Source organism: Homo sapiens, chromosome 4, assembly GCF_000001405.40.
Source record: "Homo sapiens chromosome 4, GRCh38.p14 Primary Assembly".
Taxonomy (NCBI): domain Eukaryota; kingdom Metazoa; phylum Chordata; class Mammalia; order Primates; family Hominidae; genus Homo; species Homo sapiens.
The window spans coordinates 80,159,771-80,229,500 of record NC_000004.12 but is presented as its reverse complement, the minus strand read 5'-3'; the positions used below and the strand labels follow the sequence as shown (position 1 = coordinate 80,229,500).

At 41.1% G+C, this 69,730-nt stretch overlaps 1 protein-coding gene, 1 long non-coding RNA gene and 1 pseudogene across 4 annotated transcripts, besides 13 other annotated features; 1 reads left to right on the top strand and 2 right to left on the bottom strand.

Annotated features, from left to right (window-relative positions):
* On the bottom strand, positions 25,172–44,231 carry PRDM8 (PR/SET domain 8). Of its 2 annotated transcripts, NM_020226.4 has the most exons (10): positions 43,983–44,231; positions 37,932–38,029; positions 35,262–35,388; positions 33,377–33,488; positions 32,900–33,149; positions 32,285–32,538; positions 31,738–31,876; positions 29,202–29,422; positions 27,980–28,211; positions 25,172–27,587 (listed from the first exon to the last, which is right to left on the bottom strand). In NM_020226.4, the coding sequence occupies exons 8-10, from the start codon at positions 29,418–29,420 to the stop codon at positions 25,969–25,971; spliced, it is 2,070 nt and encodes a 689-aa protein (NP_064611.3). In that variant the 5' UTR covers positions 29,421–29,422; positions 31,738–31,876; positions 32,285–32,538; positions 32,900–33,149; positions 33,377–33,488; positions 35,262–35,388; positions 37,932–38,029; positions 43,983–44,231; the 3' UTR covers positions 25,172–25,968. The 2 variants fall into 2 exon arrangements, with proteins under 2 accessions (NP_064611.3, NP_001092873.1); NM_001099403.2 differs by lacking the exons at positions 32,285–32,538; positions 32,900–33,149; positions 33,377–33,488; ... (1 more) ...; positions 37,932–38,029; positions 43,983–44,231 and having other exon boundaries at positions 31,738–31,998.
* Positions 26,476–26,575: a silencer, noted in NCBI's record as "silent region_15522". NCBI's record gives its function as "represses an Ori minimal core promoter by ATAC-STARR-seq in GM12878 lymphoblastoid cells {active_cell/tissue: GM12878}" and the evidence as "EXISTENCE:reporter gene assay evidence [ECO:0000049][PMID:35858748]".
* Positions 27,036–27,115: a silencer, noted in NCBI's record as "silent region_15521". NCBI's record gives its function as "represses an Ori minimal core promoter by ATAC-STARR-seq in GM12878 lymphoblastoid cells {active_cell/tissue: GM12878}" and the evidence as "EXISTENCE:reporter gene assay evidence [ECO:0000049][PMID:35858748]".
* Positions 27,478–28,677: an enhancer, noted in NCBI's record as "CDK7 strongly-dependent group 2 enhancer chr4:81121978-81123177 (GRCh37/hg19 assembly coordinates)". NCBI's record gives its function as "activates an origin of replication core promoter dependent on BRD2, BRD4, P300/CBP, MED14 and CDK7 cofactors, with strong dependence on CDK7, by STARR-seq in HCT116 cells {active_cell/tissue: HCT116}" and the evidence as "EXISTENCE:reporter gene assay evidence [ECO:0000049][PMID:35650434]".
* Positions 32,155–32,770: an enhancer, noted in NCBI's record as "H3K4me1 hESC enhancer chr4:81117885-81118500 (GRCh37/hg19 assembly coordinates)". NCBI's record gives its function as "activates a minimal SCP1, AML or CMV promoter by ChIP-STARR-seq in naive H9 embryonic stem cells {active_cell/tissue: H9 hESC(naive)}" and the evidence as "EXISTENCE:reporter gene assay evidence [ECO:0000049][PMID:30033119]".
* Positions 32,157–48,237, top strand: PRDM8-AS1 (PRDM8 antisense RNA 1). 2 transcript variants are annotated; one of them, NR_183912.1, is made up of 6 exons: positions 32,157–32,373; positions 32,513–32,674; positions 37,189–37,295; positions 39,350–39,545; positions 39,642–39,752; positions 46,077–48,237. It is a non-coding gene; the product is annotated as a PRDM8 antisense RNA 1 (long non-coding RNA). The 2 variants fall into 2 exon arrangements; NR_183911.1 differs by having other exon boundaries at positions 39,639–39,752.
* Positions 32,771–33,388: an enhancer, noted in NCBI's record as "OCT4-NANOG-H3K4me1 hESC enhancer chr4:81117267-81117884 (GRCh37/hg19 assembly coordinates)". NCBI's record gives its function as "activates a minimal SCP1, AML or CMV promoter by ChIP-STARR-seq in naive H9 embryonic stem cells {active_cell/tissue: H9 hESC(naive)}" and the evidence as "EXISTENCE:reporter gene assay evidence [ECO:0000049][PMID:30033119]".
* Positions 38,612–39,127: an enhancer, noted in NCBI's record as "OCT4-NANOG-H3K4me1 hESC enhancer chr4:81111528-81112043 (GRCh37/hg19 assembly coordinates)". NCBI's record gives its function as "activates a minimal SCP1, AML or CMV promoter by ChIP-STARR-seq in naive H9 embryonic stem cells {active_cell/tissue: H9 hESC(naive)}" and the evidence as "EXISTENCE:reporter gene assay evidence [ECO:0000049][PMID:30033119]".
* Positions 39,128–39,644: an enhancer, noted in NCBI's record as "OCT4-NANOG-H3K4me1 hESC enhancer chr4:81111011-81111527 (GRCh37/hg19 assembly coordinates)". NCBI's record gives its function as "activates a minimal SCP1, AML or CMV promoter by ChIP-STARR-seq in primed H9 embryonic stem cells {active_cell/tissue: H9 hESC(primed)}" and the evidence as "EXISTENCE:reporter gene assay evidence [ECO:0000049][PMID:30033119]".
* Positions 44,152–44,446: a silencer, noted in NCBI's record as "tiled region #11700; HepG2 Repressive DNase matched - State 21:Repr". NCBI's record gives its function as "represses a minimal TATA promoter and a strong SV40 promoter by Sharpr-MPRA in HepG2 cells {active_cell/tissue: HepG2}" and the evidence as "EXISTENCE:reporter gene assay evidence [ECO:0000049][PMID:27701403]".
* Positions 45,106–45,285: a silencer, noted in NCBI's record as "silent region_15520". NCBI's record gives its function as "represses an Ori minimal core promoter by ATAC-STARR-seq in GM12878 lymphoblastoid cells {active_cell/tissue: GM12878}" and the evidence as "EXISTENCE:reporter gene assay evidence [ECO:0000049][PMID:35858748]".
* Positions 45,296–45,345: a silencer, noted in NCBI's record as "silent region_15519". NCBI's record gives its function as "represses an Ori minimal core promoter by ATAC-STARR-seq in GM12878 lymphoblastoid cells {active_cell/tissue: GM12878}" and the evidence as "EXISTENCE:reporter gene assay evidence [ECO:0000049][PMID:35858748]".
* Positions 45,436–45,615: a silencer, noted in NCBI's record as "silent region_15518". NCBI's record gives its function as "represses an Ori minimal core promoter by ATAC-STARR-seq in GM12878 lymphoblastoid cells {active_cell/tissue: GM12878}" and the evidence as "EXISTENCE:reporter gene assay evidence [ECO:0000049][PMID:35858748]".
* Positions 45,766–45,815: a silencer, noted in NCBI's record as "silent region_15517". NCBI's record gives its function as "represses an Ori minimal core promoter by ATAC-STARR-seq in GM12878 lymphoblastoid cells {active_cell/tissue: GM12878}" and the evidence as "EXISTENCE:reporter gene assay evidence [ECO:0000049][PMID:35858748]".
* Positions 49,327–49,975: a transcriptional cis regulatory region, noted in NCBI's record as "candidate enhancer chr4.2006 targeted for multiplex CRISPR interference". NCBI's record gives its function as "positively regulates ANTXR2 gene expression with high confidence in K562 cells {active_cell/tissue: K562}" and the evidence as "EXISTENCE:mutant phenotype evidence [ECO:0000015][PMID:30612741]".
* RPSAP39 (ribosomal protein SA pseudogene 39) lies at positions 67,420–68,448 on the bottom strand (annotated as a pseudogene).

The window sequence follows — 69,730 nt, the reverse complement described above, 5'->3', positions numbered from 1 at the left end:
TATTGATGAATTCAACAACTCTCATGGTTCCCAACATTTACCTATATGCCCATGAATCCAATCCATGCTTCTATATCCAATTGCATATCCACACTTGAATTTTTAATAGAATTATAAACTCACCACGTACAAATTTTACCTCCAGTTTCACTTCCCAAACCTGCTTGACCTGAAAACTGCCCCTTCTCACTCGATGGCAGCTCTATTCTTCCAGTTGAACAAATTAGAAACTTTGGAGCTATCTTGTATTACACTTATTTTTGCTCATGCTCCATGTCCAATCAGGAAATCCTTTTGCATCTGCTTTTAAAATATATCCATCTTTAGTGTCCAGAAAGTAATCTCTAAATACTATTCCTTATTAATAGAACCATGTCCTTAGAGACATGGCTGATTGAAGGTCTGGAGCAGAAATTCTGCTATGTTGTTAAACCAGAGTGCAAGGAAGCTGTCAAAGACCGTTAAAGACTTAGGAGCCAACTTGAAGGCATAGCTATTGAGAACACTTATAGTAATTTCTCATCAATAAGAATTATATACACAGTGGACTCAAACCTACCAAATACGTTTATATTACCAGTTTATTATGGTACCTCAAAGAAGCACACACACACAGTAACACACCTTGGCCAGTCATCTATAGAGGATGCTAGCAAAGCAACTCATTATTTTGAAAACTGGTAAAAATAAGAATGTGAGATCAAGTTTTATTTTCCTGTACCTCAAAATGATCAAATAGTTAATTGGGGAAATTTTCTTCTCATGCAAGTTTTTTGTACTGCCTCATAACCTCTTGCTTTACTTTCTGTTCTGGCCATTACTTAGGACTGTTTCAGGTAGCTGTAACCTAAAAACACATTGCCTCAGCTGTACCACTAGTCTCTTTCTGTTTGCTCTGGGGAGACTCAGTCACTTTAGTGTGGAACACTTGCTGAAATCTTCCTGGCACTCAGTACATACACAACCTAGAATAAAAAAAAGTTAATATCCCATAAATTGGCCACTGGCTAGTGGAGGACCAGAGCCAGAGGATAAATTTGCCTCTTCTGTCCTTGAAAAGAAATGTGTGAAGTACATTCTACACAGGTACTCTGGAAATCCAGTAAGATTGTATCTCAGGTGCCCACAATGGTGGCCAACTCAACAGCATACCATTCTGTTGGCTTTCTCTCCTTCCCTCTTTCATTCTTCCTAATCTTGTTTCCTGGAATCACTTTTTATAATAAATTATCAGCATCCAAGTCTTTGTCTCAGGCTCTACTTTCTGGAGTAAATGAAGAAAAAATAAAAATATTCCAGCTAATAATTGAAGAAAAAATGTTAGAAGAAGAAAATCCCCATTTTTAAAATATCTAATGAAATACTGGGTCAAGGCAGTAACCAGAAATGGTCATTACCATTCCTAAAAGAGATAACCAAACATGTGGCTGCTGATAGGTGTTCATAAAAACCATCTATGAAGAATTCTGGTCAAGTCTCTAGATATTTAACAGCCAATTAACAGGAACTAAAGTTAAGAGAGGAACACGATTTAATGACACTATAATAATGTAATCAGAAGAAATCCAGGATATACGAAATTTCATAGGACAAATAGCCCAGTTTCTTTATAAAATAAATTGCAAGGAAAAAACTAAAAGGAGATTTGTAGATTTTTGAAGATTTAAGAGACTTACAAATCAATTATAATTTAGTTATTAATTCAATCTAATTAAAAAGTTAGTACAGTATAAGGCAATAAAGGAAATTTGAACACTGATTTAATACTTGATGATGTTAAGAATTTAATCTTACTTGAAAAATGTGATAGTCTATTTTTGTTTTAAAAATGTTCCTTATCTTTTAAGATTACATATTGAAATATTTATGAATAAAATGATTTGCTGTCCGGAACTTGCTTCAAAATAATCTTGTAAAGCAAGGAGTGGGAAGTCGTAGATTTAAAAAAAAAAGTTGGTCATAAGTAGATCATTATTGAAGTTGGAAGGTGGGTGCATGTGGGTTTATTATTCTATTCTTTGTACTTTTGTATAAGTTTGAAATTTCCCATTATAAAAAGTATCCAGAATTTAATCATCTACTGACACTACTTTCACTATCACTAGCCCAGGTGGAGCTACAATTATCTCTCACCTGAATTTTGCAATTGGTCACACTGATTTCATTCGTGCCCACTTCTACAGCCTATTCTCAGCACAGCTGACAGAATAACTATTTTAAATTTAAATCGTATCAAGTCACTGAAGGCAGAATATGGTGGCAGCAGGGAGAAACATTAGAAGTTTTTTATAATAATGAAAGCTTGAGATCATCATGGCTTGGACCAGACAGGTTGGTAATGGCAAAGATGGTGAGATGTGAATCATATTCTGATATATTTTGAAGCAGAATCAATAGAATTTATTGATGGATTATACAGGGAGTGGGAAAGAAATAGAGGAATCTAGAGTAATTTCAAGGTTTTGACATAAGAAATTGTGAGAACAGAATTTATGTTTATTGTGATGAGAACTACTGGCAGAGTGTGTTTGATAGAGAAAGCTGCAATTTAAGAATTATGTTTGCATCATGTTAAATTTAGTTGTCTATTAGACAACCGAGTGAGATGTCAAATAAGAGTTGGATACACATGTGTCTGGACTTTGGGGAAGAGATCCAAACTGGATTTGTCCATCTGTGGACATGTTTTTAAAAAATGGGGCTAGATGAGTAAATGGAGATATAGGAGAAATGTGATGCAGGATGGAACCCTGGAACACTTAAGAATTCAGGGAGATAAAAATATTAGTAAAACAACAAAGGAAACGGAAAAATGTTGAGTGAAGTTAGAGGAGTACTCAGGGAGGGGTATTCCAGAAGGCAAAAGAAGAATATGTTTCATGAGGGAATCTTTTTTAATAGAAACAGAAACACAACTCATATGTGGGAAATGGCCTTCCAAGTGCCACTTGTGATAGGCACCCATACACGGCTAGGAATTTAACCTAAGGAAACAATGAGCAGGTTTGAATGCCTTGTGGATTTGTTCATTTATGTCACAAAAACATAAGGAAGAAAAACCCATTACTTGTCAACTAAAAAAAAAAAGAAAAAGAAAAAGAAAATGTTTCATGAAGAAAGAGCATATAGCACTGTCAGTAGCTTAAGTTAATTAAAGGCTGAGAAATACACACTGGATTTTGCAATGTGGTATTCAATAGTGTCCTTGCCAAGAGCTGTGTCGGAGAAGTGGTGTGGAAGAAAGCATTATGAAATGGAGTCAAGAAAACATGTGGGAAGATGAAATAAGTAAAAACTAGTATTTCAATGAGTTTTGTTGTAAAAGAAAGCGGGGATATGGGACAGTACTTAAAAGGGGATATGGGCCAAAGGAATATTTTTAAAAATTTTTACTTTTGAAGGGACATAGTGCCACATTTTTGTTTGCTGATGGAAATAATCTAGGAGCGAGAGAAAATGTGATGATTAAAGAGCAATAGAATAATTCCAGTGGCAAGTCCTTGTGTCAATAAAAGGGAATGAGAGGAGGACACATCTAGAGAGCTTGTTCTCAGAGAGATGCAGAGATAATTAATCAAAAGGAACAGCTACAAAGCAGGATATATGACCACAGATGCAGATGGTTTATCTGAGACAATGTGCATATGAATCAAACACAGAAACATAACAGGATTGCTGGGCAGCACTGAAGCCACAGGAGATTGATAGTCCTGAAGTTACAGTGAGACCAGTCATCGTGGTTGCATGTTTTTTTCCAAACATGTTTGGTTGTGCTTGTGCTGGCATGTAATAAGTGGGGAATTGGATTTAACCTGGGTTAAGATTTTGCCTGGTAAGTAAAACAAATGCCTATTTCAACTTCTAGAACATGGAAATGACTGTTGAACCAACGCCTCAGCTTTTCAGAAGCATAATTTTCCTCTGACATTCAATACAGTCATGCCCTACATAACAATGCTTAGATCAACAATGGACTGCATATATGATGGTGGTCCCATAAGATTATAATACAGCTGAAAAATTCCTATCGTCTAGTGATGACACAGCCATTGTAATGTCATACAACAGTACATTAGTTTTTCTATGTTTAGAACATATACCTTAGCTTTTCTATGTTTAGACACACAAACATCATTGTGTTACAATTGTTTGCAGTATTCAGTACAGTAACATGCTGTATGGGTTTATAGCCTAGGAACAACAGGCTATACCACATAGCCTAGGTGCGTAGTACCATATAGGTTGATGTAAGTGTACCCTGGAATGCTCCAACAATGACGAAATGGCCTAGTAATGCATTTCTCAGAATTAATCTCCATCATTAAGCAACTCGTGACTATTTATTTTCTATTCCTGGCACAAAATGAGCATTCTATAAATGTTTGTTTAATAAATTACAGAGTCCCTATAGTGTCACTGGTTAGAAGTATTCGTTATAGCAAGGCCAAGATCAATATTGGACTACCTATTTTAGTTACTAAATCTTAAGCATTAGTCTTCTCAGGAAAAATTAGACAAAGTATTATGTAGTTTAAAAGTGCATTTCGTTTGATATTTTAATCAACACCAGTGGTATATTCTTTACATCTGTTGCAATATATTTCATTAACAAGTAATCTTAGAAAAATGAATTTCAATTAAGAGAGAATCTAAAGGTTAGCTGTTTCAGCTGCATCTGAATATATTTTTAGGATTAGTCCCAGCTTTACTCACATTAGATATCTAATAGAATAATTCATATCGTATGTAATTTATTTGGAGTACCAGGCAACAAAATAACCCATTATAACTGGACACTTTCAAAATAGTAATTATCCTGTTTGACAAGAATGATATTTTATTGTTATATGCAAATTTAAAATTAATACAGTGTTCTCTAAGTTAATAAACAGTGATTGTCATGACAGTTCAGCAAAATCTTAATGATATTAATATTTTCCCATGAAAATCAATAAAAGACACAGATGCCCAATACTTCTTCTATTCAACATTTTTAAGGTCCTACCTAATGCAATAAATCAGAAAGTTTAAATGAGCCTTATATTTGAAGAATAAATAAACAAAACTATCATTATTTGATGATATGATCACTGACATAAAAGAACTATCTAAGAGGATCACCCATCAAACTATTAGAATGAACAATTAGAATTAATCCATTCAGGTAGACAGATGAAATACCAGTCTTTAAAAATCTGTAGCTTGCCTTTATGCAAGCAACCATAAGAAATGGAAAAAGAATAAAAGGTTCTATTTATTAAAAAAAAAAAATCAACAACAACAAAACTACAATATGACTGGGAATAAACCTGACCAGGCCTGACTCAGAAAAACATGTTAACTGAAGAACATATATGACATATAAGTTCAGAGATACATTATATTTGTTTATAAGAAGACTCAGTATGCAATTTCTCCCTAAGATTAATATGTGAATACAGTGTAATTCTCACTTTCAATATAATTTTTTCGTAACTTAACAAGCTGATTCTAAAATTGCATGAAAGAGTACATGAGAAAGAGTAGCAAAGATAATTTGGATAAAAATGAAAAAGAAAGGGTTTGATCTGCTAGTTACCAAAACAGGTATTACTTTTTTAATACAGGGTTACACAGAAATACAAAAACTACAGTAATTATATCTACTATTAATAGAACAATAATAATTAATAGTAAAATGCCCAGGAATGATTCTATGCACATAAGGAAATTTACATTATGATAAAAGTAGAATTTTAAATTAGTAATAAAATGTGGACTATTCATCAAATGGTGTCAGGAGTATCTGCTATTCATTTGGGAAAAAGAATAAAGTTACATTCATACCTCACACATGAAAATACATCTCAGAAAATCTGAAGATCTAAACAACAATAACAATATAACTATAAAATAATTAGAGGAAAATATCAGAGGTACATTTGTTTTGAAGATAGGGATAGCCTTCTTTAGCAAGATGTCAAAACTGAAATTAAAGGAGAAAGAATTTATATATCTGGCATTATCAAAATAAAAACTTCTTTCGGGCAGAGAAGTCATAAACAAAATTAAAGCTCAAGAGATGGATTGGAAAAATATTTGCATGAATATAACAAATGTCTTCGATATTCAAAATCTTTTAAAATTAGGGATTAGTAAGAAAAAGCAAATGTTGCAATAGAAAAAAATGTGCAAAAACATGAATAAGCAATTCACAGAAGAAATACATATATTCAATAAACATAAGAAAAGAAGATAAACTTAACTAGTACTAATAACTAGGAAAATGCAATTTCAAATGTGAGATAGCATGAAAATAAAAAATTTAAAGCTTTATACTGAATGCTGGTAAGGGTGTAGGTTGTCTAGTATTCTACAAGCACTGTTAGGTGCAGCCACTTGAGAGAGCTATTTGACAGAATCAATAAAATAAATGCCTCTTCTTTATAATCTAGCAATTATATCACAATATGTACTGTAGAGAAATGCTTGATCATGTATACAAGGATATACACAGCCACATTGTTTGTAAGAGGGAAAAAGTAGAAACAAACTAAATGTTCTTCACTAGAAAAATGGGTTAACTATGGGTACATCCATTCTCAAGGACAGTATGTGTAGTTAAAAAAAAAATGGGAGAGATGTATAGGAAACAACACGTAGATATCTCCAACATCTATTATTGAATAAAACCAAACACATACGAGAAGTTGTTCAGTGTTACTTTTTATTTAAAATACCTGTGTACACAAAACAACAAAATACTATGATATATATTCTAAGTGAACACACATTTGAATGTGAGTGTTTATCACAAGGTCTGAACAGGTAACACTGTTAAAATTAGTTATTATTTGTAAAACAATTTAAAGCCCATCTGATGTTTTAACTCTTTTTTCAGATAATAAATATATTCTTCAATAAGGTCTTTCCAAAAGTGGCACAAATTATGTTAAAGTAGCCTTTGTTATAGTGTATCTAGATAGGTGAGTGATAGATGAATGACATAAAGCGATAGATATTCCTTGGAAGGTAAGAATAAGCCTCTGTATGTGATTTTCCTACTAATGTCCCTATTCTATTGATAAATGAGATATCATACTATTTCTGGGTTTTAAAATGGCAATTTTGTTAAATTTTTTAAATTACTGAGAAAATACTTTAGAATCAATGTAGTTATGGATACAAGAAATATATGTGGGCGTTTAGGAAGCCAGGACACCCGTAACCTTATTCCAGATGGCCTAATAGTTTACACGCAAGACTATGTTTGAAATGCTACTTTTTATGCACAAGTAGTGAAACTAACAACGTAATAGCAGCTTGTGAACATTTTCATGCTAGTCAAAACCTCAAATGTAAGGAAAAAATGATAAAATGTCCTTTATTTATGTAAAGTACATCAGGCATTCACACTTTAGAAATATTGCTTTTTAAAACGTGGTTCAAAACAGCTCTAATGGATCACCAGGGAAAAGATGATGAAAACAGAGATTCAATTCAACAGGTGTTAATGCTGTGCATTTTTCAGCAGTACTGGTGTTTGCAGCAAGAAATAGAAATTAAACGGATACTTCTAAGTCTTAAGAAGGCTGCACATCCTCTGGTTCTTTCATACTAGTATAACATTGTAAAGTCCATTAAAACTTTAGGAAATAGACGTTGCTAGTATTCAAATAATAACATTTAAGTAAGCAAAAATAATATAGATTTCATTAGGTACTTAAGAAGGTCATTTAAAATGTCACAATAGAAATTATACTTAAAAAATAAGAATATGTGACCTCAGGAAGCTAGGTGAGGTGGTGTGCACCTGTAACCCAAGCTACTCCAGAGGCTGAAGCAGGAGGATCTCGAGCCTGTGTTCAAGCCTGTAGTGTGCTATGATCATACCTATATGCATTCTAGCCTGGACAACATAGTGAGACCCCCATCTTGAAAAAAAATGGAAAAAAAATTAATTGTGACCTCAGGAAATAAGAAAAAGTTCTTAGGAGTATTATTAGAAGGATTTTAGAAAAAAAAACTTTGAGAAATAGCAGAATTTTTTTTTTCTGGAAGGAAATAAAAGTTCTAACTCTGTGAACAAGGACATATAAGAAAGACACAGTGATGAGAATCTAGGTTGAATTTTTCAGTTATTAAGGAAAATAAGTTGAAAAAGTGACCTCTAGTGGGCTCTTAGCTTCACTGATAAAGTAGGCTCTTTTCATGTTTGAATAAATATAAGTTTTTATTATAAATATAAATGGCTAAGGGCATAGAATCTGGATAACATATTTTAAAAACACTCTTAGTAACATAATGTATTTATTTGGATTGCTTTCCAAATTTAAAAATCATTGCTTCAAAAGGATTTCACAAATTATCTTAATATGATCTAATATGTTTAAAATAAGATAAACTGTAAAAACTACTTTTCACACATGGCATGATATTTATTGGTCAAAAATGCATTTCCAATTGGCCTATGACAGATACAAATTAGATTCCTGAGAAATGAGTGATGGAATCTCATCAGCACATGCATTTCTGGGACTGATGTTTCATTTCTTTTGCCTTTCATATAGCTGGTCTGTGGCACACCTCTCCAAGACTGACCAGACAGCACATGCTGGTTTCCCGAATTCTAAAATAAGATTAATCCTCTGCAGCAGTCCAGATCCTCTGCTGCTGAACAAGTGCCATAAACCAGCCCCAGTTGCTTCCTCACTTCAGGATCTTAAAGGAAATCTATTTACAAAGCTCACGTTGAAAACAAGATGTTGATTTATGGCGGTGTAATGAAATAGTAAAAATAGAAGAGATCTTCATTAAGATAAAGATGCAATTTCTCTTAAAAGGCATCATAAATTATGTTTTTTTTAAAGATAGCTGTCTTTTCCAAAGAGTAAAATAAAAAGTAAGATGATATTTATTACAGAAAATGAGAAATATCTTCACAAACTATGTTTTCATTTAAACATAAAAATCCCAAGCAAGTTCTAAAGAGCATGTGGAAATATGCTGAAACATCTTGAACTATCATTTTATTCTCTTCCTAACATAGGAAAATTGTCATAAGGTTAGGGAATTTTTTAGAAGCTGAACTTTATAGATCTTCCCCAACTAAATATTGTCGTTTTATAGTATTAGTGAGGTTTCAGTAACTGTTGAAAACTTCTGCTAGTTCAGCTCCATACTTACTTGGAGAAATATGAATATAAAATGGGGGTGTGTAAGCTTAGTATTACTTTGATTTACTTTTCATACATACTTCAAACTTCATTCAGACAGAGACTGAATCAAACAAGGATTAAAATTTACCCTATTCTCCATGATTTTTTTACTTCACTCTGTTGTAAGACAGAAACTACAAAACCATGAGTTTTTTTGTCATTATTAATAGCTACTTAGATTTTGATTATTCTAGGTCCTTTAGAAAAGAAGAGCTCTGAAAGATTATTTTAAGGGATTAGCTGGTTTTTCTCCAAAGTCATATAGATATTTGAAAATATTTTACATAGAATCATTTTTAGGGCTTTCATAGGATAATATGCCTTTATTCTTTTAGAATACAGATTCCTTAGTGACCATTTGACGACTTGTCTCACTAGTGGATACAACCGCTCAGAATGCATCTTGCATCCTTTAGTAGCCAGCTTATCAGGACCTCCCATGCTGCTCACTCCAAGCATGAGTGAGCAAACAGGTCTGGCTGTGTGCCCTAAAGGCCAGCATTCCTGGGCTCCACCAGACCACCAGGGAAGGGAACTCCTGAGTGCTGAGATTCCAAACGAGTCTGGGGGAATGGGTTTTTACTCAAGATGTTTGGGGAAAATAAGGACTCTATTCTGAGGAGTAGAGGAGCCCATGGTTCACATCCCAAGTTGATTTGTCTTAGTTAATTTTCCACCTACCAGTTTCATGAAAATGAACAAGCTGTATCCCAGGACATCTCCTTTCATAGTTTCCCAACATCTTCTTTACTGCACAGAAAGAACACAGGAAACACCTCTCTTTTTATTCACAAAACAAACAAAAGGGTTTATAGCCCTAAAGTTTAGAAACCGCAAGGCAATGGAAGATTCACAAAGACCTACAGAGGAGGATTATGAAAATAATATATTCAATATATCTAGTGCCTATCAGCCTATCATTTGACTTGGACTTCCATATTTTATCTCTAATCTTTACCACAACCATATATAGTTGTCAATATTCCAGTTTACCGGGAAGAAAACTGAGATTCAGATAAGTAAGGCGACTTGTCAACAGCACTCATTCCAACAGAGCACAACCACTGAATGGTACAGGGAGTGCCACGGTCTTTCTGACTCCACTGTACCTGTTTTTGTTCTACTTCCCAAGACAGTCTAGAGGGGCAAAGAAGGGCAGTGGTCACTCCTTAAGCCATCAGGACTCTCAATATCTGAATAATCATTTTTATTAGCTGCCTAACCAATAATTCTGAACTCCGACTTAGCAAGTTCTGTCCCACCAATGTATTATACTAAAAAGAAAACAAAACAAACAAAACAAAAACTGCCACTTGTGACTTTTCTCAGTCTACCTAGAAGTCAAATACATCCACTCAAATACACAAAGATATTAAAGATATCAAATATAATTCCCAAATGAAGAATCTGCTTTTAATGTAGATATAGAAAGCTTTCAGGTGGCTTGTGTAGGTTGTCAATTAATATACTTTTAGAATGCAGCAAAAAGAAGACAAAGAATTGCTATGCTTTGGGATATTGAAAAAGAAACAAAAGGCTTTGAATCTCTGAGGCATTTTTTTGACTTTAGAACACTAGAATATCCTCGGCTGCTTGCCAAATAAATGTTTGGTTGAATATAAATAAGCTTATTATCATGCATGTTTATAAGTGCATACAATACAATTGAGGGTTAATAAAACATTTTATACCTAAGCATACTGATATTTTACCAGGAAAAAAAAAAGCATTTTAGTATGCCTATGTTTCTTAGACATTTTTCATCTTAACACTTTCCAAATTCTGAGTACCAGCAGCATTTCCAAAGTACTTCATTACACTACAGCTTCTTACTATTATAAGCCACAGAAAATACATGAAATTTAACATGTATAACTTCAGAAATCTCTTCTCATTTACCATGGCAAAGATCCTTTAACTTTCTAAATTCACCTTCCCTGAAATGTGTATCAAATGAATGTGCATTTGAGTAATAAAATGAAAAAAAAAATAATAAAGTCAGAACAAAGTTACCTTTTAAAGTATCCATTCCACAGGTCTCCACTTAGAATGCCTTCTTTAACTGGAATGGAATATTTTAATTATAGGTTATGCTATGGTTTGAATGTTCCCTTCAAAACTCATGTTGAGACTCAGTCTTCAATGTGGCAGTACTGAGAGGCGGTGACTGACTCATGAGGGTTCTGCCTTCATGAATTGATTTATCTATTCATGGATTAATGGATTAGCGGGTTATCATGATAGGGAAACTGGTGGCTTATAAGAAAAGAAAGAGAGACCCGAGCAAGGACATCAACATGCTCAGTCCCCTCACCATGTGACGCCCCACCAAAGAGAGTCTCCACCAGCAAGAAGCTCTCACCAGATGTGCCTCATCCACCTCGGATTTCCCGGCCTCAACAACTGTAAGAAATAAGTTCCGTTTCTTTACCAATTACCTAGTTTCAGGTACTGTGGTATAAGCAACAGTAAAGAGACCAACACAGATTACTAGGTAGGGCATCATCTCATCATTATGCTTGTTATTTGGTACTGCTACCAATACAATTTAAGGAAATAATGCTATCTTAAAGAGAATGATAATGGTAATCAGTTGACATATGTATCTGTTCAAGGAACAGATATATTAAATTATGTTGAAATTTAAGACATAGGTCAATCTAAGAGGGTTTTGAAACCTACAGAAATTGTTTCTCTAATGACATGTGTGATTACTTTCAATTTGTTCTAGTCACATCCAACTGTTGTTTCAAATTATATATATATAAAATATATATAAATATATATTTAAAAGAGGTACTGCATTATTTTATATATATTTAAAAGAGGTACTGCATGTTTATATACATTTATATATATATATATATATATATATATATAAATGTATATAAATTGCTGAAGCTACCTACCTGAATAATTTGAAGACAATATATAAAAGGCTGGTGCCACGGATAATGAAAGTGATGTGAGGCAGCTACACAAGCTGACAGGAGAAAGAGTATTTCACATTATAAATGGAAACTTTTACTTCTCAAACTAGTTGAATCTGATGACCATATAATTTGTATAGAAAATGCAGTTGAGAGAAGCAGTTAAAATATTCTAACAAGGCGGGTAGTTTCCAGCTTCACATTTGGGACTTCATTCCAAATTTATTTTTCCAAACTTTATTCAGAATAAATGTAAACTGAAAAATTAACCTTTTTTTGTCTTTTTCGTTTTCTTTTCTTTTTGTGTGTGTGTGTGGTGATAGGATAGAAGGAAAAAGTGAGAAAAGTTACTAGAAATATTATAATTAGCCTCCCTGTGTGTCTTATCTCTGGACAAAGCCTCAAACAGAAGTTTGATATCAATTTTTTTCTAAGTACTCTATTTTATTAATGATCATGTATTATAATATGCAGTTTCTCACAACTAATTATTTAAAAGTTGAGTGCTGATAGCAAACTTCCTCTCGGTAGTATTTCAAGACACCTACTAATTTACCATGCTTCCTTATTTTTATTAGACTTATTGACATTTTCACATTAAGTTCATTCTGTTTGAAAGGGAAGTCTTTTGGTGACACTTCTAAATACTGTACAGAAGGAAATTGTATCCAACAATTGGAGCAAGAACAATTTGATAACTTAAGCTCCTTGCGTTATACCATCTGAAATAAAATCTTTTCAGAGGTCCTGCACATCATATGGTTAACTAATTAAGGATTGTGACATTCTTGGGACATACCAAGGGCAACTAAAAGGGAAGTATCTTTAAACTCCCCTTTCCTTTCCTGGCCTATAGAAAGAAAGGCTCTTATAGAATTACCAGTAGTTAATATCATCCTGTGTATTTGTTAAAGGTCAACAAGAGTAAATCAGTTAATAACAACTTCCTAAAAGTTTAGGACAGGAAACAATAAACGATGTTATACTCAAATAAAAGTTGCAAGGATAATTTAGCTGGATAGAGTGTAATTGCTGAAGTTAAAATTAGCCAGGTCACCTTACTCTCATGGAAAAAAAAACTCTGGAAACCTGGCAACCAAATAAATAGATAGGAAGTTCCTTCCCATTAATAAACTTCTTTTAGTTCTATGCTGAAATGTTATTTCAAGGACACACACCAAATAATTCACCAATACTACTTTCTAAACCAAGTTTGGTCACTCACCTAACTATTACAGAGACCTAAAACATAATAAATATAAGTGTATATTATAACTACTTAATCTAATTATATTAGAATTGAAAATATTTTATAAATTACATAGTGTAACCCCATTGTTTTAAATGAGGAAACAGGTCCAGAGAAGTGACTTACCAATGTTTGGTCAGCTATGTTTACATTGGCTGTTTACCATACTACTGACATTCTGTGGGTGGTAAATATTTTTCAGAATTACCTGTAAGTGTTTTTAGCATTCTAGCTCAATGTTTTTGAGAAAGACTATGTTCAACTTTATTGCTCAATATATATAGCAGCAGCGTATACCTTTAAGTGATTGCTAAATATATAACTCAAAAGTTAAAAGTGATTTAGCAGCTAAACAGGAAAGACATCTTTTAAATAACAAAGCATAATTACACACTATCAAAAACCATTTAAAAACATTGCTTGTACTAACCATTCTGTGGTTTAAAACTTGAATTACAAGAAGATGATTCCGCCTGTCTTCCACTAGGTGGCAATATATCTTTTTCTTTAATAGTTTGTTCTTTCCCGGGCTCTGATTTTAAATGGATCTCTAGTATTTTTACTTTGAATAGATACGATGAAAGTTAAGATTGAGGAAACCTTAAGGAAGACACTTAAGAAATTGGGATATACGAGGGGAATAGACAGGGTGGTTTTATAAAAACCTGGCATCAAAACTAAAATAACAGATTCTGCTTCATATATGTTCATAATTAAAATTTACATTATATCTTACCAGATAACGTTAAACATTTGGTAGTTGTTTGTTGATTTAATTGAAATTGGGTTTGCTATTCATTATTGGTAGTGAAAAGCACTGAAATTATTTCTAGTCCTGCTCTTTCTTAATCCTTTTATTTAAAACATCATCCTCAAGGTTAGATCATGATATTTTAAAAGGCATTACTTATTTCCATAACCTGTTTTCAATCATGACTTTGGGGGAAAAAACTACAAAATCACTTATTTTTGTATAGTTAAGCCTTTAATTTAGTGTATTTATGTCGATACTTAGAGATATGTTGTTTCTGAACTAATTAGACGAACATTATTTTCTTCAAAGTAAGATAGGTTTCAGTGAACTATTTGACTAGTGTATTAGTTTCTCAGGGCTGCCATAACAAAATACCACATATTGGGTGACTTAAACAACAGAAATTCATTTCCTCACAATTCCGGAGGCTAGAAGGCCAAGAACAAAGTGTTGACAGGTTTGGTTTCTTCCGTGGTCTCTCTCCTTGGCTTGCAAATGGTCACCTTCTTACTGTATCCTCACATAGTCGCCCCTCTGTCTGTGTTATCTGTGTCCTAATCTACCCTTCATATAAGGACATCAGCCCTATTGGATTAGGACCCAACCAATAACTTAATTTTAAAGGCCCTAAATCCAAATACAGTCACATTCCAAGGTGTTGGGCGTTAAGACCTCAACATATGAACTTGGGTGAGGGGAGGGGCATAATTCAGCTCATAATAACTAGCAAGTCTGCATACACAGCATACTCCACATTTATAACCGACGTATTGTGATATAGAACCAAGAATGCTAGGTTGGAAGTTGTAATTCAAAAGCTGAGAAAAGTTCTTATAGATTATTTAATCCACTGATTCTTGACCCTTGATGCACAAAGATTTTTTTGAGGCACTAGCAATGCCCTGACAAAATACCCAGATATTATGATGAATTAATTTGGAGAGGGACCAGTCACTAGTATATTTTTAATACTTTCTAAATGTTTCTAATAGGACCACAATGAATAATCATTGATTTAGACAAATATTTCCCAGACGTGGTTAGAGAATCATCCAGAGGGTTTATTAAAATGCAAATCACAGGCCAGGTGCAGTGTGGCTCTTTCCTGTAATTCCCAGAACTTCTGGAGGCCAAGGCCGGAAGATTGCTTGAAACCAGGAGTTCAAGACCAGCCTAGGTAACAAAGCAAGACCCCATCTATACAAATTTAAAATAAAATTATCCAGGCACAGTGACATGCACTTGTAGTCCCAGCTACTCGGGAGGCTGAGACAGAGGACTGCCTGAGCCCAGGAGTTGGAGGCTGCAGTGAGCTATGATCACACCATTGCCCTCTAGCCCAGGTGACAGAGTGAGTCCCTATTAAAAAAAAAAAAAAATCAGTATCCTAGCCACTGCTGCCCTCATTCTGAATCTCCAGAAATTAGAGCCAAGCCTATTTACCACTCTCCCTAGTAATTATTACAAATTCTGAAGTCTGAGAATCTCTGATCTCATCTAACTCTCTCATTTACAGATGAGAAGACTGGAGTTTAGAGAAGTTAGTTCATTCAAGGTTACACAGCTGGAGAATGGTGGAGGCAGAATGAGAATAAATGTTTAATCTGACTTCTAATCTAATTTCTTAGCAGGATTCTTTGTGCTTATAAGCAACTGTGTGGACTTTAGACTTTATTTAGCAACTGTGTAGCCGTGGCCCCAGAATTAGAGGGCACCTACTCTTTCTTTCAGGCATGTGCTGACACATCTAGAAGGCAGGATCATCACAGCTATGTTTATATAAGGGTTGCATTCCAAGAGCCCTTATTGTGTTTGGAAATAATAAGCAACATCAGAACTGATGGGTGATTGTGAATACTGCATTATACCTGGTGCTCCTTTGGCCCCACCTCCTCAGACTCAGGCCTGAGTCCTAGGTGAATGGACACTGCAGTAGAAAGTTAAGTGACGTGAAGTGAATGGAAGAGTCTGTTTCCCTAGTACCAAAAGTTTCTGCAGCAAGAGTCAGTGGCGTCTGAATCACTTGAGGCCTAGAGTCACTCACCATCAGAAAGTGGCAGCCTCCGTGCAGTCATCAGCTGGCAGAGAAGCAGCAGTAGTTGACTAGCAGGCTGGAGTTGAGAGCAAAATGTTAGCTCAAGAGTTTTCAATTCTGCTGTTATTATTCATTTGAAAAACATAGCTTCAGACAGCTCTTGGGAGCTTGATGTCAGAGCCTGAATTGGTGAGGTTCGTGAACACACACATACAAATAAGTTGTGAAACAATTTTAGAAAATGAATGTGTAAAAATCCAAAAAATTCCCAGCACTTTGGGAGGCTAAGGCAGGTGGATAAGCTGAGGTCAGGAGTTCAAGACCAGCCTGGCCAACACGGTGAAACCCCGTCTCTACTAAAAATACAAAAAATTAGCCCAGCGTTTTGGCGGGCGCCTGTAATTCCAGCTACTTGGGAGGCTGAGGCAGGAGAATCGCTTGAACCCGGGAGGTGGAGGTTGCAGTAAGCTGAGTTTGCACCATTGCACTCCAGCCTGGGCAACAAGAGTGAACCTCCATCCCAAAAAAAAAAAAAAATCCAAAAAATAAAAAGCAAATTCCTCAGAGGGTGATGGTAGATGCACACTATATTTTCCATAAAGATTTAGCTTAAACATTTTCTTGAATAGGTACTTGCTCATGCAATTACATTTTTCTTGTTCTTACTAATGACCCTAACTTGAGTGGGCAAGGAGGAGTAAAATGTGAAAATCAATCTGAAACAAAGATAGAACATAAATGAAGTTTTTTTAAAAGTCTGTATTTACAACAACATAATTCAATTTACTGTCCATATTTCTGGAACATAGCTATTTTCTAGACTGATGTACTCCTACATTTTAATTTAAGTCATCATAGGGCTAGTTCTAACCTCTCTTCGGTGTTTCAAAAGTGAGGATCAAGAGCCACCTACTCTAAAATCATCTGGTGCTGGTTGCTGAAAATGCAAGATTCTAGGTCCCACATAAGATTCATCAAATCTCTGAGGGTGCCTATGGGAAACTGCATTTTTAACAGCTACCTTGGTGATTTAGAAAGGTCTCTCCCTGTGTGATCTAACTCTACAGTGTCCTATGGATAGTATTACTTTTTCTTTCCTTGTGAGCTCTTATTATCTATGGTTTATAATAAAATTTTCTGAGGATGGAAGGATTGGGGGAAATTATCTTCTTTTTGAGCCTTTTCTTATGGAGTCAATAACATGGGGAAGTCATTGCCAGAGGTCCCCTCTTTTTAGCATCCTTATCTGATTTTCTATTTGGCCATGTGCCTGGGTCTTCGAGCAGGCTGCTGTAAAGAGCCAGTATGACAGGCACTCAGAAATTGTACATTAAACTTTAAATTTCTTCTCCTGAAATGTATTCAAAGGAAAGCCCCCATCCCAGAGAAGAGAGTAACTTGTGAATATATATATATATATATATATATATATATATATATATCTGAAATATATATATGAGAAATATATATATCTAAAATTCCAAGTTTCTATTTCTGAGTTGTTATAAATAAATGTATTTTGAATATTTAAAGGATTTAAGAAATTCAAATGTGAGCTGCTGGCAATCATATAACTTGATGAGACTTGTTTTACCATGCTATTAGCTTTACTATGCTTGGAATTAGATTTTTGAATGTTAGGTTTCCTAAATATCTCCCTGGCTTTAAGTTTAGGCATGTTTGGAGGTTTAATAAATACTTTCAGATGCAGCCTCAAAGTCAAATACCTCTGATTTGGAAGGAGTTTTAGGCATTATTACCCTGGTGGAGAAGTACCTCTGCATATCGATCCTTCATCTTTACTTAGACTGCTCCAAAATTAGAAATTAAGCTTTAAAAAGCAAATGGAGAAGCAAATACCTTCATGTAAATTCAGACTTTTTTTTTTTTTTTTTTTTGCTGTTTATTCACACAGGTGGCAATTTTGGATACTACCTCTTTGTTGGAGGGGATAGAACTCAGGGAAATCTAAGAGAGCCTAAAGGTAAGAGACGATTGAAAATGGGAGGTTCTGAGATGGAATTTAGGGAGCAGATCGAATGTCCCTGAAAATAAGCTTCATGGCATTCACCATTTATCCACCTAGCCCTGCTAAAGCAAATAGTTAAACTAGCACTGTCTACAAAAGCATTTTAATGAAAAAGTCAATTTACTCCTTCCTGAAGGCTAACTCTTATCTTTCTAGGAAGGACCTTGCAGGAATATTTCCTTTATTTTCTTTCCTCCTCCTTCGCTTAGCCCTGACGCTGGACCTCTTAGCCTAAAGAAGAACTGAACACTATGGATACTAAAATTTTTCTAATTACATGATTTGCATCCATTTGGGGGCTGGGTGTCACTGTTTGGCTCTGTTTGTCTTTCTCAAAGACCCAGTGAAATTTTGCCAGAGTGTAAAACAGGACTTTATTCATTTGTTTGAGAGAGAAAAAAGTCATCAATTGCTTAAAAAAAAAAAAAGTTTCACACTTCACAAAAAAATAACAAAACACAGAAAAAGTGGCACAGGCAATAGTATAACACCAACACACCCACCCAGAGATGAATCCTCAGAGAAAAGTGCAATCATGGTATGCCTGTCCAGATTTTAATCCTCGAAGCAGGTGTGCACAAGAGATCTTAGTCAACGGTGGGACTGATTTATGGATTTCTACTCTGAAACCCACAGTAAGGCTCTTCTCCAAAGAAAATGCCAAAAAAAAAAAAAAAACAGTATGAGAGGAATTTGGAATTGGTGGCTGGACATTTGTGGGAAAAGAAGTAAAGGGACAAAAAGTTAGATAAATTAATCCCATGATTATTTTTCTTCCCAATTTCTCTCTTCCTTCTTTCCATCCTTCCTTCCTTTTCTTTACTCCGTCCCTCTTCTCTTCTCCTTCCTTCCTTCCTTCCTCCCTCCCTCCCTCCCTCCCTTCCTTCCTTGTTTATTTTTTACTTAAAGAATTTATTCTCTAAATAATTTGGGAAAACAAGATATTGTATGCATTCTTCAAGTCTCTATGTTTTAGCAGCATTAGAGTTCTTTATGATTTTTTAAGTCATGCATTATTTTTAAAGATCCATTTAAAAACAGGAAAAAGCTTGAGCTGGAGTGAGGGATCCGTTTTGATCTGTAGAGGGAACATTGTCTTCATTAAGCACTGAGCACAGTGTAGCTTTCTAAGTAAGGTGCAATTTGTTACATAGTAACTAGGAAAAGGGATAAGCTTCTCTCCTGCATTGTAACCATACTTTCTACAGCATGGCAAATTATATCTAGAACTCCTCTTATAGCCTTTTCCATCCTTAGCATTAGGCTGACTTACAATTTTTAAGCACTAGGAACACGCTGTATTTATAATTTAAGATTATTACAGCTAAGCCAACTAAAATATATATATATAGTTATATACACATAACTGTGTATATATATATATATATATATATAGTTTTATGTGGGGTGCATGTGTGTGTGGAGTGTGTGTGTGTGTGTGTGTGTGTGTATATATATATATCATGAATGAACCTATAGGCTTACATGATATTATGTATCAAACATTTTTTCAGTGACTCTCCTGTAAGCTTGAGGCACAGAGTAAAATCCTGAGTAATTACATAAACAACCACAAAATCAAACCAGCGATTACTCCCACCTCTGGTTAAAAATGAGAAAAGATCATTAAAGTAAGTCAAGGTCACAAAAGATTTCTTATAGAGGTATGAGAGCATTTTGACTACCTGAGAAAGATAAGTTGAGGCTAAAAGCATATCTCTTTTACCAACATGGGAGTCAATCATATTCAATAGTACAAAAAGCTGCTACATGTAGAATTATATTTGCTTTTCAAGACACCGCTATGTGATAAGCCCACAGGTGGTATTATTCACATGTTCAAGTAAAGGAAACTAAGATAAATAAATGGAAAGGCCACAAAATTTGGAACCGGTTTCCTGACATAAGAGTCACTATTTTTTCATTACATTATCACATTCTCATCTTTCTGTTTCAGAGTGACAACCGTACTAACTACACAATGCTGAAACATGATGGAGTGGGATTCTCAGTAGCCCTTGGGTAGGCTGTGAGAATTAAAGCAAGTAAACACATGAAAAGCACTTAGAATAACGCCTGCCAGTTATGTGCCTGTGTGTGGATTAAAATGTTTATGTATGTCTGTATATATAAATATGTGTATCAGTTTGTAATATATACTTACATATTTGAACACATATGCACATGCCTGCACATATGCATAGATTTATATTCTAATGCTCACACACAACTTGAAAAGAGATAAGCAAATAATAATGAGCATAACCAGGTTAGCTATTCAAACAGAACACCTGTACCAGACCTCTAATCCTAAAGATTAAAATAAAAGAATTAAATTTTTTTCAGTTTCTTTATTCACTAGGCCTGGAGAATACAGGTTTCTAAAACGTTCTAAGTTCCATATCTAAAGTGGGAAAAGCAGAGGTTGCCTTAGGAATATGATTCATGAAGCAGAGGCAAAGAGCTCCGCAGCTGCTGCCCAGCCAGTTTACAAAGCTAGAAGGCAATCATTCAGGCCCACCAGCCTGAGGCATATGTTACTGCCTCAACGTTCTGGGCCTTCTGTCAAATAAAATGCATTTGGAGGAGGAAAAGGGAGTGAGAAGGCCCACCTTCTCACCCCAATCCCAGTTTAGCTCTTGGGCAGGCTAAATTTTCTACACCCCTTTGAGGTCATATTTCACCTTCAGGAAAAAAATGAAATTTCCAAGCTGGGAGAAACTGTTCAGGAGGCAGCTGGGGGTGTGTGTGTGTGTGTGTGTGTGTTGCGGGGGACAGTGTATGTGTGGTCTGGTGTGTGTGGTTGTGTGTGTATGTGTGTAGTGTGTGGTGTATGTACTGTGTGTGTGCTGTGTGTGTGGTATGTGTGTTGCATATGTGTGGTGTGTATGTGTGGTGTGCATGTGTGGTGTGTTGTGTCTGTACGTGTGATGTGATGTGTGGTGTGTGTGGTGCGTGTGTGGTGTGCGTATGTGGTGTGTGTGTATGTGTGTGGCATGGTGTGTATGTGTGGTGGTGTGGTGTGTGTGGTATGTGTATATGTGTGGTGTGGTGTGGTGTGGTGTGTGTAGTATGTGTGGTGTGTATATGTGGTGAGTGTGGGGTGTGTGGTGTGGGGTGTATGGTATGGTGTGGTATGTGTGGTGTGTGCATGTGGTGTGTGTGTGGTGTGGGTATGTGATGTGTGTGTGGTGTGTGTGTGTGTGGTGTGTGTGTGTGGTGTGTGTGTGGTGTGTGTGGTGTGGAGTGTGTGGTGTGTGGAGTGTGTGCGTGGTGTGTATGTGGTGTATGTGGTGTGTGTGGTGTGGAGTGTGTGGCGTGTGGAGTGTGTGGGTGGTGTATGTGGTGTGTTTGTGTGGGTGTGTGGTGTGTGGTGTGTGTGGTGTGTGGAGTGTGTGTGCATTTGAGGGCGGGAGAGCGTTGGCGCCTGCCCATCTCTTTCAATCCCTGGGTGCTGGGGTCATCCTAGTGCCCAGCTAATTGACAGCGCAGCAGTACATTCCCCCTCTGGACTGGTACCGCCACCTTAGCAGTCAGTTGCCTAGTGGATGGTGAAGAGTCACCAAAGGAACTTTTTTCCAGAAAGTTCCTTTGGTGACGAAAAGCTCCAGAAGCGCTTGAGAAACGGAAAAGTGTGGAGGTGAGGAGGAGCTGAGGGAAGCTACCATAGAATGAGCAGAATTGATTCCAGGACACGGGATTGGGCAAAGGGAGAAGAAAAGAGAAAATTTAACACCTCCCTGAGGATGCTCGTGGCACTCCAAGCCTCCGCGGCGCTCCGCGTCCTGGCTGCATCTCCCTTCTGGCCCCAGCGCTTGAGTGGCGCACGCTCTCCTGCACCTGAGCAGGCTGCACCGCCCTAGAAGTGGGGAGGAAAGTCCAGGCCGACTGGCGACGGAGAGAGATGGCAAGCGCCGGACCGCGCGGAGAGGCTGCCTCGGAGATCCTGCCCTCGAAATTGGAGCGGAGGAGGAGAACTGCGTTTCCCAGCCCTTTTCTGAGTGTGACTGGCCCTGGGTGTTCAAGGGGTCCCCGTTCAGGGTCATGTTCCCTGGGCAGGGCGCCTAAGAAAACAAACTTAAAGAACAGGCAGCGCGGGGCAGGGGCTGGGAGCCCGGCAGTGAGGACCCCAGGAGAGAGACCCCCCTCTCCTACACCGCACACCCGTGCTTACAACTAGCCCGCGCACGACTGCGGCTGCAATACGCGGGGCTTTGGGCGTCGACGGCCGCAGAGCTTATGAGTGGGCCTCTGGGACCTTGGGAACTTTCCCGAAGAGCGTCCGGTTTCCATTTTGGCTCACCAAGGCCTGGAAAGAGACATGTGTGCGTCCCTTCCCGGGCCTTCCGGTTTCCACATGCCTGTGGGCGTAAGCTGTACCCTGCAAGCACATCCTGGGAAGTACAGGTGGCCCCAACTCACAAAGGCCTCGGAGAAGTAGAGAGGCAAATGAGGCCAGGGAGTCGGAATCTTCTGGGCAGACATGCCTGGAGTTCTGTAGCCCCAAGCGCAGGGTCAGTCCTGGACATTCTTCCACTGATTGGGATGCAACAAATGCTGGTGCAGCAACCGCTTGGCTTTCAATTTCCCGTCTTTAGGACCTACGGTTCCGGCACTGGAAGCCTGGCCACCTCCCTGGACGTCGTGGGACCAACTTGGCTTGATGTTTGCATGACCCTGTGACCTCATTTCCTCCTCAGCTGTGAGTGACCTCAACTACTTTGGCAGACGGATGAAGTTATAAAATCCTAGAAACTCCCCTCTGAGAAGGTTCAGACACAGGAGAAGGTTATGAAATACTTCTGAAACTTGAAAATGCAGCATTAAAATAAAACATTTCTGAGTTTGCCTTGGCTGAAGGCAAAAGTAGCTTTGGGCACCTTTCCTCTACTACTTCCCGCCAAAATGGTCTTGTGGACAGATTGAACAACATAGCTACCCAGCCCGAAACTGTCTGCCACTAACACACCTACCTGGATCGCCTGGGCAGTAGCTCAGCCAAGGCTCGGCTTTCTTCCTGATCCTATGATTAAGTTAATGACCGTACAAAAGAAAACACAGGGGAGGCTCACCAAGTGTCTACTCGTGGCAAAGCGTCTATACGTACTCTTTAGAAAATATGATTCCAGCCTATAACGAAGTCAATATCAAAAAGCAATATTTACCTTTTTCTAGACCTCATTTCATCCCTGTCTGAATCCTCAGTGGAAAGTAAAGCTGCTTTCCTGAAAAGGAGATTCCAGAAGGATCAGATAGAAAGGAAAAGGGCATTCAAGATTTTTTTTTGAAAGGCCTAGGATAAGCTGTGTTTGTTTGCTTGTTTGTTTGTTTGTTTTTGAGAGATTTTTGCTCCAGAGATCTAGTGTCCCAGACATGGACAATTTAGTCGGCCTATCAGACATTGTGATTTAAGGATCTGTGGATGCAATTTGCCTCCAAATTTGACTTCAATTTGCTTCCTCACGTCAAATTTCCTTCATAATCTTGACCTTTCTCTAGAAAGACCTCTTTGTGTTCAATTGGAGCCTGATTAACTCATCAGGGAAAAAAAAAATATTTCCCAGTGCTAGAAGTACTTTAAAAAATAGTAGAACCTGCTTTGCTTATTTTACAGATGAGAAAACCAAGCTGCAAGTAATTCAAATTATGTCAACAAAGATGCAGTGTCACGCTAGTTGTGAATAGCAGAGGTAGAATTAGAATTTTAGACAGTTTGCTGGGGTTTAGTGTTTCAGATCATCCAAATGTTGCCTAGGAAAACTGAGAGCAGGCCTCAAAGAAATGTAGCAAATATATATATATATATATTTGGATGATCTTAAAGAACCACACCTGCTTTTTTAGCAATCTAGGTCACATTCCCAATAGGTACATCATTTTGCTCTATACCTACTCTTAACCTGCTCCCTGCCCTAATCATAACTTGCTTTGTAGAGGTCCTAAAATAATGAAGGCTTTAATATCCTGTTAGGGAAAACCATTGCAAAGCCTGTAATGAGACCTTGTATACACTTCCCATGTCAGACCTTTTCACAAGCTTCCACCTTCATATACAGGGGAGAGTCTTCAGGATGTGAAGAAAGGAGAAAAAAAATGAGACAACTCCTGTGATAGCTAAACCAGTGCAGTGCCTGTTTCCAGAGTGACTATGAAGATGCCTGTGGATTAAGTGCATGCTATCCTAAGGCCTAAAGAATTATCGTTCATTTGGTTTTATGTCTAATGGTTACTGGTCGTATCACATACACCTAGACTTTCTACACTCAATATTTAATTAGTTATCAGTATGTAAAGAGTACAGAAGTACTTTTCATAAAGGGAAGAGTAGAAAGAGGAGGGCAATCGTCAGGTTTTTCTGCATTGTAATGTTTCAGGACGCGTTTTTTGCAGAGGCTATACAGTTGTCCATGCCTTTAGAAGGAAAGATGGGCCTTGCAATACATAGACCATGATCAAACCACGGTCATTCCACCTTGGTTTTTAGGGAAACTCCCCACAGGATCTCTAAATAGCTTATGACAGAATGCCATTGTAATGACATTAGAGTACAAGATACCCTTCTATTTAGCCATCACTAGTAGAACCTAAAGTGGGCTTTTCATCTGGTCTCACAGATCCCAGCCTGAACATTGTTTGTCTCAGACCATTTGTGAAGATGCTAATTATCCTGCTGCTGAAAAGAATGCTGGTGTCCCAGTGACAGGTTAGCTGCATGGCAGGCATCTTTGTCTAAATGATTTGTCTTTGATCAAGATGCACAACACTTTCCAGCTAAATATTTTCGAAGTGATAATAAAAACTTATCTTCTTTTAGGCTCAAAATTGGCTTAGAGTACATAAATGCAAATGGTGCCAGGTTTATCATTCTCTCTTATGCTGTTTCTTCCCTTCTTTTCAGGAACTCAGTGAAAATAAGTGACATTTACTCAAAGTATAGTCCTTAACTACAACGATAAAATTTAAAAACTTTCCAAATATTTGCTTTGAAGAAAATAGTCATTTATTGTCAAAGCATCCAACATACTCGGATAAACTATAAAGTTTAATAAATATTTCCAGGGATAAAAGAAACACATAACTATTCAGACTCCATTTCACTGGCACAAAATTACACTTTGTATTAAAAGAAAATACATATGTACATAATTGATGACATTCTTCATTGAAGTCCATTATCATTTCATTATACATGCACTTCCCCCTGGAAACTCAAATTGAATGGTGATCCCTTTTTATTCATTTTGTTTATTTTTGTAGGAACACAAACTGTCATCAAGAAATGCAGAAAGCATCTCACCCTCCTCCTTTACTTTATATCTAAAATAAATTTTGCCCTTACATATAATTATTACATCTAAATCGTAAGTGCTTAATAATTTAAGTAGAAACGTATGACAAATGCATCAATATGTTGCAATATATGACATTTTAAAAAATGTACCTTTGTTTTGGGGAAAGTGAAAATGCGTGCATTCAAAAGAAAACCCCCTCAAACAACCCACCCAATCAAAACTCCACCATCCTGGCTCTTGTGTGTGAGTGTGTCTGTGTGTGTGTGTGGGGGGGGGTGTGTGTCCCGGGTAAATATTTGAATGAGGTTCCTGGGAGGAGAGGACGTGTGTGTGCGCGTTGGGGGGGCGGGGGGGCGGTGAATGTATGTGTCTTTGTGCAGGGTTTCGGGGTGCAAGGAAGCGGTGGATGTTCTCGCGTGTTTATTCCTGCAGGTGGCTTAACTGTGCTTGCGCGCGCGTGGAAAGCTGGGGTCCTTTCCGAGTCAATTATGCGAGGTCATGTGCCTGGAGAGGTGGTGGCGCTCCCTGAAGGACTCATTGCAGATGGGGCACTTGAGTTTCTCCTCTCGCCGCCGCTTCACCAAGGGCTCCATCGCATACTCCTTTTTGTGGTGCGACCTCATATGGTACACCAGGTCGGAGGTCATGCGGAAGGAGGCATTGCACTTGGCGCACCAGTTCTGCGCGGGCAGACACAGCGAGGTGAAGGAGGGCGGCAGCAGCGTGAGCGCCGAGGGCAGCTGCAGCTGCAAGGGCCCCGCGGCCGCCGCCGCAGCCGCGGCTGCAGCGGCAGCGGAGCTCTTGGGCCAGAAGGCGGTGGCGTACAGGAAGGGGCTCTGCTTAGGCAGGCCGCCGCCGCCGCTCGGCAGGGACCCGCAACCTCCGTTCAGGTCCGCGGCCCCCTGGAGCTTCACCGCTAGAGGGTCCGCGGCGGCGGGATAGAGTCTGGTGGGGCCCACGCCGTCGGCGGGGTGGCATGGCTCGAGCGCGCCCAGCTTCTGGCCCAGCACCAGCGGGGACAGCTGCGAGAAAGAGCGTGCTGGCTGCGAGAAGGCGCTTTTGCGCTCGTCCGACGCGGCGCCCTGGCCCCCGCCCGCGCCGCCTGCGGCCCCGGCGCCCGTTCCGCCCCCACCGCTGGTGCTGCCCGCGCTGCCCAGCTGCGGCACCGAAGTGAAGGCGCTGCCCCTCGCAGGACTGCCGCCCTCGAGCCGGCTGGGCAGCGGGCCCCCAGGCCGCGGGGCCAGCAGCTTCTCGGCGCCCACCGGTGACGCGGCCGCGGGCGTGGAGGAGCCGCCGCCGCCGCCAGCGTCCTGGTCCTCGGAGGCGACTCCCGCGCCGTCGGCTGTCCCCTCCTCCTGCAGGCTGGCCGCGCGGGCAGCCTTCTTCACCTCCACGAAGGCGCTGCGCTTCGCCTCGCCCGTCTCGGGACTTGGCGGCGCGAAGAGGCGGCCGTTCTCTTCCAGGCCGAAGTAGCTGCCCGAGGCTCGGTACTGCTGCGGTGTGCACACCAGATCCTCCTTGGAGGCCGGGAGGGGCCGCTCTACGAAGCGGCCCCGGCCCCCTACCAGACCAGCGCCACCGCCGCCCTCCGCCGCCTCCTCCGGGAATTTCCTCTTTCCTTTGCCGCCGCCCGTGGCGATGCCGTCGGGACTCAGCTCCGCCTCCTGGTGGCCGCCGCCGCCGCCGCTGCCGCTACCGCTGCTGAGGCTCTGGGCTGGGGAGCAGCTGCTGCCTCCCCGGGAGTTTTCCAGCTCCCTGGCCAGGTTGTGGAAGTCTGTGGATGGCTTCGCGCTGCTGCCGCCGGCGGCAGCGGATGGGTTGCTGCTTTCCGGGGAGGGGGATGGGTAGTGGTGGAGGGGGCCGGCTTTGCAAAACTTGGGACCCGGGCCTAAAGGTGCCTCCTGCTGCTGCTGCTGCTGGTCTTTGCCACCGCCGCCGCCGCCCCCGTGGTCCTTGGTGCCCACGCCGCCGCCTTGTTCGTCTTGGGGACTTATATCAGCGCTGTGAAGTCTCTTGGGGCAGCGGAAACGCAGATGCGCCACATAGGGGAACTCAAACTGGAAACGTTGGCTGCATTCCAGGCATGTGTAAGGGGACGACCCTGCTTAGTGAGCAAACACCACACACACGCACGCACGCACACACACACACACACGCACACCACATGATTACTCAGCATCGCCCCCAAGCCAGTTTGCCACCATCCCCTTGACAAATCCACCTTCATTTCTCAGGGCCTGAGTGCCTGAGAAAAGAATGACCAACCTGATCTAACTTTCCCTCCTGATTTGGAGGGAATACAGCAAACAAGCAAGTTTCCTCGCTTTATCCTCACCTATCTGTTTAACTTCATTCCAGACTACATCTCAGAATCTTCCTATGAGACACCCGAAGGGAAGAAAGGCGCGCCAACGCGCCGGGTGAGCCCCTGCCGCTCCCTGCGTCTCTCCCCCGCTAGTTAAGGGCCCACACGCCGGTCGCGAGCCAACCTACCATTCATTTTGTTGTGGGATCTAGAGGGGCAGAGCAAGAGTAACTCAGTCAGTTCTTTCCCGTACCAAACTAGTAACTCCTCGTCTTTGGCAATCCTGCGGAGAGAGCGGTAGAACAGCTGTCCGTTTTTTATGTAGGCTTCAAGGTTCTGCTCTTCCTTATCTCTGGCCGATTGGACCAACCGCAGCCACATGAGACCTTCTGAGGAACCATTTGCTGCTGAGGTGTCTACCTGCGGTTTGAAATAAATGAAAGAAGACAAGAAGGAGAGGGGGAGAGGGACCCTCATGAGGGAATGAAATCAGAAGAATCAAGACCATTTCTTCTATGTTAGTCTTTTCCAAAAATTGTCTGAGACCACGCTTCCAAAAGTTTGGCCCAAGCTGGGACCTGTCCTCATGTTTGTAACCATTAGGCAAGATAACCATTCTTTGAAACACTGCATCAATCATATAGTTTATTTAAGTCACCGTTTTTATATATTGGTTGAATACTAAATGAGGAAATTTCTTCTTATAATTTAGTGTTAACCCCTTGAGAGTTTACTTCTAAGTTATTCCACATTACAAAGGTATGGAGAATTTTGTTTGTTTCAGAAATAAAGCAAGCTTAGATCTTAGAAATTATGCTATGGCAATCATGTTCCTAATCTTGGCTAGAACAATTAATAGATTTTCTTTGTAAAGAAGAATAGGAAATGAGAGGTCTGAATCTTCCAATTCAGACATATGGATTTGATGATGCTTTACTGTCAAAACCATAAACATTTTTATTTAAATACAAACTCTGGGCACTAGCTAATATTACCAAAGAAACTAATCTTTAGGGGATGAAGAAGCCTCCTCAAATGGAAGGCAGATGTACCCAATACTTGTCAAAGAACTTGCAGAAACTAGTTAGTATGCAAATAGCCTCCACCCCAGTGAAATCTCCCAGAGTTTAGGAAGTCGTGTTCATCACCAGGATAATCCAGAACTGAAGCACTGATTTAGATATTTCTAACATTCCAAATCAAATTTTGTCATTTATTCCAAAAAATCAGTTGACAATAATTTGAGTTTAATTTTCCTTTTCTAATTTTTGATGTGTGAAATGGGATTGCTTGCATTATTGCATTTTTCCACAGGCAAAACCTATCTCCACTTGTCATTATAATTATTTTTAGTCCATTTCCAACAGGACATTACCCTCATACACCTACACAGCTACAGTGGAGACTTACCCGAAAGATATACGGTACTGTTCTCTTGTCAGTAGACTTGAGAGCTATGAAAGCTATGCTGTCATATAGGGAAGTATGGCTCAGGACACAGGGACCAAATATAGCATTCTCAGGGATGTCGCAGGTGGTGTAAACGCTGGTAAAAATATCTGTCAGACATTGTTGGACAGCCTTGGCATCTCCATCCCAGATGCCTCGCTGGATGCCAGTATCCTCCATCACTGGAGATAGACACACAGCACAAGAAAGTGAGTTATGTTACTGCTTTTAACGCCATTAACCCAAGCAGAACTGTCCAAATACTAGGTAGATTTTCCTTGCACATGCCTGATTTTTGCATAGCTCTTATTTCAAAATTAAAGCAGATAAACATGGCATATTTTAAAGATGAAAACTAAGGGATACTTGTTAAAATAATTAGAATAGTGGGAGATCTGGAGCTGACTGCTTGGGAGAAAGAAAAGAAAGGGCTAGGAAAGACTAGATAATTTTTGCATTACCTTGATGTTGGATTGGGTAGGTTTTAGAGGTGAAGTTCCAGGCAGAATTATATATATATGTACACACACACACACACACACACACACACATATATATATATATACATATATATAATTTTTTAAACCAGCCTATAGACTTCCCTTACTGAAAGAAACTTCTAACCCTTGGGGGAAAGTGCCTGTCTGCCTATGTATTGAACTGGGTGCCCGGGAGCTGATTTTTTTCTTTTCTTCCAAGGAGGGGAACAGCGTTAGTGAGCAGGCGGAGACAGCGGAGCATGGCGAATGGATTTCAAGTGGAATGTCAGGGCCACTAATTCTGTGTCAGCTAACCTTTCTCTGCAGCCTACAAGAAGGGACGTATGTCTGCTCATTACCATAATCCAACACTGTTCCTCTGAGGCTTTAATTAAAAGCAGCAAGCAGAGGTAATTTTTTTTTCTGGACGTGCTTATTTATGGATGAGAGTGAATCCCGGTTACCTTGTTATACAAGGGGGTGGATTGAGTCACATGTGGCTCATGAAGTGAGCAGGTACAGGACAGGCCTAAAGTGTCCCCAGTCTGAAATACTGTGTGTAATGACTGGTAAATTTTCACTCCCCCTACCCCATATGACCCTTTTTGGGCAAGAGGGGGCAGCCCTGCTTGAGCACTCCTCAGTGGGCTCCCCAGCTGTTTAATCCGCAGCAATTTAGAAAGTAATGCCCCAATGCCCTTTATTAAGGTGTCATAAAGGGACATTTTCCTTCCTCTGGACACCCCATACAAGACTTATCACTAAAAAAAAAAAAAAAAAAAAAAAACAAAAAAAAAAAAACCCAAAAAAACCCAGGTATTTAAATTTTTAAACTAGCTTTGAACTAGCTGCATTGCTTAGTATTTCAGACTAATCAAAATATTCCTCCAAGTTTGTTGTTCCCTAATAATGTCACTGTTGGCAATTATTTATGTATGTTTTATATAATTAAAGTAGCAGGAAAGAGTAGATCTAATTCTTTTCCTGCAAAGCTGTTCATTATGGAATAATGTCAGTGACATCTATTTTTATTTTAATTTATATTAACCAGTTAACCTTACACGTGTGATTACAAGGTGTGCTTTTTTCCCCCCATTCCAGCTAACATAGCCTAAAACTTTGGTTAGCCTCATTTTCCATTCATCCTCTTGCATCCCCCAAATGTCAAGTGTTGGGCTGTATCTCCCAGACAGCAGAAATAAGGGAAAATATCCATAAAGTAGAAACTTTTTTATTCTGCATCATCTATCCCTGGTCATTTTTACCCCATACAAGGTAGACATCCTGATTTTTTCATTTCAAATTAAAATACATTTTAAAAACCCCATAACCTCTTATCTCCTTTTCAACGGAATCCTATTCTCCTCTTTTCAATTTCCTTCAATTCAGCGTTTTATTCCCCAATTTCTCTCTTCCTTTTAAAAATCTCTTTCACACAAGCATTTCATTGTGCCGGGAGGTCGCCCCGTCACTTCGGGCAACAGCAGGGACACAGTCATTAAAATGCAGTTCTACCTAACAATACGGCAAAAAGGTCCTCACTACGCCGCGCTAATAGCGGTCGGAGTCGCAGCGCCAGGCGCCACGAGCCTCAAGCCCATCACAATAACCGCTGGGCAAGAGCCTAGGAGCGCCCGCCCGCGTGCGGTCGCCTTTGCCACGCAACGTTTCACAGCTCCGTGCCCCGCTCTAGGCCCAGGTTCTTATCCGCCTGCCCTGGGAATATACCCCAGAGCCGGCGGGGCTTTCTGAAAGCCGGTCGCTGCTGCCCGCCACTGGCCCGTCCCTCTAGGCAGGCATTGTCTGGCGGCCGCGCGCTCCCCAGTCTCCGGCTTCTCCGGCAAAGTGCTCACCACCCGCTCCTCCTTTTGTACAATATTACTGGCAGTAGACAGCCCCTCAAGAATTATTTTTCTCTCTCTTCTGGATAATAAGGAGACGGAAGACAAAATGTTCTACTCTTTCCACCAAACTGTCTTCCTCCCATCCCCCTCCCACATCAATGCAAATAGACTTACCAGGAATAAGGTCAGTATAGAATCTCCCAAATAAGGCCACCTGGAACCGGGAAGATGCAATCGAGTGTTTCCTTTTGCCTATTGTATCAGTGTATTTCCATGTCAAGAGGTGTTGGTGTTGCCGCCTTTTAGGCTCTTCCTGAAGAGATAAGAGAGAGATGGAGAGATGGGGAGAAAAAGATTGGGGGGGTGGAGGGAGGGAGGGAGGGAGAGAGACGGAGAAACGGAGAGAGTTGTACAGATGGACCCGATGCAGTGACTGACTGGCACGCAGACACACACTTTTTGTTTGCTGCACATAATCTGCCCAATGACGCGTGACAGCCCACGTCCCCTCCCTTTAACTCTTTGCTGGGCCAGGCGCTCCCTCCGGCGCCGCCTGCCTCGCAGCTTTTTCCCCCGGCCTGCCCGCGCCCCGCAGATCCTGAGCGCCTACCCCGGGTGGCAACGCCTCTCAGAGAGCGTCCCGGCCCGCCTCCTCCTAAAGCTCGGGCCCTCTGGGACTGCTAGGAGGGGAAAATCGTTTCAGGATTGGAAAGGAAGGTACCAAAATGATTGGAGAGGGCCTTTCCCCGTTTCACTAGGCACTTGGAGAAGCTGTGACAGAGAGCTGGACACCCAGCGCGTGCGGACCCCGTGCGTATTTCCCCGGAGTCCGCGTTCCGTGAAAGGGAGAGGGGTGCGGTTAGCTCCAGGGATTCTCTAGCCCTGGAGCCACCGCTGATTTGCGCAGCTAGTTGCCTGGGGGTGATAAACGGGCGTCGTCTCTCTTCAGGAGCGCCAACACTACCAAGCTTCCCCCTGCAAAATTCAGAAAGGATGCGCTTTGGTGAGAACTTGGCTCAGCCTTCCCGTGGCTTGGGAGATGAGGTTGGAGTGAGAATGTCACCAGACCTCGGAAGGGGACATAACGGTACCTCCTAGTCCCAGGACACGGGTACGTGGGCGGAGGTGGGGTGTGGGAGGTTGGTGGGAAGAGCGCAGGTTACTGGACTCAAACAGTTCCTGTTTTTTTTTTGTTTGTTTTTGTTTTCGTGGGGTTTTTCCCCCCCTCTGCTTGGTGCGTTCTGCGCAGCCCCAGAGGGAGTCTATAATGGGTACTGTTGGCACTCTGAGGTCTTGGGGTTGGGGGGCAAGGGTGATTAAAAATAAAAATGATTACCAAGATGGGCTCCGGAAAGCTTTTCACATCCAGCGGGTGGTGGAGGAGGGGATGGAGTTGCCGAGGCCGTCTCGGGAGCCTCGTTTGTGCGCTAAGCCACTTAGAGGCGCTGACTTGCCCCTTTAGTGCAGCAGCTGATGCTAATGACTTGAGGTCTTTAACAGCCTGCAAGTTGACTCCTTCAACGGGGCTGCAACACCACGTCGCTGGGGAATCTCGGGCTTCTTTTTCACAGTTCAATTCTCTACTCCTAAAGGAAGAAAGGCCTTTGAGTGGTATAGACAGTTTCTCAACTCCTTCAGCCCCACACACACCACCACTACTTTGAAGTGGGCAATCTGTCAGCATTAGGATAAATCGGATTGTGTAGCTAGCTAAAGTGGAGGAGGCAGAACCACAACGTAAGGAGACAGCCTCGTTGTTGTTTTTCCTAGTGTTGAAATAATGTATTTGGGGAGTTGGCAAAGAGCAGCTTACCATGTTAGTTTGATCCTCTCCCAGCTTTGAGACCCTTCTCTGGAACTCAGTGGGGTATTGAGGCTTTGACAGCCTGGTGACTGCAGTCCCAGGAGGCCAGGGGAGGATTTTGCTGAGGAGAAACAAGTGCAAGGACTTTCCCATGAAGTTCATGTTCTTCCTTGTTCTCTCTCTCTCTCTCTCTCTCTCTCTCTCTGTGTGTGTGTGTGTGTGTGTGTGTGTATTTCCTTCTCTTTTCTGGTTAGTACCCCAGGCAAATTCCGAATTGCTGCCTAGAATTAAGCTGAAATTCACAGAAGGAAGGGCTGCAAAATCCCCATATATTCAGAGAAAATGGGGAATCCCTTAGTTTTCAGGTTAGCTACTGACTTTTCAAAGAAAGCTTCTTGAAGTGCAGTTTTATGTACTTTGGCTATGTGCAATTTTATCTACTTCGGCTAAGGTTGGCTCCTAATGACCAAGGCTCAGTGCAATGAGGGCTCTCTCACATGCCTGTATGTAAGAATCTGCAGCTATACTGAGCTACCAATTGTCTTCTGACTGATTGCTCCATTGAATACTAGATTCACTTCTCAGTCTCTCTCTCTCTCTACACACACACAAACACACACACACACACACACACAAAGTATGGACACATGGTCCCCTAATACTTCTTTAAAGAATGGGTGGAAGCATTAGAAATGTGAAAATAATGTCTCAAACATCTGGAAAATAAACCTCAGGTTTGAAGAATAGTGGCCAGAAACTTAAGTTAATTCAGAGTAGAAGAAAGAAGAAAAATAAAGAGCAGAAGAGGCACGGGTGTAAACAACTTCAAGTTAAGAAAGAAAAGTAGCCATAAGAGAGTCATGTGGTCCCTTAGAAACTAGACTGATAAATGCAATATGGTGTGTGAGGAGCAGTGTTTAAGAACATAATTTCATTAATCTGTCTAACAGAACACTCCTTAATGCTTTCTTTTGCTGTTATTTAGAGAATTGGAATTTTATCTTTCAGGAAAAGTCATCTGTCCATGCAAACCATTAAAAAATTATCTTACATATTGTAAATATGTAAGCCTCTACTCCAGAATGTGGACATTTAGAAAATAAACTCTAAATGGAAGGCATTTTTCTTGTGCCTGGCCTTTCTCTTATTAAATACAGAGACCATTTAAACTATATTTCTTTTGAGGTACTAAAACCTTGACTCCAGTTTGTATAAAATAATGTTTTTGGTACTTAAGTTGAGGGTGGAACAGCTTGACCTTTTTATGTCTTAAGCTAGAAAACAGCGACAATTTTATACATCTGAGAAGGGAGCAATTTATTGAGAATCTGGCCAACAGATGCTTCATTTCAGTTTCACTTTTTTGCCCTCTAATTAATTTTTTTCCTACTGCTTTCAGGTAGAGATCCTTAAATATAAGAATTTCTCACATTTTATGAATCTGACCTACCCTTTTTATTATGAGTTAAATAACTGACATAACAAAACAATATAAGTAAGATTAAGTCGAAATTCTTACTTGAAGAGTTTTCTAGTAATTTAAGTGGTACACATTTTGCTTGGTAATATAAATGTCCTAAATGACAATAATTAATAGGGGATAAAGAAAATCTACAAATTATTTTTATTTCTGTAGAAATTTATGGGCTAAAATGGTACATAAACTACTTTGAAATCACTCTGCATTAATACTTACTGGAATTCACTGATACTAAATGAAGGGTTGAGGCATTTATTCAGCCTCAGACAGTACTATAAAAGTGTACCTAGTCAATAGTTTTATGTAATTCATATGGAACAATGGGTTTATGCATATATTTGGAGCTCTCTTCCCTAGGATTTTATTTCCAATTAAGTAATTAGAAGAATGACAATGAAGAGTGGGTATGCTCACCTTGTTCCACTTTAGCAAGGCTCTTTGGAGTCCTGGCAAAAATACACATGTAGGAAACTGTAGTGTTATTTTGGAAGAGTGGGCTGGAGAGAGGTTGATAAATGACACCCCAGGTGGCTTTTATGACCTAAGTGAGAGGGTGGAGAAAGGGTAAGAAAGGGAATTTTAATTCTTAGGGAGTATTAGAATGGGAACACTCTTTCTCTTCCCAGGGTTCAAAAATGGAGCCCAAAATATTTCAACTTCTGTGATAAGAGGCAGGTAACATCTCCAAGAATAATTCACGTAAAGATTATTATCCCATGAGAATGAAAACACACTGATTTTCTTTTTCTATATCTTTCTAGGTCCTGGCTTACCCACCTCTAACTCTATTGCCAAAGCACTATGCCAGCAAAGGCTTGATTGTCAAAAGAGTATGGCAATTCATGGTGAAAGGGGGGGAAAAAACCCACACACTGGAAGATAAGAGGATGCCAATGGAGCAGACAGTGGCAGCTCCTTCCTAAGCTTATTAATTTCCCACAGGGAGGTCTCTGGAAGGGGCTGTGAGGGTTGAGGGAGGAAGAGAATAGATCTTCAAGGAGGAGTATTGTATTACCTAGCCTCACCATTCAGAATAAGGAACTTTTTAAGGGATAAACTTTACTGACTACTTGTACATGAAAGAGAAACAGAAATGATGGGCTGGTCAATTAAGAAAAACACCAGGCCTGTGCCAAAAATGTTGTTCAGAGGGTTGTTAACTCATTTTCTACCACTTTGCCTTTATCAAGAGAAAGATACATGGTGGGTTTTTAAAAAGACCCAGAGGGGTTTGTTTGTTTGTTTTACATTTTGGTGAGTCGAGAAGAGCCATGCTTGCTGAGTTGGGTAAAGGATGATGTGAGGGGGTGGGGTGTGGGAAGGGCTACTCGTTTTTTATAAGTATACATTGCAAACTCAGTTTAGGTCTGTTCCTCACCCTAAGTATTGTAGTTGGCTCACTGGGTATTACATGAGCAAATGTTTTCCAGGCTGGCCCTGGGAAAGCCAGAGACTCAGGGTTGGGTAATTTTGTAGCCTGTGAGGAAGGACTTCAGGCTCCCAACTGTAGGGATCATTACTTCTGACTCATACTTTTCTCTCTTGGGCTTTTCCTCGTAAATGATCCTGCTTTTAATCCTGCTGCTCCTGCAGCTACTACTACCACCATTATCATTACAATGATAATCTACCTTTCTCAAGTTTAAAACTTTCTCTCTTAGCCATTCCCAAGTTTTACTTACACTTGTGTTGGAGTTCAGCTGAGAATGGGATAGTCTTTGAAAGCTGTATGTTATTATCTTCCTCTCCTGGATCTGGGTTGTAGTGAACTGGCTTAATGGCCTCTGAGTATGACTTTTAGAAGGGCTAGCAAACCGAAGTGACATTGTGCACAACTACCAACAGATATGAAATCAGTGCCCCATACTCATCTGTGTGAGTGTGACCTCTGAACCAAATCCAATATCCACTATTTCAACCCCCTGGGTTCTCCCAAATGTTATACTCTTCCCCAGATGAGTGTGTAAAGATCTGGCAAGAAAAGGCTTGGATTTTTGTCAAATCTGTAGGTTCCAAAGTCCTTCCTAGACTCAGACACCACACCCTTTGAACGCATCTCAGTGTGAAGGGGGTTGACTGGTTGTAGCCAGTTCTCCATCAGTCACTCTGAACCTCCTTACCCTCTGGGTCAGGATTTTTAGGCAGACTGCAGATCAGGGGATGTCTAGCAGTCTCAAATTGGTGTCCAGCAGTCTCAAATGAAATTTTGAGAAGTCTAACTCTAGGCCTTGGGAATGTGACAACATTGAGAGGCTTTACATCAAATTTCTTCACACAGCCAGGAGAATGGACATCATCCCAATTCAGTACCTGTGTGCCACCCTTTTCTTCTCTGTTTTAGGTGGATTGTAATTCCTGAGTTAAATAAAGAGGCAACGATAGACACACAGCATATATATCCTGGGCAGACTACACTCCTTGACATCTAATCCCAGTTAGCTTTCTGAGGTATGGACTGTAAGAATTCGGGCTGCTGGGGAAAAAGCAGCAGAAAGCATGGCTCTTCTGGGAAAGAGGTCTAGGCAGGGGACACAAATGTCCAGTACTTGGAATAAACCCATGGTACACTTTCCTGAGGCCTGAAGAGAGAGACATTTCATTTTCTCCAGGAAAAGAGAAGCGAGAGAAAGAAAGTAAAAAGAAAGGAAGAAAGAGAGAGACAAAGAGTATTTGAGAAGCGGATACCAGTTAGGAACCACAATAGTGGTGATTTACCTTGTATTAAAGAGTATTGGAAATATGGTTCAATTTCTTCACAAATTATGCTCCCAAACTGCTCCCTTGCTCATATTGCCAACTGAACTCTGAGTGAAAACTATCTTTCATGATTTCAGTTCAATTAATCCCAGGTGTTCTATGATTTAATCCAGGGGTATTAATTTAGCATCAATGGGGGATGTCTCCCAAAACATTATATGAAGAGGTGTTAGTTTTCAGAAGATTTTCAAAAACACTTGAAAGCTACCAATGTAAGTCTTTCCTCACTGCTAATACTTGGAAAGGTGGTCTCCTTAAAAAAATTCAAAGATCAACATGTCACAAATGCAGCAACATCATTATTACTATAAACACTTCTGGACTTACATTATGAAGTGGAGGCAAGAATAGGCAAGGATTGTAACATATTTGTTCTCTTGAACTTGCTGAGCGAAAAGATGCTTCCCAGGCTGATTTGATAGTATCTGTAATATAGTAACCGTGGTATTATTCATAATCTCCTTTTAAGGAAGTTTAAAGGAAAACTCATATTTTTCAAAGAAATAATACCCGGAATTGCTAAATAAAACACTCATACATTCCTAAGAATAAACATGTTGAATATAATGACCTAGATGTTGAGATTTGCTAGGCCTAGAATTTAACTTAGGCCTGAATAACTTTATACCTGAGCAGAAATTGTCCTCTATGCATATATGGGTATGGGTGTGTGTTTAAGAAGGTTGGGGTGAATGTTGTCAAAGGCAGCAATTAAAAATAAGTTTTAGGACTGTCATTTTACTTGGATGCTTGTCCATTAAGTAGCCAGTGCTCTTTTTTGGATGTTTTCATGTAGGGTGGTTTTGAGAAAATAGTTTGTGTGAAGTCATACAGGACAGCAATTGGTCCCAAGGGAGCAAATTGAATAGCTATAAAGAATATATTTCCTGAGTATAATGTTACTATCTAATATCTTGTGTGTGTGATCAACTATCCCACAGCATTATCTATATTCTAGAGTCAGTTTACTGAAGTCCTAAGACATCTATGTTCCAGATAAGTGGGGTTCCCCTAAACTTGTGAAAATATCCTCGAGAAAGCCAATGCCAATGCACCGAATGCAACGAGTTTCATTTCTAACCTGGGGGACTGAATTAGCTGCTCCTCCTCAAGGCCCCACACAGCTGAGTTTGAGTCCTAAGTTTGGGAAGCAAGACAAGGCACAGAAGTGCCTGCTAGACTCGGACACTTCCTGATGTCTAGATTGTCCGGTGCCCATGTCTTAGTGAAAGGTACAGCGACAGAACTAAGAGTGCAGAGAAGGCCAAATCACGGACTTCAATGTTGGCAAACCGGGTTTCCCTGGGAGAGATCCAAGGAGAGTAACGCCCCCACAGTATCAGGAGGCGCAGACACAGATCACATCGTTTGAGCTGATTCACCAAAGAGTGCAGAGCCCTGACACAGGAGGCTACCAGGGCAGAACAAAACAAGCCATCGTCTGCCCGGCGTCGCCCTTGTAGACGCACAGTGCGCAAACCGTGAATGTGGGGCAGTGTGGGGCCAAGCGGTGCGCTTGGTACGCTCCAAATGAGCCCTGGGCGAAGCAGGGAGGAAATGCAGTTCCCAAGGGCCCGCCACATTTCCCATGTTCTTTAGCCTTCCACCGGCAATTAGTGCCATCACTTGCTTCCCGCTAGGTGACCACTTAACCTGCGGAAAGGCGTTCCAAGGGCGGGGCCTGCGGGAACCTAACACTCTTTCCACCACCCTCTCTCCCTGCCTCTGTGCACGACCTCGACCAGCTGGTCGCCTGATCTCGTTTAGCAGGGCAGGAGCCTGTGTTCCCATTTCTTACTAGCTGGGCTGCCGATGACCTAGCTCAGCCTTGGTTTTCCTCCGGTTGAACAAAAGCTGGCAAGAGCTGCCTCCCGGATCGCAGTGAGGACTCTAAGGGAACGAGGGCGAACGCGCTTTGGAAAGCCAGTTGCTGAGCAGATGGTAAGGGATCACTTCCAAGAGCCAGGGCTAGTTTCATTTCAGTCTTGGACACGAGATGGTCTCAATGCCTTCATTAATGAACATTCTCCTTAGAAGTCTGGAGAACTGACCCAAGAAGAAGGACCAACAATTCAGGCTCAGGAAAGCCCACAATTCCACAGGGGAACCAGGACTGCATGGCTTCGAATCCCAGCCCTCCCCACTCAGGTAATTTAACTGGTCTATACTTCAGTCTTTCATCTGTGAACTGAGAGCATTAAAGGGACCCTTTTCATAAAGTTAGTGCTGAGGTGATACTTAGCAAGCAGAGAACAACGCTTGGTACATACTAAATGCCCATTTCAGAGCTGCCTATTGTTACTAACACTGCCTTTGCTTCCTCATTAGAAAACTGGGAACTGTATTGTGAACCCACTTTCCAAGTGACCCAGCGAGGGCTGAGGATTTCCCGAAGTTTCTAGGGAGAAATGGAAGGAAAGGCAGTCATCCCTTCCCTCTTTCCCAGCCCGCACCGCGCACCTCCCACCCCCACCCCAGGTTTAATGCAAGAGCAATCAGTTTGCTGCGGAAGGCCTGCCCGGTAGATTGATATTTGACTTCCATCCTCCCATGCCCAGCTTGCAAGTTCTTTCTTTAGGCCTGGTAGAGGCGCCAAGGGTCAGGGTCGCGGTGCCACGTTAGAAACGCGGATAAGTCAGTCTGTTAAAGGCTGATCCGGGCGACTCCGTAGGATGAGAAGCATGTGAACACGTTGATGGTAAACTCCAGCGCCGCGGCCAAAAGCCGAGGTCTGGGGGTGGGCAGAGAAACCTGGGGACCGGGCTTCCCAGCGCTGACCAGGGCTCTGGGCCTCCTAGAGCGCGCGTGACCTTCCCACTCCTGTGAAGGGCTGTGGCTCAGATGCGGACCGGGTGGATGGCTCCAGCCCTCCCCTACACACCCAAGTCCCGGAGCTTGGCAGGACGAGGTAACTGATGCCCGGAGGCAGCAGCTACACCACTGGCACTGGAGCTTTGTGCAGGGCGAGTTCCCCCCGTGGCTGCCCTCACTCCTTGTCCCAGCGCCCGCACGCTGGCTTCGAGCGGAGCCCTGTGGGCCGCACGACAGACGGAGCTCCCTGTCTGGCTCGCGATGCCCGGCGGAGCCTCCTTCTCCTAGCCCACGCAGCTTCCGCGCAGGAGCAGCCCTGAACGGGAGCTTTACGTTTTCCCCACGCGCACCGTCTCAAGTTATATGAAACTTTCCGCCCAGGCTAGGACTGGGGATCAGGTAATAGCGGTCAGTTGTGGGTTCCCAGTTGCTCTTCCTCCTGAAGGATCCAAGAGGCAGTGGTTAAGAGGTTGATATTTGGGATTTTGAACACTCAGGTCTGAACCCGGGGTCTGTAATCTCCTACCTGTGTGTTTGAGCAAATTACATAACCTCTCTGAAATTTAGTATCTTCATTTGTAAAATAGTAAAGACAACATCTATCTCATAGAGTGGTTATGAAGCCTGGGTTCAGATCCCAGCTAGGCCACTTGCTTGAGTTAGTTAGTATCTCTATGCTTTTGTTTCCTGTGAAGCAGGGGGATCTGTGAAATAGGGATATTATAATATTTAACATCAATAACATCATATTTAAAGGGTCAGCATAAGAATTAAGTGTGATGAGGCTGGAAGAGCATTCAGCCTAGCACAAAAGAAATGCCCAAAGTTTAAAGCAGCTCAGTGTCTTCTGCTTTGGAATGCTGGGTAAATAGAATTTTTAAAATCTCAGCTCTCTCCTCCCAATTTTTTTCCTCTTTGGAGAGAAACAAGATGCAAAGATGCATGTCAGTGTGTGGGGTGGTAGTGACTGGAGAGTTGGAAGGAAGTAGCTTGTGGTAGAAAGTTAGGTGACCCTTGTGGAAGCTGAATGCGGGTCCTCCTGGCCTTTTGTCTTTAGTGTTTAGGTACAAGGTAAAAGGATTGAAAAGGCAGAGAAAAGGGACTTGGAACATGGAAGACACTCAACAAATGTTTCTTGAACAGAAAATGACATTTCAAAAATCAGGGAGACAAAGAGTCTGTCTGAAATGGGAATGGAGACCCAGAGCTGGGATTGACTGCCATCTCTTGGTGCCAGGTTGCCAGTAGGCATTTGGGGCTCTATAGGAGCATTTCTGAGTGACTTTATGTTACAGATCTCAGGAAGGGGGGTGACATTACTCTAGAAGAACAGACTCCGAGGACAGGAGGAGCAGGAGGTTGCATCCCCCTGCATATAGAGAAGGGGCATAACCCAACAACAGACGCGGAGCAAACCTGACTCAAGAGAAGTTACAAGTAAAACTCAGGTGAAGAGAAGAAAAGAGAAATGATATGGACTATCTTGGGGTGAATTAGGCCTCCAGTATAGGGTTGGACTCTGTATATCCCCCAAACCTTGGAAATTCAATTTGGAGCCCCAAACCCTAAATTCACAGACATCCCCTAATTATCTCCATAGCTCAGACCCTTTCAAAGTAGAGAAGCATACCTGCATTACCAAATGCCCCATCATTTCCCCCTCTCCTTCAATACCAGTATCATCCTCTGACTTCAAATGGGAGCTCTTAGCATTCTTTTCTGTTCTTCATAGATAATAAAATAATGGACAATAATATTTTACCCATCAACTAAGAGGACATTCAAGAAAACGTGGCCTGAAACAGCATTCAAGATGATATTCTTCTGCTTCCCCCCGCCCCAGGGCAGAGAATGCTGATACAGCAACAACCTGGGGTATTTCGTAAACTTCTGGCTCTTAGTCCACTACCCTGACTAAAAGGTGCTGTTAGCAAAAAGGAGAATAAAATAAAACCAATTCCTCAGTGTTCTACCCTGGGGGCAAAGGAGACATTGGTGAGAAGGAGCCACAACTTGGAAAAAGATTTATTTTTCCTGGCCATAAATCTCATCCCTTGTTCCTCTGCCCAACGAAGCATGATAAAGTCCTTTTCCATAAAGTATTCAGTATTAGAGCCACAAAGCTCCCCCAATCAGTAGCCATCTGCTTCTACCATAACTGCTGCTCCCGAAGCAGGGAAAGCAGCACAGAGAAAGGGCACCACTGTTAGGCTGCTGGACAAATGAGGAGCCTGAATAGCTTTGGTTTTCCTTGTGTATCTGTATCTATAGAGACAGCAGAAGAAAGGCCGCATTATATTGATACAACAATTGTAAAACAAAACACGGAAGAGGCATCTAAAGGGCAATATCGCATGCATCAGGGGTCCCCAGATAAAAGGGGCACTAACAGATTTATAGAAACTTTTAATTGGTTTTCAATTGAAAGCTAAAGAGGCCAGGGTGTAGCTGTGAAGAGTGGCAAAGTGCTCTCCTTCAGCCCTCTGGAGGCGTGATCGATTTCATGAAGGGAGAAAAGAGGAGACCCTACCCGCCCAGAGCTGCTGCTTCTTTGAGGGCAGGGAGCAACTCCACATTAGCAACTTTCCTCTTTGGCCAGGGAGTTAACTGATCTGATCTTGACAATCAATCTCTCTCTCTCTCTCTCTCTCTCTCCACCCTGCCTTCTCTCTCTCCCTTCTCTTCCTTCCTCCCTTATTTCCTCCCTTCTTTCTTCCCTCTTTCAGACCAGTAGGTAAGTGGAAAGAGGAAGGAAAGGCTGCAAAAGTAAATCTAACATTCCAGTTCTGGAAAAAAAAAGGCTCCTAATAAGGCCCAGACTTTAAACCTGTTTACCCGCTAGTAGGGAGGCCTCTGAAAGTAACAGGAGTCTGACTCTTATCCTACCCCATCCTTCCTCTTCTCCATTTCTATAACAACCCAGTCTTTCCTTTTCTATACCAAACGGGAAAAGCTAAGCGTCACAGGAGTCTCTCCACCTAGTGCAGTGAGAAGTTTTCCCTTGTGGCCACCGGGTTTATTTCAGAGTGGATCTCTCCATTCAGCCAGTACCGCGCGCCTTTTCCTTAACGCCTTCCTGAGAAGCCAGCTGCAGCGACGGTGGCCCCCGCCAGCTTCGGTGGACAGCGCCCACCCATGCAGCAGCCTCGGACGTCCGTCCGTCTGTTCCTAAAGCTAATTTATTGGCCCGACCCTCCATTACCATTTTCGGCTTCCTAATTAATCAACGATAAAAGGCAATGACGCAAATTACGATTATGAGGGAACTGGAAGACGGTTTTGAATAAAATGGGAGAAGGGAAATATGATTAATTGAACGACATGATAGTGAAATCTCAAGTGCGAGAAAAAGGCCCCAAGGGATCAAACTCTGAACTCATCCGTATTGCAGGTGCGCCCCTCCTGTTGTCCTAGTGCCCTCGCAAGGGGACAGCCCCTAAATTCAGTCACATGGGTCCTAAGCCTTCGGAAGAGACCGAACTGGGTTCCCACTCCAGCTCCCAACCACACTCTGTGCATGAGGCCCTTCCTCCAATCCTACCCCTTCCTCCAATCCCCATCACTCACTTTGCCGCCGCCCCTGACGATTTTCCGGGCTCCTTGCCGGTGAGTCTGCTCCACTTCAGGACCGCATTTTTATTGAAGTGCACCCTATTATTTCGCTAATGAGTTGCGGGTCTCCTCAGTTTCCCTTCTGTCCTTGCACATTCCTCTAGCGAGGCTTTTTGTGAAATTGTAGGAAAACAAGTCTAGTAGGTCAGAGATCGCATTTGCTCGTGTAAGGGATTAATAAAGCTCTTGTCTGATGCTGCTTTTTAGAATTACGTTCGGGATTAAAAGACAGACTCAACACAGGCACACATTTTGCATCCGCTGGTGGTTGTGATTAATTTTTCCGAGGGGATTTGGGCCGGGAGCTTACGGAACGTGCTCTCTGGGTCTAAAACCCAACGACCTCGGCGCACGGGCGAGCGGAGGGTCTGGGGGCACTGTGGGTACGCGCCAGAACACTGGGGGATTAGAGAGGACATCGGACGGGCGCGGAGTTGCCAGCCACTGCGGCCTTTCAATGTCCCTTCCCTCCCTTTCCCCACCCCCAGCGCAACTGCTTCTGAAAAAAAACGGTGAAGACTGTCCGGGGAGGCTGTCTTTAGGGTTTTGGAGAGAAGTGGGGGGCGGGGGAGAGAGAAAGAGAGATACTTTTGACTGTCATGACTTTTCGAGGGGAGAAAGGGGCTCAGTACAAAGCCACTGAACTTTAAGCATCCGTCTAGCAAGGGAAATCCCCAGCTCTGCATTCCAGGGAAGCGCTGCCCCAAGTGCATAACTCACCCCCCAATCAAACAGTCGCCGTGCCCCGTCCCCCGAAAAGAATGACTTCAACCTCTGAGAGCTGCCATTCTCAGGGCTGCTTTCGCGAGCACCCAGGGAGGCACCTATGGAGAGGAGCCAGAGCCAGAACCTGAGCGTGAAACACATCCATCCCCTCCACACTACCTTCCGGCGGGCGACAAACCCTCCCCCCGCCAGTGATCAGAAAAGAAAAGGAAAAGTACCGGGGTGCAAGCGGGGAGGGAGGGGGAAGTAAGAAAACAAGCGCAGAGAGAAAGAGAGAGGAAGAGAGGACGAGGGAGGGGGGAGAGAGAGAGAGAAGCAAAAAGGAAACGAGAGAGGAGTACAGTTAGAACTGAGAAAAATGGGGAAGGGGTGGTCGCGGTGGGCGGTGGGCATTACCGCTTTCCAGCGGAAGGGGGCATCTTTGCGGCAGAGGCAGCGTTCCCCGGGGCGGGGGCGGGACGCCGGGGCAGAGCCAGCCCTGTAGCCCCGGCCCCGGGGTGCTGGCGCCCTCTTCTGGCTGCTGTGCGGCCGCTCCCTGCTTCTCGCGGGTGCTCTGGTCCAGAAACTGTTCCGCCCTCCGCGCCCAGGATGAAGGGGCAGAGGGGAGGAAGGTCAAGAAAGAGAGAGGGTTGGGTACCGGAACGCTCAGGCTCCTCCTTCCCCGCCCTTCGCCTGCCCCGCGGCTTCCTTACCTGGGGACTGTGGGGCTCCTTCCCCGGGAGCGCAGCTACTGCGGGCCCCTCGGCGGCCGCTCTCCCACCCCAATCGGAGCCTGCCGAGGAGCCCGTCCGCCTCGCGAAATGGCCCCGGTCTCTGCTGCAGCAGCTGGGAGGGAGGGAGCGACCGCCGGCTGCTGCCGGGCGGCGTCTGGGGGCCGCGAGCCGAGCGCAAGGAGAAGCCATCTGGAGCCTCGGCAGCGGGCGGGGGTGGGGGTACAAGAGAAGGGGCCAGGCTGCTCGGCCCCAGGCGGGCGCGGGGCAGGGCTCTGGCGTGGGAGTGGCGCCCAGTCGCCCCAAGTACTGCGTGTGTGTCGCGGGAGGGGTGGTGTGGGGAGGTGTGTGAGGGTCATGGCCCCTGGGGAGGAGGAGCGGAGGCCTGCCGTTCTCAAGTCCCGCCGATTACAGGGCAGCCCGGTACCCGCAGGTTTAGCAAAAGAGAGGGGATCCTCCTGGCAACCACCAGCCCCCCTCCAGCCATTCTCCCTCCGGGGATGGAGAGCTGGGCGAGGACAACCCAAGCACTCCTACACGCTCACACACCCGCTGTCCGTCAGAAGTGGTTTGCTCATTTTCCTCTCTTCCCACCTTGTCCATCCCACTCCAGGAAACATTGCTCCCCAAACGGCACGGATTTCTGGACGCCTCCACCTTAAGACAGCTACTTCAGCCAGAACGTGGGACAGGCACTAACGGGATATCACCCTTGGGGATAAACACGCTCCAGTTTCCTGTGGACGGTGGAAGAGGAAAGAACAGGAGAAGCTGCCAAAGGGATGGGGTGTAGGAAGCTCATCCTTGCACGTTTAGACTAGGGAAGAAGAGAATATTAGGGATGGGGGAGGGGGGAGGATGGGAAGTGTAGTTTTTCCCCTTCCTTCCTTTCATTTCAGATCCCATTTAGTGCTTTTATTTCTTTAATTTTGAAAACTATTTCCCTTTCCTGAATCTGGATGCGGGCAGGGAGCGAACTCAAGGAAATGATGAGCATGGATGAGAGCCAGGGGACAGGAGATATGTCCTGGGAACTCAAACTCTGCTGCTTCGCCACTGTCTCCGAGATGCCCTGAGCCTTAGCCCAATGTAAAGGGAGCTGATTGGGTGTATGGGCAGTGGCGGGTGGTCTGAGTAAGAAATAAAATGAGGGCAAGCCAGATCTACTCCCATCCCAAAGCATTAAAAGACACACCTCCCCACCCCTCAGCTGTCTTGTGTCCGGCAGAATGGCATTATGTAAAAGATCTGGCATGTCACCCAGTGGCACATCTGGTAGGTGTAGATGGCATTCATTAGCACGGGGCTTCTACTCTGCAGCATGCCAAAGCTCTGACAGAGATGCCCGCTGCCAATCATTCATTGGCTGCCAATCCCCAAGCGCGGCCGGGCGGGATGGCTTCCTTCCACCCTGGCATCAGGAGTGGAGGAAACAATGTGTTGAGATAGAAGAGATGAAAGTGGAGCTGAGGATGCGAGGCACCCAACAGATGTATCCCATGAGGAGATAACGGTGCTAAAAGTCATTTAGCAAGAAAGCATATGCAGGATCTCAGGAGGGAGGCTTGGGCAGGGGGTCTGCTTGCCTAGGGCTGAGCTGAAGGAAAAGCAGGGGAGCCCTTTCAGAAACCTGAAAGTTGAGGTTGCTTCTCTAAAAACACACAAAGACCAAAACCTCAACCCCCTAAGTGTAGGATTTCCCCCTCTCTTTGGTTTGTCACTTGTATCTCTTTTTATCTAGCAACCTAACTACCTCTGTAAAGGTCAACCTTTGTCATGTTTTTTTCTGAGGACCGAGATGAAGAGCACCTTCCTGTTTTAAATTTTGCATAATTCTCATAGACTAGTAATTTGGGGGCTAAGGGGAGGAAGACTGTCAGGCTATCTTCAGTGCATCGTAAAAGGCAAAGGTCTTATTTCCATTATTAGCTTTTCAGAGGGGATAAAGATGAACAAAGGAAAGCAAGGAAATTATTAAAATGGCAAAGGAAGATTAAACACAAAATCCAGGATAGAGGTTGCCTTTGAGGTTGTTCTTTTTCTTAGGCTGGGTGGCAATTAACAAAGTGTTCAGCGTAGTTTTTCTTTATGCCATATACATATTTTACATTCTTTTTATCCATTCACAACTTAATAAAGCAACAACAAAACTCAGGGCTTTGAAAGTTTGTGGAACTTGGTGTTTAAGTTGACTCTAACTTAAGCTCTTTAGTTTATATATATAATATATATTTGTGTGTATTATCTATACAATTATACTCTTTTTAGTATATGTTATAAAATATTTGGGACATATACTATAAATTTATTCATATTTTATCTAAAACTGAAACTTTAGTTGGCCATTACATATATTTATTTGCTAAATCTAGCAACCTTGGGTATGTTGGCTCATGGTCACAATATAGCTGCTGTAATTCCAAGCATCAAACCATCGTTTTAAACATGAAGAAAGGAACAGGGGCAAAAAGCTGTGGTTGTTTGCTTAATCAATGAAAAGAATACTTTCACTTTCATTAGGCAGACCTGGATCTCCTGGCCACATATACATGCAAAAGAGTTTGGGAAAATTAGCCTTTAAAGTATAAAAAGATAGCGATAAAGGACTGGGGATGGTTGTTGGGTTGCAATCAAAGGTGTCTGACAAAGAAACCGAAGATCAAAGAAGAGTTAATGTTAACATCAAACAAGAGTATAGCTTATCAAGTTTTTTCATTGTTTTAAATAAAAGTTTTCTGTTTTCATTATTGTGATTAAAGGGATACTGTTCTTGAGTTTAGCAGTTTCTTTGTGAATTTTATCAAATATTTCAAAATAAGGGCTTGGTCTTAATGTGTTCAGAAGACAGCTAATGTAAAATTTATCTTATATTTAGATGAAATTAGTATTTGCATTAGTAGTATAATTAGAATGTACTTACAAATTTAAGTGAAACAAAGAAAATGATGTTACAAGGACTGGGATTTGAATTCCCATTCTGCGACTCATTGGGTGTGTGACTTTGGGTATTTTATTTATCTAAGTAATATTTCCCCATTTATAAAATGGGTTAATGTTGATGCCTTGGAGGGTTATCATGAAGTTTAGAGATCATGATACGCATAGAAGGTTTTGAAATGTGGCAATTCTCAGAGACCCAAAAGGAAACAGAAATTCAGCCCAAATGAATCATATTAAGAGATGAGTAGTCTCCCTGTATCTGTGGTTCTGCTTTCTGCAGTTGGAAAATAGGTGAGTACGGTATAAGATATTCTGAGAGAGGGAGAAAGGAAGACCATATTTACATAAATTTTATTACAGTATGTGATGGTTAATACTGAGTGTCAACTTGATTGGATTGAAGGATAAAAAGTATTGATCCTGGGTGTGTCTGTGAGGGTGTTGTCAAAAGAAATTAACATTTGAGTCAGTGGGCTGGGGAAGGCAGATCCACCCTTAATCTGATGGGCGCGATCTAATCAGCTGCCAGCAAATATAAAGCAGGCAGAAAAATGTGAAAAGGAGAGACTAGCTGAGCCTCCAAGCCTACATCTTTCTTCTGTGCTGGATACTTCCTGCCCTTGAACATCAGACTCCAAATTCTTCGGTGTTGGGACTTGGATTGGGCTCTCCTTGCTCCTCAGCTTGCAGACAGCCTATTGTGGGACATGTGATTGTGTAAGTCAATACTTAATAAACCCCTATATATATATATATGAGGCAAGGAGTTTACTGACTCTGTACATAATACCTTTGACCATATGTGGAGAACCAAGGAACACAATGAAGCTGGTTGCTTGCTCCTAAGTTCAGTGGACAAAATGTGGAAAGAAAATGATGAACTCAGGGATTCTGTCTCCTGGCTTCAGAAGCAGATACTGAGCCTCAAATCTGCTAAGATTGCACTAAGCGAGAGTCTTATCTCATGTAGAGAAGGAGCTAAAATTGTGGAAAAACAGACGCAAGCTCTTATCATGCCTGTGGCTCTCCTGTAATGAAAGATGCATGTACAGCTTTGCCAGGTGTCTACTGTTAAAGTAAGGGCATTGATTGGAAAAGAATGGGACCCCACAACTTGGTATGGGGATGTGTGGGAGGACCCAGATGAAGCTGGGGACACTGAGTTTGTAAACTCTGATGAACCTTTTTGACAGAAGAAACAGCTTCCCCATACACAGTAGTGAAAACATCCCCTCCCCAACCCATGCAGCTATCAGCCTTTCCACCTTTGTCTGAGGAGATAAATCCTGCACTGCCTGAGGCAACAGTGATGGCCTCCCCTGCAGCAGTTATCAGGCAAGATAATGTTGATTCTCCTCAGCAGCCACTCCCAGCTCTTTCGTTTGCTTCTAGACCTATAACTAGATGGAAGTCCTGGAGGGCCCCTAGAGGTGAGGTTGAGAGTGTGACCCATGAGGAGGGACACTATACGCAAAAAGAACTGTTTGAGTTCTCTAATTTATATAAACAGAAATCTGGAGAACAGGCATGGATATTAAGGGTATGGGATAATGGTGGAAGAAACATGGAGTTGGATCAGGCTGAATTTATTGATTTGGGCCCACTAAGTTGGGACTCTGCATTTAATATTGCAGCTTGGGGAGTTAAACAGTTTCAATAGTTTATATGCTTGGTTAGCTGAAATATGGATTAAAATATGGCCCACTGCCAGTGAGCTGGAAATGCCTAATCTCCATCGGTTTAATGTAGAGGAAGGGATCCAAAGGCTTAGGGAGATTGGGATGATGGAGTGGGTTAGTCACTTTTGACCTACTCATCCCAGCTGGGAGGGTCCAGAAGGTATACGCTTGACCAATGCCTTGTGAAAGAGATTTGTGAGGGCAGCACCTGCATCTTTGACGAGCCCAGTAATTGCTCTTCTCTATATGTCAGATCTGACAGTGGGAACCACAGTAACTCAACTACAAAATTTAAATACAATGAGAATTATTGGATCCCAAGGTGGCAGGGGCCAAGCGGTAGCACTCAACTGTCAAAGGCAAAGTGGGTATAGCTACCATAATGGACAGCAGAGGCAAAGCAGCAATCAGAATAGTCTGACTCATGTAGAGCTCTGAGCTAATTAATCACAGTGTTCCTAGAAGTGAAATTGACAGGAAGCCTATTATGTTCCTATTTAATTTATACAAGCAGAAATCTTCTAGGTCAAATGAACAAAAGACTAATTTGAATTATAAAAACAGAGAATCATAGCCCCTCAATCAATTTCAAGACTTGAGCTGGTTTACAGACCCAGAACCCCTTGAATGAAGGGGAGGCCAGGTCCCCTTGAGGAAGGACCCCACTGTATTACCGACAATTTATGCAGTGAATCTTTCTCCCATCCTCCCCCAAGGAGACCTCCAGCCTTTTACCAGCGTAACTGTGCACTGGGGAAAGGGCAATGATCAGACATTTCAGGGACTGTTGGACACTGGCTCTGAGCTGACACTGATTCCAGGGGACCCAAAATGTCATTGTAGTCCTCCAGTTAAAGTAGGGGCTTATGGAGGTCAGGTAATTATGGAGTTTTAGCTCAGGTCTGACTTACAATGGGTCCAATGGGTTCCCAGACTCATCCTGCGGTCATTTCCCCCATGCCAGAATGCATAATTGGCATAGATACACTTAGCAGCTGGCAGAACCCCCACATTGACTCCCTGACTGGTAGGGTGAGAGCAATTTTGTTGGGAAAGGCCAAATGGAATCCATTAGAGCTGCCTCTACCTAGAAAATTAGTAAACAAAAAACAATATTGTAACCATGGAGGGCTTGTGGAGATTAGTGCCACCATCAAGGACTTGAAAGACACAGGGATGATGATTCCCACCACATCCCCATTCAACTCTCCCATTTGGCCTGTGCAGAAGACAGATGGACCTTGGAGAATAACAGTAGATTATTGTAATCTTAACCAAGTGGTGACTTCAATTGCAGCTGCTGTACCAGATGTGGTTTCATTACTTGAGCAAATTAACACATCTACTGATACCTGATACACAGCCATTGACTTGGCAAATGCCTTTTTCTCCATTCCTGTCCATAAGGCCCACCAGAAGCAATTTGCCTTCAGCTGGCAAGGCCAGCAATATACCTTTACTGTCCTACCACAGGGGTATATCAACTCTCCAGCTTTGTGTCACACTCTCATTTGGAGAGATCTTGATTGCTTTTCACTTCCACAGGATATCACACTGGTCCATTACATTGGTGACATTATGGTGATTAGATCCAGTGAGCAAGAAGTAGCAAACACACTGGACTTCATGGTGTGACATTTGTGTGCCAGAGGATGGGAAATAAATTTGACTAAAATTCAGGGACCTTTTACCTCTGTAAAATTTCTACGGGTACAGTGGTGTGGGCTCTGTTGAGATATTCCTTCTAAGGCGAAGGATAAGTTGGTGCATTTGGCCCCTCCTACGACCAAAAAGGGGCACAATGCTTAATGGGTCTATTTGGATTTTTGAGGCAACACATTCCTCATTTGGGGGTGTTACTCCAGCTCACTTATCAAGTGACCCAAAAGGCTATCAGTTTTGAGTGAGGTCCAGAACAGGAGAAGGCTCTGCAACAGGTCTGGGCTGCTGTGCAAGCTGCTCGGCCATTTGAGCCACATGACTCAGGAGATCCAATGGTGCTTGAGGTGTCTGGCAGATAGGGATGCTGTTTGGAGCCTTTGGCAGGCCCCCATAGGTGAATCACAGTGGAGGCCTCTAGGCCTCCATTGCTGTCATCTTCTGGAGATAACTACTCTCCTTTTGAGAGACAGCTCTTGGCCTGTTACTGGGCTTTAGTGGAAACTGAATGTTTGACTATGGGCCAAGTCACCATGCAACCTGAACTGCCTTTCATGAACTGGGTGCTTTCTGACCCATCCAGCCACAAAGTGGGTTTTGCACAGCAGCATTCCATCATCAAATGTAGGTGGTATATATCTGATCAGCCTTAAGCGGGTCCTGAAGACACAAGCAAGTTACATGAGGAAGTGGCTCAAATGCTCATGGTCTCCACTCCTGCCACCCTGCCTTCTCTTCCCCAGCCTGCACCGATGGCCTTATGGGAAGTTCCCTATGATCAGGTGACAGAGGAAGAGAAGACAAGGGCCTGGTTCACAGATGGTTCTGCACGATATGCAGGCACCACCTGAAAGTGGACAGCTGCAGCACTACGGCCCCTTTCTAGGACATCCCTGAAGGACAGCGGGTGAAGGAAAATCTTCCCAGTGGGCAGAACTTTGAGCAGGCCACCTGGCTGTGCACTTTGCATGAAAGGAGAAATGGCCAGATGTGCCATTATATACTGATTCATGGGCTGTAGCCAATGGTTTGGCTGGATGGTCAGGGACTTGCAAGAAGCGTATTGGAAAACTGGTGACAAAGAAATTTGGGGAAGAGGTACATGGAAGGACCTCTCTGAGTGGTCAAAAACCATGAAGATATTTGTATCCCATGTGAGTGCTCAGCAATGAGTGACTCCAGCAGAGGAAGATTTTAATAACCAAGTGGATAGGATTACCTGTTCTGTGGACACCATTCAGCCTTTTTCCCCAGCCACCCCTTTCATCGCCCCAACGGGCCCATGAAGAAAGTTTCCATGGTGGCAGGGATGGAGGTTACACATGGGCTCAGCAACATGGACTTCCACTCACCAAGGCTGACCTGGCTGTGGCCACTGCTGAGTGCCCAATTGACCAGCAGCAGAGACCAACACTGAGCTCTCAATATGGCTCCATTCCTCAGGGTGATCAGCCAGCTACCTGGTGGCAGGTTGATTATATTGTACCTCTTCCATCATAGAAAGAGCAGAGGTTTGTCCTCACTGGAATAGACACTTAGTCTGGATATGGGTTTGCCTATACTGCATGCAATGCTTCTGCCAAGACTACCATCTGTGGACTAACTGAATGCCTTATCCACCATCACAATATGCCACACAGCATTGCCTCTGACCAAGGCACTCACTTTACAGCTAAAGAAGTGTGACAGTGGGCTCATGCTCATGGAATTCACTGGACTTAGCATGCTACTCAACATCCTGAAGCAGCTGGATTGATAGAATATTAGAATGGCCTTTTGAAGTCACAATTACAATGCCAACTAGGTGACAATACTTTGCAGGGCTAGGGCAAAGTTCTCTAGAAGGCCATGTATGCTCTGAATCAGTGTCCAATATATGGTTCTGTTACCCCCATAGCCAGGATTCACAGGTCCAGGAATCAAGAGCTGGAAGTGGAAGTGGCACCACTCACCATCACCTCTAGTTATCCACTAGCAAAAGTTTTGCTTCCTGTTCCCATAACCTCACGTTCTGCAGACCTAAAGGTCTTAGTTCCAGAGGGAGGAACGCTGCCACCAGGAGACACAACAACAATTCCATTAAACTAGAAGTTAAGATTTCCATCTGAACACTTTGGGGTCCTCTTACCTTTAAGTCAACAGACTAAGAAGGGAGTTATAGTGTTGGCTGGGGTTATTGATCCAGACTATCAAGATGAAATCAGTCTACTACTCCACAACGGAGGTAAGGAAAGAATATGCACGGAATACAGGTGATCCATTAGGGTGTCTCTTAGTATTACCATGCCCTGTGATTAAGGTCAATGGGAAAGTACAACAGCCCAATCCAGGCAGAACTACAAATGGTCCAGACCCCTCAGGAAGGAAGGTTTGGGTCACTCCACCAGGAAAAAAAACATGACCTGCTGAGGTGCTTGCTGAAGGTAAAGGGAATACAGAATGGGCAGTAGGAGAAGGTAGTCATAAATACCAGCTATGACCACTTGACCAGCTGCAGAAATGAGGACTGTAACTGTCATGAGTATTTCCTCCTTCTTTTGTTAAAAACATGTTTGTGCATGTATACACTTGTACTGAGAAATTATCCTCATTTTATTTCCTTTTCCTTTATCATGTGACATAAGATTAATTGACTTCATATCAGCATTTAAGTATTGTTAACTTTATGTAATAGTATTTGGATGGGGGTATTGGTGCATTTCCGGTTGTACGAAAGATAGTTGTATTATTTTAAGTGTAATTATGACCTTATTATTGTCTTTATTTGAAGATTATGTATGATCTCAGGAGATATATATGGGTTCAAGTTGACAAGGGGTGGAGTTGTGATAGTTAATACTGAGTGTCAACTTGACTGGATTGAAGGATACAAAGTATTGATCCTGGGTGTGTCTGTGAGGGTGTTGCCAGTAGAGATTAACATTTGAGTCAGTGGGCTGGGGAAAGCAGATCCACCCTTAATCTGGTGGGCACAATCTAATCAGCTGCCAGCAAATATAAAGGAAGCAGAAAAATGTGAAAAGGAGAGACTGGCCCAGCCTCCCAGCCTACATCTTTCTCCCATGCTGGATGGTTCCTGCCCTCTATCATCAGACTCAAAATTCTTCAGTTTTGGGACTTGGACTAGCTCTCCTGGCTCCTCAGCTTGCAGACAGCCTATTGTGACACCTTGTGATTGTGTAAGTTAATACTTAACAAATTCCCCTTTATATGTATATATATAATATATGTACATGTGTATATATAGGGGAGTGCACAGTATATTGTTATATGTGTTCTATTTTATCTTATTGTTCATCTCTTGCAGTGTCTAATTTATAAATCAATTATTTTCAGAGGTATGTATGTATCAGAGAAAACATAGTATATACAGCATTTGGTATTATCTGTGATTTTAGCCATCCACTGGTGGTCTTGGAAATAATTGCCCCATCCTCAGGTAAGGGAGTGCTACAAAGATGTGGACCAGGTGATGAGAACAAACGAGAGAGTGAGGGACACAGAAACCAGCATAACAAGAAGATTTTAGGAGAGGAATTAGTGTTTCTACAGTCTGCTAAGGACCAGAACCTTGGAAGAAGGGCCCAGTGTGAGACCTACAGAAACAGCTACTGACACAGAGACAATGGTGTAGCAAGGAGAGGACAGGGAAGAAATAACTCATCTTTTCTTTTCTCACATGCTCCAATTTCATGTTAATGCCTTCCAATGGCCTAACTCAACCGGAAGCTAACTAACCAGCAAGGTTCTGGAGCATGCTAACGAATCTGCATGAGTCAGCCTCTGGCAATATAGAGCCAGGAGAGGACAGAGAATGGATTTTGGAGAGACAAATGGAGAATAACCATTACATTACTACTATTATTCACAAATAGAATTATCTGAGAACTCTTTCTGAAAACATCTTTTTCATGCACAGTTTCAACTGGAAGTAAAAACTTACTGGGTTTTGTAAACTTAAGCATCCAAGATTTTAAAGAATCATTTCTCAGAGCCCTTTGGCTGGAACATTCCTAGTAGCATTTAGGAAGGATTTCCAGAAGTCTTGGGAGGCTTTGCAAGCCAAAATCTGGAAGAATTTGAGAGTATGCTTTTATTGACTTCCTTTGGGCATCCCCAGGTCTCTCATCATTTGGTGGTTTCCTGTGTCAGCACCAGTCTTACTATGCCTGGTTAGTCACTTGCTGATTGTTTTCAAGGAAGCCAGCCAGGCTTCAACAAAGGGTGACTACCTCAAAACAAATCAGCTGCACAGCAATAGGAACTCCTACTAATGGCTTCCCTTGAATTCACAAACTGTGTAGATTTTAGAATGAAGTAACATTTTCTCTTTCCAACTTTGCCATCCCTGTCTCTTCCTCCTGAACCTGAACTAACCCACAGACAAAAAAATGGAAGAGGACAGTGGTGGAGAAGCATGCTCTCTTTCCTGAAGCCTTAGATTAAAATTATACTCAAGGCCGGTTGTCATGGCTCATGCCTGCAATCTCAGTGCTTTAGGAGACTGAGCTGGGAGGATAACTTGCGACCAAGAGCTCAGGATCAGGTTGGGCAACATAGCAATATTCTGTCTCTGCAATAAATAAATAAATCAAATTATCTGATTGTGGTGGCACGTTCCTGTAGTCCCAGCTACTGAGGAAGCTGAGGTGGGAGAATTGCATGAGCCTGGGAGTTCAAGGCCACAGTAAGTTAAAATTGTGCCACTGCAATCCAGCCTGAGCAACAAAGGAAGACTTTAACTCTAAAAAAAAATTATAGCCAATATCAGAGTCTTGAATATTCACTGTAAACATCAGCACAAACAAAAGCCCGATTTCTAAATCTCATAGAAACTAAGAGTTTGAAAACTTGAGAGGACTGATATAAAGTTGGAAGTCAGTGTTTCAAAGGAGAGAGACAGAGTTAGCTATAGGAAAACAGAAAATTAGGAGTGGAAAGCAAAGAAGAGTCTTGTAAGTAACATATATAGCTGAACAATAAATACAAGTGAAATAGATTGACTTCTAGAATGGCAGTGTGGGAAACTCTGCTGAGCCACTCCTCAGTGAAACTGGTGAAAATTGTGTGTAAAGAAACAACCACTTAAATTCTCTGGAAATGGTCCTAAGGGCAAATGGTAAATAAAGAAATACCTATTAGAGGAAATTATGAATATCTGTCAAGAGAGGTGAGTCTGTGACATTTGAACTGAAACTACTACTTTCCTTGCCCCTCCCAGCTCAGTGAGGCAGAGACTCTACTCCAGACGCTGCAGCCAAGAATATGACTCTTTATATTCCTTAGGTGTCAGCTGCAGGGCTTTCATTGCAATAGGACATAACTTGAGCTTTTTTGGTCCTGCCCGTAGCTGTCTGTTGCTAAGGCTAAGTCTTAGGTGAATACAACTGGGAGGAGGAAGCTTCCTTCTCCCACCCAACACTTTCTTGTAAAAAGGAAGTTCTACCTTGGGTGTGGTGCATTGAGAATGAAACTACCTTTGCAAAAATTATGACAGTGAGAGAAATGTAACCTAGCTGACACTGCCATACTTCTAACTTAACAAGCTAACTGTGTTTGCTCATTCCTGGGTGTAGGCGAAGCTAATTGTGGAAGGAATTTAGCTTATAGTTTAACTTTAAATAAAGGATAATAGTCTCCCCCAAAAACTGACCCCCTCTGGGGACTGAAACCACCTTTGTAGGACTAATGAAAGGCCAAAAGCTTAGGATTATGAGTGGGGAATGAATTCTGGTAAGATGTAGATGTAGTTAAATGATAACCAGCCACAGTTCCGAAGATGACAAGATTTGTAAGTTCTTTAATTGCTCTTATAGATACCAACGGTATTGTCAAAACCCAATATTGGTCTTTGAGGTATTTTTCAGACTTTTGCACTTTGGCTGACCAGTTGATGCCACCTGGATCTGTGACTCATACCAGGGAACTGACTTAACCAATCCTGTGACCCCCTACCCTGAAACTGACTCAGCACATGAAGAACATTTTGGATACACCTATGATTTCATCCTGAACCAATCAGCAGGACCTAGTCCCTAACCCCCTGCCTGCCAAATTATCCTTAGCCTCCGAGCTTTCAATACTTAAACTCTTTCTTTGCTGCAGTATCTGCTATTTTCAGGGAATTGGCTTTTCTGGGCAGTGGGTAAGATGAACCAATTGGGCTGTTAACAGGAATACTGGAGCCTTGGGAGCCTTTTCCTTGGCCTTTGAAGTAAAGTTTCCACACCATGAGTGGCAAGCTGAAAGACCTGCAAACTCCTCTCTCACCCCATCCACCAAGCATTCAGCAATTAGAGCCAGGGTATTACTCAGAGAGAAGCTTGTCATTGTTTCCACCCCCAACTCCGTGCTCTAGCTCAGAAATTTTGCCTAGGGAGAGAATCAGGCCATAAAGCATGCAACTCTTTATCTCTTCCCAAGGGATCTTACTTTATTCCAAACAAAGTGTAGATAATTTTAAACTTAAGGGCACTCTCAAGAACAGTAGAAGTTGTGGTGAAAAGCAATTGAGAGGAAATTTTGGGACCAAATGAAGATATAGCCTAGACTGTAGGCCAGCTAGTTTGTAAGAGAGAACTGGGAAATAAGATAGCTGACAGGAGCTCTCTTGGAGTTAATACAAATAGCAAACACTGATCTCAGAAACTTTCCCATATAAAGTGTCACAATATTATTAGATTTATTTGTATATCTTTTTTTTTTTTTTTTTTTTGAGACAGAGTCTCACTGTGTCTCCCAGGCTGGAGTGCAATGGCACAATCTCAGCTCACTGCAACCTCTGCCTCATGGGTTCAAGCGATTCTCCTGCCTCAGCCTCCTGAGTAGCTGGGATTACAGGCACCTGCCACCATGCCCAGCTAATTTTTGTATTTTTAGTAGAGACGGGGTTTCACCGTGTTGGCCAGGCTCGTCCCAAACTCCTGACCTCAGATGATCCTCCCGCCTTGGCCTCCCAAAGTGCTGGGATTACAGGCATGAGCCACCATGCCCGGCCAATTGGATTTATTTGTAAAGAAAAAATTATGTTCCAGGGCACTGTTGGAAACAATTAAGCAATAGGCCAGAAATTAGTAGAGTTTAACAGCTAGGTGTAATCAGCGAAAGGGTGGGAGAGAATCTTACCAGTACCACTACTATCCCAGGATAATTGTTAGATATACCCAGAACTGTGCCTCACTGATCAGAGAGCATCAGAGGCTTACCATGATGTGTATGTTGAAAAGTGAGGGAATGGAAGCCAGGGAATAGACTTCAACTAAAATAACTCAGCACTCACTAAACAAATAAACAAGAAAATAATAATCGCAATCCTAGAGGGGGGCGGGGTACCAGTTTCCAGAGTTACTAAGATATATTATCTAAAATGTCCAGTTTCTAACAACAAATTATGAGCATGCAAAAGAATGGAAAAGTATAAATTGTATACTGGATGAAATACATGCAACAGAAACTTCTTATCAGGGTAAATTAAACAATTAAATCAAAAAGCAGAGATTATCAGACTTGATTTAAAAACATGCTTTAACTATATGTTGTCTTCAGGATAAACTTTATATTCAAAGACATAAATAGATTGAAAATAAAAGGATTTAAAAATATCAAAGACCAGGTGCAGTGGCTCATGCCTGTAATTCCAGCACTTTGGAGGCTGAGGTGGGCAGATCACTTGAGGCCAGGAATTTGACACCAGCTTGACCAACTTGGTGAAATCCCATCTGTACTAAAAGTACAAAAATTAGCCAGGCATCGTGGCACACACCTGCAGTCTCAGCTATTTAGGGAGCTGGGGCATGAGAATCACTTGAACCTGGGAGGTGGAGGTTGCAGTGAGTTGAGATGGTGCCACTGCACTCCAAACTGTGTGACTGAGTGAGATCCTATCTAAAAAAAAAAAAAAAAATTCAAGCAAACAACAACCACAAGAAAGCTGGCGTGGCTATACTAATAACTAAGTTAAACAGTTTTGCAGGATACAAAATCACTCTGCAAGAATAATTTGTATGTCTATACACTTACAATAAACAATATGAAAATAAGTTAAGTAAACAATTTCATTCATATTAGCATCAGAAAGAATAAAATACCCACAGGAGCAAATTTAACAAAATAAACGCAAAATTTATACCCTGAATACTACAAAATATTGTTAAAAGAAATTACAGAAGATTAAATAAGTGAAAAAACATACCATGGTCATGGATAGTAAGACTTAATATTGTTAAAATGGCAATATGTTGATCTACAGATTCAACATAATTTTTATTGGAAACCCAGCTGACTTTGCTGACATTGATGGCTGACTCTAAACTTAATGCGAAATTGCAAGGAACTCAGAATACCAAAACAAACCTGAAAATAATAAATAAGGAGAGCTTATATGTCTTGGTTTCAAAACCTACTACAAAGCAATTGTAATAATAACAGAGTGATACTGGCACAAGACAAACATTTTTATTTATTTGCTTAGGTGCCATAGCAGAATATCACAGACTGGATGGCTTAAGCAACAGAAATGTATTCTCTCACAGGTCTTGAGGCTGAAAGTCCAAGATCAAGGTGTCATCAGGAATGGTTTCTGGTATGAACTTTCTTCCTGAGTTGCAGATGGCTGCCTTTTCACTGTCTTCTCCTATGTGAGCATGCACTTGTGGTGTTTCTTTCTCTTGTTCTAAGGATACCCGTCCTATTGGGTTCAGGTCCTACTTTTATGACCTCATTTAATCTTCATTACCTTCTTAAAGGCTGTATCTCCAAATACAGATGGGTTAGGGCTTCAATACATGTATATGGGGGGCAGGAAACACAATTCAGTCCATAACACAATGCACAGAATTGAGAATCTAGAACTAAACCCATATCTCCATGGCCAACTCATTTTGTGCACAGGGTCCTAAAACATTAATGGGGAAAGAATAATCCCCACAAATTGTGCTGGGACAATTGGATAGCCACAGGCAAAAGAATGAAGCTAAACCCTTACCTCATACCATACACAAAAATTAACTCAAAATGGATCGAAGTCCTAAAAACTGAATGTTCTTAGAAGAAAACATAGAGGTAAAATCTTCATGATTTTGGATTTTCTAAAGAATTCTATAATATGATATTCAAATTAAAAGCAACAAAAACATTGAGAACTTGCAAATCATATATTTGATAAGAGTCTTACAGCTACAGTATAGAAAGAGCCCTTGCTACTCAATAATAAAAAAGTGATGCAATTAAAGAAAGAGCAAAGGATTTAAATAGACATTTCTCTAAAGAAGATTTAAAAATCACTAATAGGCACTTGAAAAGATGCTCAATATTATTAGTAATGAGGGAAATTTAAATCAAAACAACAATGAGGTATCATTTCACACATACTAGATTGGTTATAATAAAAAGGACAGATAATAACAAGTGTTGCCAAGGATGTGACAGTTCTTCAGAAGGTTAAGTTATCATATGATCCAGAAATTCTATCCTTTGATAACATATTCAAGGGAGTTTAAAAGATATGTTCGCACAAAAACTTGTATGCCCATGCTCATAGGATCACTATTCATAACTAAAAAGTGGAAACAACCCAAATATCCATCAACTGATGAATGAATAAACAGAATATCTTATATGTATACAATGGAATAATATTTACCCATAAAACCTAATGATATACCGCCACACACTACAACAAGAATGAACCTTGAAAACATTATACTAAGGAAAATAAGCTAGGTACAAACTGACAAATATTTTATAATTCTACTTGTATGAAGTATTTAGATTAGTAAAATTCATAGAGGCCAAAAGTAGAACAGTGGGGTGAGGAGGAAAGGAGAGTTATGATTTAGTGGGTACAGAGTTTCTGTTTGAAACAACGAAAAAGTTCTGGAGATGGATAGTGGTGAAGGTTGCACAACAGTGTGAATGTAGTTAATGCCACTGAGCTGTACACTTAAGGAAAAGTGTTAAAATGGTAAATTTTATGCACGTATATTTTATCACAACTGCACACATTGCAGGTGAGATAATATTTTGTGATGGGGTTTTAATGTGGAGGGAGGGTAAAAAGACACATATGGTGGTAATGTATCTATAGTCTACCTAAAGTAGTGAAATACTTATTCTACGTAGACTGTGCAAAACTAGCATGCTATCTTATAAGCCCTAGTGCAATTGCTTAAAAGCTATACAAAATATATAATAAAAAACAATGGATAAACCTAAATCACTAGCTACCACTTCACAACACTAGAATGGTTGTAAGAAAAAAATAATAATAAGTGTTGGCAAAGATATGGTAGGTAATTTCTCAAAAAGTTAAACACAAAGTTACCATATAATCCAGAATACTAAAAAATGCTTAACCTAAAATAGGAAAGGGAAAACAGGAGAACAGAAATGAGATACACTGAACAAAAACAAATAATAAAATGGTAGCTCTAAATGCAAACTTTCAATAATTGTATTAAATGAAAATGTTCTAAACACACCAATGGAAAAGACAGGGAAAAAAAACCACCACAAAACAAATTTATGCTGTCTACAAAATAGTGTGTTCAAATATATTTGATCAAAAAATATTAGGTCAATAGTAGAATGATAAAAATGAACACCTGAAAACATTAATCAATAGATATCTGCAGTGGCTATATTGATTACTGATATAGACTTTATAGCCAAAAAACTACCAGGAATAAAAGGGTCAGTATATAATGTTAAAGGAGTCAAATTATCAATAAGATAAAACCATCTTCAATCTGTATGCACCTAGTAATAGTAATTAAGTTACACAAAACAAAAAGGAATGGAAGTTAAAAGGTAAATAGACTAATATACAATTATAATTGAAGACTCCAATACTATTTTCTCAGTAACAGAATAACTAGTAGACCAAAAAATCAAGCAGGATATAGAAGAAAAAAGTATCACTATCGAACAACTGGATCTAATTGGCATTTATAGAACACTCCCCCAAACAACAGCAAAATATACATTTTTTCCCACATGCAATTGGAATCTTTACCAAGATAAGACGTGTCCTGGAACATAAAAAAAAATTAACAAATTTAAAATATTTGGAATATATGAAGATGTTCTCTGACCACAGTGGATATTAAACAAGAAACAAATATCAGAAAATTAACAGGAAAATTTCTAGACCCTTGGAAGTTAAATAACACGTATTGAAATAACCCATGTATCAAAGCAGAAATCTCGAGAGAAATTAGAAAATATTTTGAAATGAAGAAAAATGAAAATACATAAATTTTTTTTTGATGCAACTAAGTCACTGTTTGGATTAAAATTTATAACAACAAGATACATCTATCAGAAAAGAAGAGATCAGGTGCAGTGGCTCATGCCTATAATCCCAGCACTTTGGGAGGCCACACTGGGCAGATCGCTAGAGCTCAGAAGTTTGAGATCAGTCTTGGCAACATGACTAAACTCCATCTCAAGAAAAACACAAAATTAGCTGGGCATAGTTATGTGCGCCTGTTTTCTCAGCTACTTGGGGGCCAAAGCTGGAGTATTGCTTGGGAGATGGAGGGTGCAGTGAGCTATGTTTGTGCTGCACTCCAGCCTGGGTGACAAAGTGAGACTTGAAGGAAAGAAAGAAAGAAAGAAAGAAGGAAGGAAGGAAGGAAGGAAGGAAGGAAGGAAGGAAGGAAGAAAGGAAAAAGAAAGAGGGGAAGGAAGGAAGGGAGGGAGGGAGGGAGGAAAGAAGGAAGGAAAGGAAAGGAAAGAAAAGAAAGAGAGGGGGAAAAAACATTCTAAAAAAAAAAAATCTAAGCTCCCACCTTAAACTAGAAACAAGAAAAAAAAGAAACAGAAAGAAATAGTAAAAATAACAACATAAATCAAATGAATAAAAAGCAGAAACACAATAATCAAGGAAAACACAAGCTGATACCCTTAAAAGATTGATACAATTTATAAAGCTCTAGCAAGATTTACAAAGAAAAAAGAGACAAGACACAAATTTCCAGTATCAGGAATAAAAGAAGAGACACCATGACTGACTTTGCAGGCTCTAAGAGGATACTAAGTTAATACTATTGATAAATGCAACAAATCTGACAAATTATGTGAAATTCAAATTACTTGAAATACATCAAATTACCAATACTTACCCAAGATGATATAGATAATATGAATGGTCCTACAGCTATTAAAACCTCGAATTCAAAGTTAACCAAAAAAGCTTTCTGAAAAAGAAATCTTTATGCTTAGGTGTCTTAACTGTTAAATTCCACTAAATGTTTAAAGGAGATATAACACTAATGCTAGTTAAATTCTACTAAATATTTAAAGGAGATATAACACTAATGCTACATACTTTCTTCCAGAAAATGGAATAAAGGAGATATTTCATAATTTATTTTATGAAACCACGAATAAAATTCAAACAAAGGTGATACAGGAAAAAAAATTCCAAAGACCAATATATTCCTCATGAACATAGACACAGTCCCTGGTAAAATATCAGGAAATTGAACACAGCATTATATAAAAGGTAAACAGGAAACCAGCACTAAGGAAAAATGCAATTTACTCAAATAATGCAAGGTTTGTTCAATAATTGAAAAGTAATCTGTGTAACTCATCATATTGACAATCTAAGAAGAAAAACCCACATTTTATCAATTGATCCTGAATTGGCATTTGACAATATTTGATGTATATCTGATATAGATACAGATATACAAATTTTTTGAGACAGTCTCGCTCTGTCACCCAGGCTGGAGTGCAGTGATGTGACTACAGCGCGCTGCAACCTCTACCTCCCAGGCTCAAGTGATCCTCCCACATCAGCCTCCTGAGTAGGTGAGACTACAAGTGTGTGCCACCATGCCTGGATAATTTTTTATTTATTTTTTGTAGTGACAGGGTCTCACTATGTTGCCAGATCTGGTCTTGAACAGCTTTGCTCAAGCCATCCTCTTGCTTCAGCCTCCCAAAGTACTTGGATTATAGGCGTGACCTACCACACTGGCTTATATTTTTAAAAAGTTGTATTGTGTACATATGTGCAGTGCAACATAATGCTTTGATATATGTATACATTTGGAATAATTGAATCAAGATAATTAGCATGTACATCACCTCAAATACTTTTTTTTGTGGTGAGAAAATTTAAAATCTGCTCTCTTAGCAATTCTCAAGTACACAGTACATTATTATTAACTATAGTTACCATGCTATACAATAGATCTTCAGAACTTATTTCTGCTGTCTAACTGAAACTTTAAACCTTGTGACCAGCATCTTCCCATACTCTCTTTGTCCCCAGCCAGCCCCTAGTAACTGCCATTCTACTCTCTACATCTTTTAATTCAACTTTTAAAGATTCTGCATATAAGTGAGATCATGCAGTATTTGTCTTTCTGTGCTGGACTTATTTTACTTAGAATAATGTCCTCAAGTTCCATTCATGTTGTTACAAATCACAGAATTTTCTTCTTTTTTTAAGGCTGAATAGTATTCCATTGTGCATATGTACCACATTTTATTTGTTCATCTGTTGATGGACACTTAAGTTTATTAAATATCTTGGCTATTGTGAATAATGCTGCAATAAACACAGGAGTGCAGATATCTCTTCCACATACTGATTTAATTTCATTTGGATATGTACCCAGAAGTGGAATTGCTGGTTCATATGGTAGTTCTATTTTTAATTTTTTGAAAAACCTCCATATTGTTTTCCATAATTGCTATACTAATTTACATTCTCACCAGCAATGTGCAAGAATTCCTTTTTCTCTGCATCTTCACCAACATCTTCTATCTTTTTTTAAACATAAAAGGCATTATAATAGATGTGAAGTGATATTTCATTGTGACTTTGATTTGCATTTTCCTGATGATTAGTTTCATAAACCTGTTAGCCCTTTCAATGTCTTTTGAGAAATGTTCATTTGGGTCCTTTGCCCATTTAAAAATCATGCTGTTTTCTTGTTATTGAGTTGTTTGGCTTCCTTACATATTTTGGATATTATCCTCTCATTAGGTGTATGGTTTGCACGTATCTTCTCTTATTTCGTAGGTTGTCTCTTCACTCTGTTAGTTGTTTTCTTGGCTGTACAGAACCTTTTTAGTTTGATGAAATCCAGTTTATTTTTGCTTTTATTGTCAGTGCTTTTGGGGTCATATTCAAGAAATCTTTGCGAAGACCAATGTTAAGAAGCTTTTTCCTCTATATTTTATTATAGTAGTTTTGTAATTTCAGGTGATGTATGTATATGGGGTGATATAAGGGTCTAAGTTTATTATTCTGCATATGTTCAGTATCCCATTCTTGATAAAGAATTTCAGGCTGGGCACAGTGGCTCATGTCTGTAATCCCAGCACTTTGGGAGGCCGAGGCAGGCAGATCATGAGGTCAAGAGATAGAGACCATCCTGGCTAACATGGTGAAACCCCATCTCTACTAAAAAAACAAAAATTAGCTGGGCGTGGTGGTGCACACCTGTAGTCCCAGCTACTCAGGATGCTGAGGCAGGAGAATCGCTTGAACCCAGGAGGTGGAGGTTGCAGTGAGCAGAGATCATGCCACTGCACTCCAGCCTGGGTGACAGAGTAAGACTGCGTTAAAAAGAAAAAAATAATAGAATTTCAGCAATCTAGGAATAGAGGGTGACTTCTTCAACCTGATAAAGAATTTCTACAATAATCTATTCTAACATTTTATTTCCTGGTAATAGAATGAAAGCTTCTCTCCTAAAAAAGCTTTCCTCTTAAAAAAGGCAAGAATGTTCATTCTCACCAAAATTACTGAACATCATCCTGGAAAACCTAGCCATTGCAATAAATCAAGAAAAACAATAAAATAAAAGATGTATGAGGTGAGAAGGAAGAAATAAACTGTCCTTATTTTCATATGACATGATTTCCAACATAAAAATTCCCAGAAATTTATTTTTTAAATCCAAGGATAAATATGTAAGTCAAGCAGGGTTACAGAACACAGAACACAGACCTTGTTGTTTACAAGGTCAAAACACAAAACAATCATTATTATGCACGCTAGCAATGAACAATTTGATAACAAAAATTTTTTTAAAAATTACAAAACTCTCTACAGAGAAGAAATACATAGTAACAAACCTAACCAAACTGCAATATCTGTGTGCTGAAAACTACAAAATGCTGATGAAGGAAATCAAAGAAAATCTGAATAATAGAAAGATATGGCTTGCTCACGGATTAGAATATTAAACAGAGGAAGGTTGTTAATTCTGGCTAAATTATAATTTTATGCAAAATTCTAATGAAATTTTTGTGGGTTTTCTTCGTAGACGTAGACAAGCTGATTCTAAAATTTATATAGAGGGCCAAATGAATTAAAATGACTAAAGCAGTCTTAAAAATTAGAGAATTCATAGCACCTGACTTTTAGATATACTACAAAACTACAATAATCAAGAAAATGTGGTATTAGCAAAGAAACAGACTCATACATCAGTCTAGAGTAGTCTTGGAACAGGATAAACAATCAAGAAGTAAATCCATATAGGTATAACTATTTGATTTTTGGCAAAGGTGCAAAATAAGTAAATAGAGAAAGAACAGGTTTGGTTTCTTTGAAAAAATAAATGGTGTTGGAACAATTGAACACCCACATGCAAACAAAACATAACAAAAGGAAAAATTAAACTTTACACCTATATCTTTTTTTTTGTTTGTTTTTAGAAACTGATATTTATTTTTCGTCAACGTTATTTCCATGTTGCTTAAGAGCCTGTGCAAGAACAGCTTAAGACCATTCAGTGGTTGCTCCTACGCATTCAGTGGCCTGAGTGGTGGGAGCTGCAGACCAGTCTTTTGTGGCAGGCCAAGCGCTCCAGTCTTCAGTAGGGAACTGCTGAATAGGCACAGAGTGCACCTGCACATCTTTAGACCAGTCTGCAACCTCAGACTGAGTAGCAGTGAACTCAGGAGCTGGAGCAGTCCATTCACCTTGAAAATCCTCCTTAGTCACAGCGTTTTCAGCAGCAGCCTGCTCTTCTTTTTCAATCTACAGAATCTCTGTAGAAGTAGAGATCAGGCATGACCTCCCATGGGTGTGTATGGGAAATGGTGCCACGCATAGGCAGAACTTCCCGGACCAGTATCCGTCACATCAAACCCACTGAGTCAGCTCCCTTGTTGTTGCATGGAATGGCAATGTCCACATAGCGCAGAGGAGTATCTGTGTTACACAGAGCAATGGTAGGTAGGTTAAGATAAGATGTCTCCGTGAGAGGCTGGTGGTCAGTCCTGGGGTCAGTAACCACAGGAAGTCATGGCTCCCGGAAGGCTGCCTGTATCTGGTTAGTGAAGGTTTCAGGAGTGAAGCGGCCAGCAATTGGAGTGGCTCCAGTGGCAGCAGCAAACGTCAGCTTGGCCCTCTAGCCAGTATTCCTGGAGGATATAACACTGACATCAGCAGGGTTTTCAATGGCAACAATGGCACGAGCTGCCAGCAGAAGCTTCTCCCAGGTCCTCTTCAGATTTATGATGTAGATCACATCACTTTTCCTTTTATAGATGTACTGTTCCATTTGGAAGTCAAGATTGGCGCCACGTAAGTGGGTTCCTGCTGCAAGGAATTTAAGGACATCCTCCTTCATTTGCAGGACATCAAGGGCTCCAGACATTGTGAAAGTTTCCCTTTAAGTTACGACGGGAATTCACAACAAAGCTGTATGGACCCTTCTGTAGGTAGCGCGGAAAGGCTGTATCACTATTAATGCAAAGTAGATAATAGATCTAAATGTAAAACCTAAAACTATAAAGCTTTTAGAAGAACACATGAATTGGGGTTAGGCAAGATATCAAAGAGTTATCAGACATGATATCATAAGTGTTATTCATTTATAAAAAAGATAAATTGGATTTTAATAAAAATTTAAAACTTTTTGCTCTCGGAAGGACACTGTTAAGAAAATGAAAAGATAAGCTATGTACTAGGATAAAATATTTTCAACGTATATATCCAACAAAGGACTTCTGTCCAAAATAGAAAAAGAACCCTCAAAATTCAACAGTAAGAAAATAAAAAGCTCAATTAAAATATAGGTAAATGATTTGAACAGATACTCAACAGTGAGGATATATGGATACAAATAACCACACAAAAGGATATCTACTATTTTTCATCATTGTAGATATGAAAATTGAAACCACATAATTTTCAATATTGAATAGTTAAATTTAAGAATATTGAAAATACCTATTGCTGATGAGGATGCAGAGAAATTTTAACTCTCATACATTCTTTATGGGAGTTACACAGGCCTTGAAACTGAACAAAATTGTCCCCTACTTCAAAATTAATTGGAACTGGTGACTCTTTATCCCTTCCAATTTTTCCCTTTTGGAATGAAAAAGTTTATACTGTCTATATTTAATGTCTGTGCCTGTCCCACCATTGTGTTTTGGATTCAGATAACTTGCTTTCTTGTTTTACATGTCCATAGAAAGACAACTATTTTTTCCCAGAATGGATCATACCTAGTGATATGGTTTGGTTCTGTGTTCCCACCCAAATCTCATGTTGAATTGTGATCCTGACTGTTGGAGGTCAGGACTGGTGGGAGGTGATTAGATCATGGTTCAGGAAGTCTGGAATAGGTTAGCAATTTAAAAAAAAGTTAAACATACACTTACATAACCAAGCAATCCCATATTTTTGGTATTTACCCTAGAGAAATGAAACATATTCACAAAATCTTATTAACTAACATTCACAGCAGCTGTATTTGTAATTTCTAAAAACTGAAAACCAGCATAACATCCTCAGTGGATGAATTGATAAACCACTTCGGTATATACATATAATGGAATACTTTCTACTCAGCAAGAAAAAGAAAGAAACTGGTCTCGTATACAATTCTTGGATGCATCTCAAAAGAATTAAGCTGAGTGAAAGAAGATAATCTGAAGAAGTTACACACTGTTGTTTTTATTTAAAGCAACATTCTAAACAAAACACTGTAGTACTGGAAGGTGGCAA

What these genes read in the sequence shown, in the direction of transcription:
- PRDM8 (NM_020226.4), bottom strand. Translation starts at nt 29,420, where the DNA reads ATGGAGGATACTGGCATCCAGCGAGGCATCTGGGATGGAGATGCCAAG. An exon ending in CAGTACCGTATATCTTTCGG is followed by an intron (nt 28,212 to 29,201) that starts GTAAGTCTCCAC and finishes TTCAAACCGCAG; the next exon opens with GTAGACACCTCAGCAGCAAA. An exon ending in ATCCCACAACAAAATGAATG is followed by an intron (nt 27,588 to 27,979) that starts GTAGGTTGGCTC and finishes CTCACTAAGCAG; the next exon opens with GGTCGTCCCCTTACACATGC.